The sequence below is a fragment of the Rosa chinensis genome, chromosome 2, assembly GCF_002994745.2.
Source record: "Rosa chinensis cultivar Old Blush chromosome 2, RchiOBHm-V2, whole genome shotgun sequence".
Classification (NCBI taxonomy): Eukaryota; Viridiplantae; Streptophyta; class Magnoliopsida; order Rosales; family Rosaceae; genus Rosa; species Rosa chinensis.
The window spans coordinates 25,018,745-25,085,948 of record NC_037089.1 but is presented as its reverse complement, the minus strand read 5'-3'; the positions used below and the strand labels follow the sequence as shown (position 1 = coordinate 25,085,948).

The window sequence follows — 67,204 nt, the reverse complement described above, 5'->3', positions numbered from 1 at the left end:
ACTCGGCAGAGCGGAGCGCTGTGTAGCGGAAGAAGCTTTGCCGGCAGTATTTTTAGCGGAGCGGTGAATCCTTAGCTGGCGGAGATCGTAGGAGCTGCGGTCGCTGGCGGGTCCTCGGAGCTACAGTTGGGTGGAGGAGCGCAGCGGAGGTTGCCAGCGAGTTGGGCGGAAGAGAGCCTAGCGGCGTTGTCTGGCGGAGCGGAGAGCAGCGAAGAAGTGGGGTGTCCAGATGAAATCGCTGGGTGTCCAGAGAGGTTTTGCTGCCAAGTTTTTTTTTTTTTTTTTTTTTTTTTTTGAAGGTTCAGCGTTGACCTTTTTTTTGACAAGCCTTGATGGGCGTTGACCAGACGTTGACCGGACCTTATGGGCGTTGACCGGACCCGCCGGGCGTTGACTTTGCCTACGGGCGTTGACCGCTCCCGCCGGGCGTTGACCAGCCGTGCTGGGCGCTAACCGGCCCTAATTTGATGTTTGAATGAGCGTCGACTCGACATTTTCGGCTCAAAGTTCGTGGTAGGTGACGAAGCCTTTGTGTTGGCTTCCCACAGACGGCGCCAATGTTAATGTTTGGATCCATGGGGATCTAATTAACGATAAGTAAGAGAGAGAGAGAGAGAGAGAGATTGACACAAGATGTATAGTGGTTCGCTTCCCGCCTTAGCGGGAAACTACGTCCACTTGAATGTGTACTAGTGTGTCGAGCCTTGCGGCCTAACAAGATTACAAGAGATGTAATGGGATCGTGTTGAAGTGGGAGGAGGCATTCCTTTTATAGGTGAAGGAATGCTCTTCCTTTACATGGTTTTCGATGTGGGACAAGCAACAACTATTTATAGTCTAGAAAGCCTATTTGTGAGGGCATGTTGGCAAGGCCGGGAAGGTGGCTTCCCGGCGACGGATTTGCGACTTTCGGATACCGTAGCGTAGCTTGAACATAGGGCTACAAGATGCATGTCTCGGTTGGGCCTCACCATGGCTTGTGGGTGTCTCAAAGAGGGTGTTACTTATGCTTGGTGATGTAGTAAATACTCCATATTGTTGGAGGTATGTACAATAGCAAAGATAGATATGAAAAGGATGATGAATAGAAAAGAAAAAGAAGAGATCCTAATTCCAAAACTCAGCTTTCTCCTTGAGCTCACAAATTGTCAGTCCTGAATAGAGATGAGGAGCAGAGATGACTGTTGCGAATAGACAGGGAGGAGGAAGAGGTAGAGTTGAACATGTTCTTTTGTTCTTTGTAATTAGCAATTTTTATTTTATTTTATTAAAAGATAAAACTGATAGAAAGAGACTTAACAGTGTTAAGCTCTGTTAAGTTTAAAGATAGGTGTCGCGATATAAGAACAGTGACAAAAAAGGGATAGGAATTTTGGGGACAACAGATTTCCTTCAGGAAAAAAGCATTACCAAATTATTGACTGCGTAACCACGAGTGGCAACCATGGATGGTGCTGAAGTGATGAACTCATGATGCTTTGATCAATACACAATCAATAATGTCTATTATGATGTGAATAATTGTTCAATTTTGTTTGATATGTCATAGTCCCATTGTTTTTTTTTTTTTGACGAAAATAGGTCAGTCCTTTCATTAAATTCAGCAAGCAGTACAAGAACCAAACACCCCTATGGGGTCGACAGAAAGCAATCGTTCCTTAAAACCATAATAAACCCTATTCTAAACAAATAGCGTCCCAGATAGTCCCTAGTACATCCACCTTTTAGGAAGTCCACGCACCATTATTCTAACAAAAACTAGAAACCTCGAAGCAGGCAAAAAAGGTAACAACTAAAGTACTGGTTTTTGCGACCCGAAAAAATTAAATAATGTTTGGATTAGAGGATGACATACCATCCTCTACTCCCCTAATAATGGAAGCCGAGGACCCAAACCTCAGAGCCCAGTCCTCCCAATCCCAGCCCACCATACAGAACAAAGCCCAGATGGCCCAAGCAAGAAATGCTAAGGGCACCCTGCCCTGTTCCAGTTCACCACCTTCACTGACCCGCACACCGCCGCCGCAGCAAACTCCTCCGCCAGGTCAAGTGACTTCACCAGCAAATCTGTCATCTCTACTACATCCTCTAACAACCCCTGGCATGTCACCTTGCTTGTGATCTCCTTATCCATTTCCAAGCATACACCCACCATCGGCACAAGAATCCCAGAGCCAGATCCGTGGTCGAAAACCGATGAAACGCCCACCCCAGATCCGCTGCAAACCACCAGCCCTCAGCCAACTCGCCTGCGCCAGATCTGCAAACAGCCAGCCCTCCATGGATTGCTGCAAAGAGCTCAAAGCCAAGGACTGCACTCCACTGCCCATTATCAAAGAAGTCCTAAAGCAAGGCGATCTCCCAAACACCAGAAAAGGATTAGCCATGAAAGTAGAGGCCATGGCCATTGAGGTTTTGAAATTTTGAGAATTTTGTCAACGGCGGGAGGCTGATGATAACCCTAGCAGAGTGCTAGTCAAGAAAACTCCACCGAGCATAAAAGATACTCAACTTTATAGTCCCATTGTTAAATAGACCAATTATGGGCCACTTTATTTCATTTCTTGGAATTACTGGGTTGTAGATCATGCATTTGCATAAGCACAATTTGATACATTATTTTATCTTTTGTTGACTATAGAGTTAGTCGTTGCTAGTTCTTACTGTTTGAACCCAAAGTTAACATTTTTTCCCTGACAAGGGTGACTCGAAGAAATCAGGGCCAATATCCTTGGCCGAAACTATATACGTCCGACAAGTTCGGAATATATTATATAGAGACTAAATAAAGCCTGTTTGGAGATCAAGTAATCTTGAAGCAAATCTGGATACTTCTTGATTTATTAATTATCAAATATTTGATAATTAAAGAGTTGGTTTGCTTATCAAGATTGTGCAGGAGGGAACAATAATGTAAGCCAGGCGAATAGTGAATATTCCCATACAATTGATACATTCGCGAAAGGATAGCAAATACATATGTAGGCAGTCAAGTCTCCCATGCAATTAAGGAAGGGATCACGGCCAAGAACCATGCACGCAAGGAATCAGGGGGTCCCACATATATTAAAATTAAGCCACAATGGACGTGGGGGAGATAGTAAGGATATAATCATCCTTGATTACAATTCAACAAGGAATATATATATATATATATATATATATGTATATAATCTAGTTATTGTATAATTGCTCCGTGGTGGGGCAATTAAGGAAGGCCATCCGATATTCCCTACCAATGATATGCAAGCAATCATATATTCCCATGCAATTAAGTTGGACGTGCAACATATATGGAAGGGTATAATTATCCCTTAATTGTGTTCAACAAGAAGATCAATATGTTCATATCAGAGTTCGCATCCAAATAGATCGGTTCCCAAGAGGCAGATAATCATCTCTTATCACCTACGATAGTTATCAAAACTATTAAGTGTTTTGATTTGATTCAAATGCCAATAAATGTGGCATAAAATATAGTATTTCATTCTTATTTGGAAGGTGAATCTGTAGTAGCCTATATATAGAGGCTAAAGCGAAATACACAAAAAACACAACAACTCTCAATCAACTAATCTCTCAGATTATCAAAGTCTTTCCGGAGCAAACCTACCTTCAACCTAGTTGAAAACCAGCGAAGCAAGGGTAACACCCTCGCAACCCAGCGAAGCTAAAGTCACACTTTAGCAAACTCCGTGCTTTCTCCTACTTCCCAGTGATTGCTCTGCTCAACCTACAACGTTGAATATCGACTCGGTGACGCAAGAGATCACATTACAAGCCCTTACCCGTAAAGGCAAGAAGTCCTTTTCCGAAAGGCATAGAAAAGAACCTGGTGATGAGGTTGGTGCTCTCCTCATCCACATCGTTTGATTCAGAAGTCAGGTTAAGGGACTCATCGACAACTGCACCCCACGGTGCTGGCAACCCCGTGCACTCAAAAGAGACTGTTTGCTAGCCGGACCAGTTTTGGAGCTAAACACTTACCTTCGTACTACACCCGAGGTTGAGGACTTTGATTGGAAAATATTAAAGTTCAGACACTAAAATGATGCATAAACAAATCAGACTTTCAGAGTAGAATGAGAGATGTTTCATTTGGTTAAATTTTTGTCATCAAAAATTCTGTTAAAATTGTTAATAAATATCATGAGTAAAAAATACACTATTTTTCTAGTGTAGATTGTAAAAATGTGATATTGAGATACTACAAAAATTAAACATTGAATGTTGATTATAAAATGAGGAGTGTGAATTTCACTCTTCTTATTCTACGATATTTAATTACTATGTGGTAGTGTTATATAATAGTTTGAATTAATATAATCAAGTTATCTCGGCAGACTTCGATCATCGTAGGGATTAAAAAAGAAGAAGATAAAATTAAGAGCTTTTTACCAACTACAAAATGACATTATTATTTACCAATACCAGACTCCAAAATTAATGGCCCGTGCGGCCAACAACTACAACGGCATGTTAGTCCATAGTAAAGAAAAACACTCCAAGATTGATAAAATTACTAAATATGCCACTCAAACTCTAACAAACCATTTCTCCCAAAATCAATCAGATCCAAAATCGAAGCCGTCCCAAAATCAAAATCTTCTGGAGAATCCAGGCGGCGAAGCAGGTGGTGAAGGCAGGCGGTGAAGCTAGCTGCGAAGAGGAACTGCTGAGGGATAGTAGTATATTGACCACCAAAACGAAACCCGAGGTCTCTTCCGACGAGGCCCTATCCAATTCCGAGGAGGAGGTGCCGATCGCAGACGAAGAGGACGAGGAAGAGCTCGAGGCCGTCACTTGCTCCACCAACTCCGAGGACAAGACTATTGGGGGCCAGTACGAATGAAAGGTATTTTTTCGTCTTAACATAATCAGAGCACCGCAGCCTTCTTCTCCAGCCATCTCTCTCTTCTACACATGGACACCTCCCACCTCTACATCTCCTCCTCCTGAATCAGTTGGACAAGTTATGGGTTTTTACAAACGATTATTCATTTTTTGATGCATGCTGTTCTTTTGTGTAGGAATAGATGAGGCGAAGAAGACCTATGCTTCAATTTTAACGCTTGGTGAGTATTTGTGGTTTGAAAGCAGGAAGTGGTGAGTATTTGAAGTGATTTTGTGGTTGAATTAGTTGCATGTGTTTCGAATGCGATTGTTTAGCCTAGAATGTGCCCATTAAGTTTGTTGTTTTCGATTGTTTTGGTGTTAGTTGATATCTGTGGAATATAATATTCGGTTTATGCTTAGCTTTGGTTTATGCAATTAGAGAGCAATGCATGTAATTGGATTTCCCCTTTTAATCTGCAATGACATCAGTTTTTCATTTTCTTTTTTTCCGTTTAGTTCACAAGCCTACTGGGGATTAGTATGAATACTGAGGGTTAGTATACTCACTACTAGAATAACTTAATCACACGACAGCCATCAGACGACACATGAGTTTTTGCTGTCGTCTGAGTTAGTCAGACGATAGATTTTTTAAACCTGTCGTCTCATCTCTACTCATCCTACACATGATCCTTTGGTAAATTTGAGAGATTTCAGACAACACTAACAAGAATATCTGTTGTATGAAAAAGGAAAAAAACAAACAATCATTAATTTATATTTATTTTTTTCCCACTCAAAACCTAGCAGTTGCCTTAGTGAAAAACCCGTGTTTCCCTCCCTTAGCTAAAAATTTAGGTCACTCTCCCTCCCAAATTGCTCTCGGCCTCTCTCTGACTCAATATCGCGCTCACCCTCAATCCCCCTCACCGTCACTCTCACCCTTAATCCCCCTCAAGCTCATCGACCCTCTCAACCTCACTCTCACTCTCAGCGGGTTTTTCTTACCTCGCTCTCACACTACTACAAAAAAAGTATTTTAGGACGTTCGAAAAACGTCATTAAAAACTTTAGATGACACGCAAAAAATACGTCATCTATCAAGGAGTCATTGTAAGTCACTTACAAGGACATTCAAAAAACGTCCTCTAATGTTTATAAGGACGCCAGAAAAACGTCCTCTAATCTAAAAAAAAACGTCATCTAATGTCTTTAAGGACACTTAAAAAGCGTCCTCTAATGTCTTTAAAGACATTAGAAGAGTGTCCTCTAATGTATATTAGGACACTTTTTAAGTGTCCTTAAATCCGATAAAAGGGTTATCTAATGTATACTAGGACACTAAAAAAACGTCCTTATATCTATTATAGAACACACAAAAAAAATGTCCTTGAAACAAAAAGAAGACATTTACATACAAACAATCTTTACAATCCCAGAACGTCATTGTATCTATTACTCGTTACAATATACTTGACTACAAGCATTTCTAGTAACTAATTCCTAGTTAAATGTACATTCTAATCTTATCTAATTCTAGATGACAATAGACATACATACTTGGCTTCATCTTCAATATATATCTTCAGTCACCATCTGATAAATGACCAGCAAAAGTTAGAAAGTACTAACTAGAGGGCATGGCACCATAAATGACAAAAACATAAACTCATTATGAACAAGTGATACTAACCACGAGCCATGAATATGAACAAATAACTATATTTGAAGCAACTACAGGTATAACAATGCCCTGCATAAGTCAATAGTTGAACATAAGTAATAGGAAGGGATCAGATAAAATTGAACTTGAGATTAACAATTTATCCCATCAAGCCTCAAGGCTCAGAGGTAACCAGACTTGATGACTTAGTACTTGTAGAGTAAACCAATAAGCCATAATCAAAATACAAACATTCTCAACTTTACCTGTTATAAACTTTAACATTTAAACATGCCAGCAGCTACTAGCAACTTAAGTTGAGCATGTGATCTGCCCAGTAAAAAAAAAAAGATTAAATAAAGTACAGAAAAGCATATCAAAATATGCAAAGTAAACTTAAAAGAATAATATAAAGATGTATATTAATGAAAGCTACCTTTACTTGGTCTTGAATGTTATTGACTATATTGTTCAGAAACATTAGCATATCAAGATGGTTTCTTACTTCCAGCGTATAGGATATTACAGATACTATCCACAATAATTTTTTGAGCTAAACAACATATCCTGTAAAGAATGAAGTTAGGTTATAGATTGAAAAATGAGCAGTAAAACTTTAAATTATAAGGATACTCAAGATTATACAGTAAAACAAACCTGAGTCTGAAGCCTAATATTAGTACGTAGAATATCTAACAAGTTTCAGCAGCTAGTATTTTAAGTATGGAAACAAGTCACTGAAAAAATTAAAAGATGGGTTAATATAAAACATTATGCTTTTCGCATCAAATTTTAGTAGCATGATGGAACCAGATTGCAACTAATTAATAAAAAGACCAATGAAACAGAAACAATCTCGCAACAGAAAACCAACAACTTACTCACTTAGTTAGTTTCGTATAGCACATCCAGTGCAAGTAAAGCCAGTGGTAGTAACCAAGAAGTTAAAACTCAACCCTATGAAGAAAAAACAGTTAGCCACATTATCAACTACACAGTTTAATTTACTCTCTTAACAAAAGAGTCAAAACAAAAAGGGTCAATGGGAAAAAGACTGAAAAAGAAGTAACACCGTATATACACAGACAAAAGATGAACACAAAAATTTACCAGCAAAACAGCTACTCTGATTCCTTTGAATCAAAGCATTATTCAACTCCAAAACATGCAAGATTCCATCACACATTTTTCTCAACAACCAAAATTCAAACAATTACACAAGTTTCTCATCCCAATTTGATAAAGAAAAGGTCAGACTTATACTCCTGCTGAACAAGTTTAGAGCTTTGACCAAAACAAAAAAAAATCACACACACAACATAAAACATATCACAATGTTTGATTCAAGAGCCAATCTACTTTGAATTTGCTTGAATTGTGTGTCAAAATTTTCAAAATTTTCGCAACAAACCAAACACTGCCTAAAAGACATAAACTACTCACCGGTTTTGCTTCCGTCTCCGAACTCTGGCTCTGAGCTTGTTCAATTTGAGCCCTCAATGCTATATCGAATATTCACACAAACCCAAGAAAGCACGCAGAAACGTACCAGTGTATATCAAATATTGATTTGCAGAACTTCAGAGTATCTGAGACCTTGAGAGATGGGAACACAGAGAAAGTCACCATCATTCGATCTGGGTAATCCTCCCTAATTTTGGAAATCATAAGTGTTCCCATTCCAGATCTAGCACCACCACCCAAGAATGGCATACCTGGAACCCTACAACAAACAACCAAGCCCTTGAATCGTCAATCTGTATTAACCAAAACTCTCTAATATACCAAATCCATATAACACAACTCGCTTTATATGTAAACCAAGAAAAATTAGGGTTTAGTTAGACCAGATTCATACCTTGCAAGCAATCACAGTTCTCCACTTCTATTCGCATCACATCGAGAACTGAATCGATCAAATCAGCCCCCTAGGTGTAGTGACCTTTCGCCCAGTTGTTTCTAGCACCAGATTGACTGAAGACAAAGTTATCGGGACGGAAGATTTGTCCAGATCTAACGCTGTCCACGGTCCCAGGCTCCAAATCCATAAGGACGGTGCGTGGAACACCCCTCCCGCCGCTGGCTTCGTTGTAGTAGACGACGTTAACCCTCTGAATCTGGAGCTTAGAGTCACCGTTGTATCGTCCGGTGGGTTAATGTCGTGCTTGCTGCGAGTTCAGAGAGAGAGAGAGATACTCTGTTTCTGAAGAGTAGAAACTAGAAAGTGTACTTCTTATCTCTTTAAAAGTTTCAGCTATTTTGGGCCCAACGTCATCAAATGGGTTTCATGACATTCAAAGTAAAAGGACGTCCTTAAAAAAAAATTGGGTGTCCTAGTATGTGGTTTGTGTAGTAGTGTCACCCTCTCAACCTCGCTCTGATACAACAAGGCCCAGCATATAATTTGTAGAAGTAAGGAGAGAAACGAAGAGGGAAGAGATCGGCAAACTAATTGCAGACCCACTCAGGCAACGATTAAAGCAGAGAGAAGACTCTAGTGCATGTGAAATAGGAGCAACTGGAGTTCGAGAAAACTGTCAAAGGCGCAAATCAAGGTCCAATTTCAACGCTTTAATTAATTATCCAATTTCTGAAATTTTCAATTGGGTTTCGCGATTTTGATTGTTATTGAAAACCTAATTGCAGTTCTGTTCATTGCTTCTGGAGACGACGATACGATTAAGTGCAATTTGGTGGGCTTAACTCTCCTCTCCATTTTGCTGCAGCTAAAGGGCACAACGAGGTTGTTTTGGGTTTTCTTTTTTTCTTTTTCTGGGTTTGCTTCCCATTTGAAATTGATGACCGTTTGGTTTTTCTGATTTTGGTTCTTTTCTGGCTTTGATTCAAATTATTTCATTGCTTTTGGAGAATGGAGTTGATGTAAACTCCAGAAATTACTGTGGGCAGGTATGATACTAGGTGCTGTCCTAATCTAATTGTGAGTTTGTTTATTTGATTTTGAGCATTCCAGTCTCTGTTTAAGTTAATTCTGAGATGTTGGTAGTTAGAAAGATTGTAACTTTGTGTGGTTTGATGCATAAATTGGGACCTGGAGTTGAAAATTGAAGATCATGATGGGATAATTGAGCTTATTATTTGATTGCAAACAAACTTTCCACATTTTATCTTGAATTTATTTTCTTCAGTTCTATAATATAGTTGCATAATTGTAATGATGGGGCATAATTGTAATACGTGCGTATGTCAAGGCCATGATAATTGTATTTGAACTTAATTCTTACTGGACCCAAGGCTTTTGTGTGGACTCATTTTTAGAATTAAGGTTGCTACAACATTTATAATTTCCTGACAACATAACACAAAATCTTTGATCCTAAGCTTGTAGCCTTTGTGATTTATAGTCCAAATGTACTAGTTTCATAGTTTAGTCACTCATTAGTTTGATATTGGATATTCAGTAATTTTGATATTTACTATTATCAATTTAGCCTAAAGTGGTAACATGAGAGAAAGAAGCTAGTGAAAACAGCAAGTTACAGGCTAACATGGCAAGCAATATTCCTAGTTCTCTTTCTAAAGCTTTTGCCGCTTTTGCTTCCTCTGGTTTGTGTGCTTTGGTATCTAGCATCTATTTTGTTGGGGACCTAGAATTTACACTTGGTCCGTTGGGTGTAGTATGTTAAGGATGATATGTGATGTATTGGTTATAAAGTTTAGTTTGGCCTTTTCTATAGCAAATTGAAATTGCAAGTTTGCTTTTAGACTAGTGTTCATAATGCAGCCAAGTAGTTTTGCAAAAAAATAAAAATAAAAAAAACCAAAAAAAATAAAATAAATAAATACTTGTTGTTGTGTCTGTGATTGTGTATATTACGTTTGGCATGAGATTTTAATATTCTCATATCCCACTAATGCTAGAGTTGTTTTTTAATAGTTCATCTATTGCTCTTGATAGGGAAGGTTGGTTGGTATATAAAGACATTAGGGTTGAAGAAGGTCAGCTGGTGTTGCTGGGCTGAATTAAGCTTGCTTTCCTTAGGGTATGTCTCTTTGTTTCTTCTTTGAACACGACCTTATAAATTGGACTCATGCCTTGTAGGCTATCTGACAAATTCTTGGTAAGATAACTAATAACTTGTGTCTACATGTATTGTTTCTTTGCATTGATAGTTTGAAGTTAAGCATGCACTGAAATGATTATGTTATGTAGGAACTGCATGAGAAACAAAAAGGAAAAAGGGCTTTAAATAAGTATCCTCATCGGATGTCGCGTAAAGGATATGCTGGATTGGAGGAAGAATTGGTAAGCATTGAACTTTAATTTTCTAGGTTTCAGCACATCTGATTTGTATATGTAAATGTAGATTGGTTTACATATTGACTTAATTAATTTCTGTAGTCTGCAACAATGGAAGAATCTTCTCTTGATCATGCAACTATATATGTGGATCAAAGCACGTGAAGATAAGAATTGTAGTTTTAAATATCCTTCAATAGAGGAGAAGGCACAAAAAATTGTAAGTTTGCACTTAATTTATCGCAGCATTTTTAATGTAACTTTACAACATCACTACCTCTATCTATCTATCCCCCACTCAAAGATAATATGTTTTAGGCTAATTTGAAGAAAAAAGAGGCTAAGGGAGAGTTAAGCACTTGTGGTGCAGTTGATGTGCTGACTTTGGCATTAGGGAATCCAGAACATGCTGGAAAAATAAGAAGAGTAGGGGCAAATGTGAAGCAAGCTACATACTTCCACCTCCCTAAACGCCGAAAGGAAAGTGTTGAAGCAACTGTGAGGTTGAGCGTTAAGAAGATAATGGAACAAGAGAGGGAGAAAATATTGGCAGAAGAACGGGCTATTTGGGAGGAGAGGCTTAGGAAGATAGAAGCAAAACTCAACGAGAAGGTTGTGGAAAATGATTGCCCCAAAGTTTCCACTGTTGACAAGCAAGTTGGTTCTAGACAAGGAAGTTGTTCAAATCTGCTAGATAAGAGTGTCAAGTGTAATGAAAACTTGATTAATAGCAATGTCAGAAAATCTTTGAATTTAGAGCATGTGGAGCATGTTCAGCATGTTGAGGGTTATGGGAAAGATGTGAATACTGTTGATGAAGTCAACTTGGAAGCAGAAGAGAAGAATGAGCAAAATGTAGAAGTACCAGTGGTTGAAGATTTGGAGATCCAAAAGGGTGAATGTTAGGTAATTCCCACAGTTTCTACATTGAAATGATTATGGTTTTTGAGGTAAATTGTGTGTTTTGTTGCTTATAAACCGAAACATATTATTAAACATTGGAAATCTTTTACCGTCTCACGTTGACATATATATTCTGCCATTTTTTAGGCACAGCCAATTGGGAAACAGTGTAAATTGGCTTTAGGTTCAATTGATAATGTTGCAGCAGTTGCAACAATTGTAGAAGTCAATGATGAGTGCAAAAGCCAGCTGATCCATGGTGTTCCGTTGGGTGAGGGGAACATGCGTGTGTCAATTCTATGCTCGGTAGTGGATTAAGCTTTGCTTCCATTCCCAATCAAAGATGAAATCTTGACTGTTCGTGATGCTATTGGGACATATGTAGCTTAGCCTAAAGACTTGATAATTTTTCCGACAGATAAGGTAACAAATGATAATCCTAATAATGCTTTTAACTTCATTTAAATGTACCTTAACTCTATTAAAGAACATGGTATTAGCAGGCCATTATTTTTACCATTTATTTTATTACATAACTAGATGGCAGCAAGGAGTACAACAATGAAGAAGAGAAAAATGGCAGAAGAAAATGATGATGATGATGAGGAAGATCTGGACATTGATTCATTGCCACCAAATATCCCTGCATCCCTAAAAATGGTATGCATGTGGGTCAAAGAAACGTTTAAAAATTGGAAGACCATTGTCTGCAGCTTTGATGAAAAGATTTTCGGACATCCGTTCAAAACTTTTGTTACTAAGAACGATGTTTATAACTTTACCACCATGAAGGAAGTATCGGGTAGCTGCGTATCCATCTATATGAGGTAATCTCCTTCTCTCGGATTTAGTTGGAATTTAAGTAGATTGTGACACTAAATGGTTTAAAATTTGCATTCTTTGATTTATAGCTACCTGCATGGTGTGTTGAAAAAATCAAAGATGGTTGATATGGACGGATTTGTTAGCCCCACAGATATTGGTGCCATTGGCTGTGGCAATCCAATCGAACGTTCCCATGCAATAGCTGATAGGATGAGAAAAGGAAAGCGTGGCCAGATTTTCTTCTTGCCATATAACTCAAGGTATGTGATATTGATACAATATGCATTCTGACATTGATTTACTACCTGCCATCTGATATTGAATGTGAATGTTGTTGTTTTCTGCTTTGCAAGTTGTCATTGGATGCTGACTGTGATAAATGTTGAAGAAGACACTGTCTACTTCATGGATCCATTAAAGAGAAGATTGATTACCGGAGAGTGGAAGAACATTGTGGACAAGTAAGTGGTTGTTTTTCTGAACAAGTAAGTTTTGTATAATGTTTTTAGCTGCATATGTTCTGATCTTTAACACAAATTTTCTGTTAATATTAAAGCGGCATCAAAATATATAATGCTCATGTCAAAAGGCAAGGTCGAAAAACAACTACCTGGAAAAACTGTGGTATGTTTTATGAAACATTATTTTATTAATTTTGAATTGTTCATCTATATATATTGAGGATTATTTCCTCTATTTATACAACTAAAGCAACTATGCAGTTCTTATGCACCGCTTTTACTGTTTTTCCTCATTCATCTCACAGGTTTCCTCTTATACTGTTTTTAGGGTATTCCGGAGTAACATACTGATAAAGACTGTGGCTATTTCATAATGAGATATATGAAGGACAGAGCAGAGGATAAGAACATAGATTTTTTCAGCAAGTTAACTAAAACTGTGTGTTTAATTATTGCTTAATGCATTAGATTGGACTATTGTCATATGGTATTGTGGATATTTCACCAACTTAAACTGGTTTGCTGGAATATTGTCATCTGATATTGCTCTATGAAAATATGCCACATGAAATTGTGGTTGCTAGATAGCTTAAGTGTTTTGGACTACTTTTCATGTTTTGATCAGTTCATATATTTTGGATAGTTTTCTCAATACTAAGTGCAACCCAATTTATTTCAGTGGGAGAGAAGAGGGAAGACAGCTGTACATACTGGGGAAGTCTCAACTAAGTTTGGCACTATTGGCTGGGTCCCATCGGTACTCTCGGGCACTATGCCATGGGCCGGGTTCACGACCCACCATGACGGGGCTCATATGGGATGCCACCCCGGGCACCCAGGGCCCGGGGCAAGGCCAGCACAGCCCATCTATTTTCACAACAAGAGGGCTAATATGGCATCAGAAGAACAACCTGTGTCCCACATCGAAGATAGGGGAGACTCCTTCCCCATGCTCGAGTATAAAGACATTAGCACAACCACCTTTACGGGTAATAACTCCTTTGTCTACTATTTACTTGATACCCATCTATTAGTTTCTCACTCAGGCATCGGAGAGGTGTAAACCGTCCAGTACGGTTTACCCCTCTAACGTTGTGTTCTTAATACAGGATTTAGGAGTTGGATCGGTACCCCAGACGGTATAGCATTCTGTGTGAGGTACCCAGAGAAAGCCACCAGAAACATTGGCGCGCCAGATAGGGGTGAATCATGAATGAGCCAGAAGTGGCAGGAGAGGGTAGAAGTGTCGCCCGGGCACTGATATTCTCTCCGGGAACTTCGTCAGCAGAGGCGCCCAGTGTTCCAGGAGAAATGCATGGTCTCGGATCCTTGGACCCGATAGTCCCGGATCAAGTGACTCCGGTATCGGTGTTAGAGTCTATGCGAGCTGAGATCGCAGCCTTGAGGGAACAATCCAGGATCGATCGAGAACAACAAAGTACCGATAGGGAAACAAACCGCCTTGCGCAACAGAGAATGCAGGATTTGGAAGATGAAAACACAACGCTGGCCCGAGCACTGGATAGGAGGCACCAACACAACGAGGCACTCACCCAGGCCTTGACTAGAGCATCCCAGTTAGCAACAGGCGTGAACGCCGCCCCAATAACAAGAGACCCCAACACCACCCTAGCACCTTCTATGGAGGGCGGTCAATGGATGATCCAGATACCGGTAGACTTATTCCCGGAAAACTTGAAGCATCTGCCACCACCACCGTTACCACAGCCAGTTCACAATATCCCACCGGTAACCGATGCAAACACGGCATTACTTGTGCAAATGAGCAACTCTTTGCATGCCCTATAGGCAAGGGTACAGGCCACAGAAAATAGAGACACCTGGAAAGCTATGACCACTTACGAGGACCGCCCGGGTCCTTTCACCCAACAGGTTAGAGGAGCCATTCGAGCGAATACATCTAAACCACTGAAGATTGACTGTACGGGAGTTGGAGACCCCTACCAGCATCTACAGGCTTTCCGATCGCAAACAAGGGCCAAGGGATATACAGATGAAGTGTGTTGTAATATGTTCCAGGAGACCTTGTCAGGGGAGGCTTTGAGTTGGTTCTACGAACTGCCAGTCGGTTCTGTAGGGAATTTTAAGGAGTTAGCTGACAAGTTTGTAGCTCGATTCATCGTACGCACTGATGGGATACACACACCAAAGGGCCTGTTAAAGGTCCAGCAGGGAGAAGATGAAACTTTGAAGTCTTTTGTAAATCGATGGCAGGCGGCTATCGCTAAGTGCCAGGACCTTAATAAGGAACTGGCTGAGCTGGCTTTCAGGAGGGGCTTAAGACGCGGAGAATTTCTCTACGAGATCAACCATAATCTTCCAGCTAACTACGACGAGCTGATGGCCACTGCCATCAGACACGCCCAGGCTGAATTCGAAACGTACGGGGACACCCCCAGACCAGAGCTAAGATTTTCCACACCGGCCTCGATGGTCAGGGATGAGCCACGAAAGAGGGAGTGGGTCCATAGTCATGAAAGGTCACCCCATACCTCTAACAAAAGAAGCAAAGAGTCCTCGTCCAGGTCTAACAGTTCCGGGACCACTCACCCTCACCGGGAGCCGAGGGTACAGCAGGCCCCGCGGACACCACCACCACCTCGGTATGAGGTGTTCACAATCCTCAACGCTTCATACGAGACTATTTGGAACGAAAACAAGGATGAAATACCGGGACCACCCCCAAGAAAGTTCCCGAAGAGTAAACTAACCCAGCAGGATACTGGAAAATTCTGCACTTATCATGAGGATGCCGGACACAATACCAATCTCTGCGTTGCTTTAAAAAATACAATCGAGTCCCTCATCCAGAGGCGCAAGCTTCAACGATACCTACCTGCTAAGGAGATAGGAGTTATAGACGTGTACGGCTAGATCTTCACGATCCACGGTGGGGGCCCGAAAGAGTTGCCTCCCCAGAGGAAGAAACGAAATTCTAGTTTCGGCCGTCCGGAAGTTTTCAACTTCCACAAGGCCCCGCAGCAAGACGGTGGCATCGGATGGACATCGGTGACATTCCTGCAGGAGGAGGAAGCTGATCTGAAGATGCCCCATGATGATCCCTTCCTAATCACGCTCCAAATGGACCATTATATGATGTCCCGGGGCCTCAGTTAGCGTATTATTTCGCGAAGCATACAAAGCTTTGAACAGAGGAAAAGCCAAGCTGTCACAAGATAATGAGCCCCTCATCAGTTTTTCAGGAGATATCGTCCAACCACTCGGATCAAATTACCTATCGATCACGGTAGGCGAAAGTCTGAACTGTTCAACCATCAAAACAGAGTTCATCATAGTGGACTGCGTCTCATCCTATAATGCTATCCTAGGTCGACTGGCACTCTGGCGTCTGAAAACCTTCATTGCAGGTCACATGCTCATGATGAAAGTGCCAACCCCGGCCGGCACTACTACGATCCGGGGTGATCAGGCCGCTGCGAGGAAATGCTATTCTTTGACTGTATCTCGCGGTAAGGGAAAGTCTGAGATGTTGCACGTAGCTACTAACCCTCTGACGGACAGGTACGAGGATCCCAGAGATGATACCGATACCGACGAGGAACGGCCCAGTGCCGTAGAAGACAATGAAGAGGTGGTGCTATCAGAGCAGTTCCCAGACAGGACTGTTAAGATTGGTACTAGGCTGTCTCCGGTTGTCAGGGAAGGGTTGATCTCGTTTCTCCGCTCCAACACATCTGCATTCGCCTGGTCATATGAGGACATGGTCGGTATACCAATGGAGATAGCTACGCACAATCTTAGTATTGTTCCTTACTCGGCACCGGTAAGACAAAAACAAAGGGCCTTCACACACGATAAGTACCGGGCTATCCAGGTTGAAGTCAAGAAGTTAATGGCCATCAACTTTGTCAGGGAAGTAACATACCCCCGGTGGTTAGCCAACGTGGTCATGGTACCAAAGAAATCTCCGGGATCATGGCGCATGTGTGTGGATTACACAAACCTCAACCGAGCGTTCCCTAAGGATAGCTTCCCGCTCCCGCGAATTGACCAATTAATCGACTCCACTGCTGGGTACCGGTTACTCAGTTTCATGGATGCGTTCAGTGGGTACAACCAAATTCGAATGAACCCGGCAGACGAGGAGCACACTGCCTTTACCACAGACAAAGGTCTCTATTGATACCAGGTCATGCCTTTTGGGTTAAAGAATGCAGGTGCCACCTATCAGCGACTTGTCAACTCCATGTTTGAGGAAGTTATCGGTACTATCATGGAGGTATACGTGGACGATATGCTGGTAATTAACTCCGGAGGATCATGTAACCGACTTATCAATCGTCTTCACCATCATATTGCGCAATGGTATGCGGCTTAACCCACAGAAGTGCATCTTCGGGGTCGAGGTGGGAAAGTTTCTCGGATACATCATTAGCCACAGGGGAATTGAGGCCAATCCGGAGAAGGCGCAGGCTATATTAGACATGGTATCCCCAACCTACCAGAACGAGGTCCAATCTCTTACAGGCAAGGTGGCCGCCCTGTCAAGATTCATCTCTAGGCTGACGGACAAGTGTACTCCTTTCTTCAAATTGCTAAAAACCCAACACGTCGAGGTAATAGCCTGGACAGCTGAGACGAGGCTGATTTTCTTGGCTTGAAGGCATACTTGTCAGAGGTACCTCTACTCTACAAACCTGTTCCAGGAGAAATGCTCTACATATATCTGGTGGCATCTTCAACAACTGTGAGCTCAGTTCTGATTAGGAAGGACTCCGATTGAGAGTACCCAGTGTACTATGCTGGAAAAGGTTACACGGGTGCAGAATCCAGGTACCCGGACATTGAAAAAGTGGCACTGGCCCTCCTGGTATCAGCCTGAAAGCTTAGACATTACTTCCAAGCACACTCAATCACCGTTTTCACTAATCACCCATTGAGGCAGGTTTTGCAGAAACCAGAGACATCGGGCAGGGTAATTAAATGGGCCATCGAGCTGGGGGAGTTTGATATCAAGTACCAGCCCCGGACAGCTATTAAGGGCCAGGCAGCAGCAGATTTTATTTCCGAGTCAATTCCCTCCCATAACCCACCCCTGGAATCACCTGAACCACTAGCCCCAGATCCACCTCCGCCAAGCACTTGGCGATTATACGTTGATGGCGCGTCCAACAAGAAAACCAGTGGAGCTGGTATATTGCTTATTAGCCCGGACGATCAAGTCTATGAGTACGCCCTCAAGTTTGCCTTCAAGGCATCCAACAATGCTGCAGAGTACGAGGCACTCATAGCAGGTCTGCAGATCGCCCGGGAACTAGGGGTGCAGCACCTTAGTATCTTCAGTGATTCTCAGTTAGTCGTAAACCAGGTCAGCGATAACTTCGAGGCAAAGGAGCCCCACATGTCCTCTTACCAGGCCTTAGCCCGGGCATTAGTTCAGAGGTTTACCTCCTACATTTTTACCCAAATACCGAGGGCAGAAAACGACAAGGCAGATGCCCTTGCTAAGCTTGCATCAACTTCTCCAAGTCCTACATATGGGGCCACTAAGGTCGAAATACTCGAAAGACCTAGCACTTCTAAAACGGTGTTAGAAATATTTGCGGTAGATCACACAGCTTCATGGATGGACCCAATTTTGAAATACATGGTCGACGGCCTAGCACCAGACAATAAGGTCGAGGCCAGAAGACTACAGTTAAGATCAGCTCAATACACGATCATGAATGGCAAATTGTATAGAAGAGGCCACTGCTTTCCCAATCTGAAGTGTGTAACACCGGAGGAAGGTCACAAAATAATGAAGGGCATACACGCTGGTGTATGCGGTAACCATGCCAGAGCCCGATCTCTTGCACATAAGACCCTAAGGGCAGGATATTTCTGGCCAACCATGTCGGCTTTGGCCCAAACAATATCCAGTGAATTGCCACAAGTGCCAAATGTATGCAAATATCCCAAGGGCACCGCCCATTGCCCTCTCCATCCTCCTTGCACCATGGCCGTTCTGTCAGTGGGGTTTGAACTTAATTGGTAAACTTCCCACAGTGGTGGGACAGTTCAAATACGCCATTGTCACTGTGGACTACCAAACAAAGTGGGTAGAAGCAGAACCTCTCATCGCCATCACCACGGAAAAGGTCAAAAACTTCCTATGGAAGAACATCTACTGCAGGTTTGGGGTCCCGGACACCATAGTCACGGACAATGGTACCCAATTTGACAATGATGAGTTGAGGGCTTACACACAGAACCTGGGCACCAAGATCCTCTATGCTTCCCCGGCTCACCCCCAAACCAACGGTCAGGTCAAAGCTGTCAACAAGATAATCAAGAAGATACTGAAAAAGAAGCTGGACGAGGCCAAGGGTCTTTGGGCTGCTAAACTCCCGGAGGTGTTGTGGGCTATCAGGACCGTGGCAACGGAGGCCACCGGAGAGACCCCTTTCTGCATGGCTTTCGGATCAGAAGCAGTACTCCCTATTGAAACACAAATCCAGAGTCCCCGGATCGAATACTTCGATGCGGGTACCAACTCAGAAGGTCTACACCTCGATGCTGATTTACTCGAGGAATGAAGGGATGTGGCACACATGCATAACTTGGCAAACAAGCAGAGGATAGCTCAGTATTACGATGCCAAGGTACAATCCCGGACACTGAAGTTGGGGGACTGGGTCATGAAGCAAGTCTACCCAGAGCCCCGGGGACTGGATCCATCCTGGACAGGCCCTTACGAGATCATTGAAGAGGTAGGCCCCGCAACCTTTTTCATCCGGGACATGAACGGGGTCGTTTCCAGGCATCCATGGAATACCCAGCGCCTACGGTACTATTACAAGTAGCTCCGGGAGCATCTTGTCCTAGCTTTTGCTTTTTGACCATACAGCTATGGCAAGCTACCCATCGGGTACTCATTCTGTATTTAACCACCATGTGGTATTTGAATGGAAAAATGAATTATTCAGACCATTTCTAGCATTTTTTTACCTACCCCGGACATTCCCGGACATAGCTATTGTCAGTTACTCTATTCCGGTAATAAGTGATGCAAGCAAATGCTTAAGGCACGAAATCCTAGACATTTTAATTCCTTTCTAATTCCCATTCAAATTCAAAAAATTTCCATTCACAAAAAGCCTGGACTACCAGGCACAGGAATTAGACAATTGTTCAAAACGGATAATTTCTACACAATTTTTTTTAACTACTGCTCGCCACCGGTACTCTGGGACCCACTGGCACCAGACTTGACCGCCGCCTCCTGATCTTTCTTCCTTTTCTCAAGAAGACCCCGCCTGAATTTGGCTTCATTTAAGTACCCGGCCGCCACCCACTCCTTGAACTTCATGATGACAGCCTTATCTTGAGCAGCAGTTAGCATAGCAATGAGCTCTTGGGAGGACTTGTACTCCTCCACGGCCTCGTGCTTCTCCACGGGAAGGCGATCCTCCAGATAGTCTGCCTTCTCCTTCCATGACGTGGCAGACTCTGCAACTTTTTTCTCAGAGTCCCGGGCACTTTTTACCTCTTCCCGCGCCTCAGAGATTTCACCCTCAAGCTCCGCGATTCGCTGCTTAGCCGCGTCCATCTCAGCAATCATTGAGTCCCGCTCCTTCTCCAGCTTGGCCTTCTCACCATGCAGATACTTCACCTGCCCGGAGAGATTGCTAACCTCCTCCTTCAGATGAGTATCTTCCTCGCTGGCATCAATCGCGTACACATTGAAGAGTGCCTGCAAACACACCGATTAAAATATATATACAATAATAATCGGTTGCAAGGGTAAAGCAAAACCATACCCGCATCATGGATTCCCGGGCGAGACGGCGATTCTCTTTGGGTGTATTGTCCTTGGCCTGCACCCGGTCGAAGTCAATGTCCTTCAGGTCACTAAGCATGGACCGAACGAACTTTTCATCAGCAACCCCGTACTCACTCAACAGTTGCTTGATAGGCTTCTTGGGGATTACATGAATGGCAGGAGACAACAAGCCAAGCGAAGGCGAATACTCTGGTCCCGGGTGATCTTTCTTCTGCCTTTTCGCACCGGATCCCTTAACATCCCGGCCGGTATACGTCACCTCCTGCTTATCACTACGGTGCTGGTGCCTATGTGATCTTTTCTTTTCACCTGGAAGCAATGCCTCATTGCTCCCAGTGGAGAGGGAAGAAATAGACACACCGACAGGTACCTTTCCCATCCCGGTATCAGCTATAGTGATGACGTCAGCAGCAGAAGGCTGCACGACTTGGGTCAGGGGAGCGTCAGGATCAGGTTCCCCATATCCCGCATCAGTGATCTCAAGCAGGGTCTCTTCAATGGACCGACCCATACCCTTCGACCCTAGGTCGACATCAATGTGAAGGGCGTCTTTTCCCTGGCCTATCAGCATATTCATCAACTGATCGTCATCCATTCTATCCTCCTCTTTGCTTTTCCGGGGTTTCCTCTTCGGCACTTTCACTGCAATCAGTTCCAAGGTTAGTCAAGGTAAAAAGGAAGAGTGACGTACAAAAATAAAAGTTTGTAAGCCTTACCGGGGAGCCATCCTAGCCCTAGCCTATAAAGTATAGAATGCCGGATGAATCTATAAGAGCTCCTCTCTTTCTCTGACCAAACAGCATATACCCGGGCTATCCTCTTCCTTTCTACCTGGGATAAACTATAGGCCTGGTCCCCGATAGCTTGGAAGGTACTGGTCAGTTGCCACTTCTTATTTTTAATTTGCCACCGCCCCCCAGCTAAAAATACTTTATTCCTCCACCTTTTGCTCATCGAGGAAGGCATGTCGGTAACTAATGGTTCGTAGTCCCTAGCGGCAAACGTCACCGTACCCGCACAGGACAGCTTCCTTGAGTACAGGACCCTGTGTACCGATCGGAATTCATTTACGGAAGGCCACCCTTGTTGGCACAAGTCCCACATGGCCATCATACTATATATTTGTCGAATGGCATTCGGGGTCAACTGCCCCGGTGACAGGTTCAGCATCTGCAACAGATACTGTAGGCACCGGGGCAGCGGTAGTGACAACCCTTGGTGGAACTGGTTCTCATGCAGCGCCACCCACCCCGGGGCAGGATTCGCGGCCATCTCTCCATCCTTGAGAGGCCTAACCTCCACCGCGTCCGGTATTCCCCACTTCAGTCGCATGGCGATGATCTCCTTCATCGTCATACTTCTCTCGGGTTCGTCACATACGGTCCCGTCCGCAAGTGTATACCTAGGCTTCGGTATGCCCTCGGGAATTGCCACCGTGACTACCGGAGCCTCCGCAGATCCACCCTCGCTCTCACCCTCGTCGGACTCCTCACTGCTCTCCGAGAACACCCCAGTCGAGGATCCGGTATTCTCTGCTAATTGATCTACTTGGGTTAAATACCGATCGATACCCACTTCAGCTTGCCTGGCAGAGGACTGGTACGACGATCCCTTATCCCCACCCCTGGTTTCTGATTCCATCCTAACTACGATACCAGGGACCTCAAAACTTGCTATATCTGGAATTAGAAGCACAAGGGTTAGCCTAACCAGATCTAAGACCATTTTGAAGAGCGGATTACTCCCCACTTCAAACAAAACCCAGAAATTCCCAGAAATTCAAAACAAAACCCAGAAATTCCCAGAAATTCAAAACAAAACCCAGAAAATGGAACAAACCCAAAAATCCAAAACAAGCAAAACCCACACTAGGTATTGTTCGTGTTCTTTCTTTACTCAAACAACACAGAAGGGCAAACCCACAACAAACAACACAGAAGGGCAAATCCACAACAGAAAACATCCATAGCAGAAGCAGAAACGAGAGACCAGACAAAATCATACAAACAAAGCGAGAGATCTAACCTCTTCTTCAACAGGCAATCGATCGATCACTCCACAAGCATACACACTTCTCCCTTGGCTCTCCCTTTTCCCCACTGCAAATCTTCAACGTTCTCTGAGCTTTTTCGCGAAGGTCTCCAAATCATTAGGGCCGTTGAAACCGAAAAGCCCTCAACCACAGGAACACTACACGTGTCCCACGCCTCTCCCCATTTCTCGAGATTGGCAGATGAGAGGACGGGCATTTATTGCACAACCCAGTCTGCCCCACGTGGCTGACATGCACCACTTACCCCATCGGGTATCAGAGCCAAGTCCTCTCTCTACCCCATTGGGTACTGGAGGCTCAATATTCTCTGTCCCATCGGGCATCAGAGCCAAGTCCTCTCTCTACCCCATTGGGTACCGGAGGCTCAATATTCTCTACCCCATCGGGCATCAGAGCCAAGTCCTCTCTCTACCCCATTGGGTACCGGAGGCTCAATATTCTCTACCCCATCGGGTATCAGAGCCAAGTCCTCTCTCTACCCCATCGGGTACCGGAGGCTCAATATTCTCTACCCCATCAGGTATCAGAGCCAAGTCCTCTCTCTACCCCATCGGGTACCGGAGTCTCAATATCCTCTGCCCCATCGAGTATCAGAGCCAAGTCCTCTCCGGCTCAATATCATCTGCCCCATCGGGTATCAGAGCTAAGTCCTCTCTCTACCCCATTGGATACCGGAGGCTCAATATCCTCTGCCCCATCGGGTATCAGAGCCAAGTCCTCTCTCTACCCCATTGGGTACCAGAGGCTCAATATTCTCTACCCCATCGGGTATCAGAGCCAAGTCCTCTCTCTACCCCATTGGGTACCGGAGGCTCAATATTCTCTGCCCCATCGGGTATCGGAGCCAAGTCCTCTCTCCACCCCATCTAGTACCAGACTCAACCCTCGTCCTATCCCAGCGCGTAGATTACCTACCTACAGCGTAACCCGCTCAAGATTTCTCTTATATGGGAACTTGGGGGACTCCCTATACACACACTAGTGCCAAACCTTGAGACAAAATAATAATAAGTCCCCACCCAAGAAACATCTTGAACGGGAACTTGGGGGACTTGTACATACTGGGGAAGTCTCAACTAAGTTTGGCACTATTGGCTGGGTCCCATCGGTACTCTCAGGCACTATGCCATGGGCCGGGTTCACGACCCACCATGACGGGGCTCATATGGGATGCCACCCCGGGCACCCAGGGCCCGGGGCAAGGCCAGCACAGCCCATCTATTTTCACAACAAGAGGGCTGATATGGCATCAGAAGAACAACCTGTGTCCCACATCGAAGATAGGGGAGACTCCTTCCCCATGCTCGAGTATAAAGACATTAGCACAACCACCTTTTACGGGTAATAACTCCTTTGTCTACTATTTACTTGATATCCATCTATTAGTTTCTCACTCAGGCATCGGAGAGGTGTAAACCGTCCGGTACGGTTTACCCCTCTAACGTTGTGTTCTTAATACAGGATTTAGGAGTTGGATCGGTACCCTAGACGGTATCGCATTCTGTGTGAGGTACCCAGAGAAAGCCACCAGAAACAACAGCATATACGCAGCAGCATATTGATGCAGTCAGAGCAGAGTGGGCCAAATTTGTTGTTAAAACATATATGTAACCAGTATCGCATCTAGCTGGTTAACACTTGGGTTTAGGGACTTATTTTGGTAACCTTGATATATGATAGTGTCACGCCCCTGATTTTACACATAAGAAAATCGATATATATAATCTCATAATTATACATGTGTGAACGTTCAGTCATCAATACAAAATATCTGGAATCTTTTTTCCTTTAAACCAAGTACATACTGATGCCCTGAACCCCCAAAGTTAATATACACTTGCGCCATAGAGTTATATATTACACAACTTACGAATTAAATTGTCAACAACAAAATAAAGCGTAAAGGCTGCTCAGAGTAACTATACAACAGAAGTCCTCATCAAAGGTAAAGTCACAAAAATGGCTTCCTACCGTAAAGCTGCTAACTCGCTCCCTCAACCTCGATTATCCTAACCTGTAGGATTAACCCCTACACCGTTGGAATGGTGCACCGGGTTGCCACACAACAAACCCGGTAAGCTTTTGCAAGCCCGTATGAGTAACTCAAAACACACATGCACAACTCACGCCAAAAACGAGGAAAACCTTTCAACTCACAAATAAAGAAAACATACCATGCTTCCAAAAACAATACTCTTTTCCCAAAAGAAACAACGAAAGTCACACCGTGACAAAATCATATAAATCGTTAACCTAACAATTCAAATATGATAAATCGATCCAACCAGGATAAAACAATAATTAGGTCCAACCTGGATAAAACAGCAAATAGGTCCAACCTGGACAAAGCATCAACACAAATAAATCATACCTATTGTTAACCTAACAAGTAAAATATGATAAATCAATCCAACCTAGATAAAACAATAATTAGGTCCAACCTGGACAAAACAGCAAATAGGTCCAACCTGGACAAAATATGTACCCAGGAGTCTTAAGTAACATACTTAGATCCCTGAAGTATGATGGCAGACAGACTAGAGCTCTCACTTAATCGTAACCTGTCACCCGGCCAAGGTTCAACCTTACGATATAATATTGCCATAAGGATGCAACCTGCAACCCCGGATCCTTAGGCCAACTTGACCCTCAGATCAAAACGTCAAATCAAATCAAAAGGAGAAATCACAACCCGTGACTCTCAAATCCTCAGACCACCGGTCGTCAGATCAAAACGTTAAATCAAATCAAAAGGAGAAATCACAACCTGTGACTCTCAAATCCTCAAACACTTTTCAAAACAACAGAAATACCATTTCCCACCATTTGTTTTCCAAAAGCCACATCATTTCATGCATATTGTTTCACAAATTCACAATCCACCAAAACATATATATTTCACGTAAATATATATATATGTAGCCATCAACTCAGGAATGCCTACCAATACCAATTATAGTTTGCAGTTAACTAAATAACTCACAAAACGATAAAAGTAAGCCCGTTCGTGAATGAACTTCGTGAGATTACTCACCTCAGAATCCTGCTGCGTCTTCTATACAGAACCGAACTAACACTATCACCAACAACTCGTCCAATTCACCTTTAGAAGCACCTAATCACCAATGATCTCAAATAAGCAACGATTGACAAATGATTTAAGTCCGAAACCCTTGTTTTGAACTAAAATCCCCAAAGTGGCGCCAATCGAGGTGAAACCACATCCGAGACCTCCCAAAGTCTCCGGAATACGTCCACGATCGATGTGACCAAACCACAGGTCGATCGGACGCTCAAATCCTCACGGATAGAATAAATCGATCGGTATGAAACTGCAAAAATCATAACAATTCCAAACGAACTCCGAAACTTGCATATTATATATCGAAACGCTCGTATCAACGAGTAGAACATATATAATACCAAAAACAGTTCTTAAGTGGCCGGAACACCGCCGGAATGCCGCCACAGACGGTGGCGCACCGCCGCCGGCCAAAACTCAATATTTCACAAAACTCCCAACATCAAAGTTCTTCATCTAAGCATGCTTGTGAACTTTCCTAACTAGCTCGAAGTCAGAAAACAAGCATAAAGGGTCGAAAACTACCTCACAAGCCGTGAACAGTAATCCAATCCGAGTTTATCGAAGTTTCACGTGAATCGATCCAAACAACCACCAATGATCGATTAACGAGGCTGCTCTGAGCTCAACCAAGAAGACTTGAAGCCTCGCCGACGTCAGAACAAGGATTTCCGACCGGGTCCGAAAACACCAACCTGCACCGCCTTCTACCGCCGCCACCACCGAGAATCGGTACTAGAGGACACCACAGGGACGACCAGACGGAGGAGACGAACTGATCTGGAAAGTTTCGTCGCCGCAGTTCGCCTGAAAAGTCGGGTCAGATCGTCCGGGTTCGGGTCAGGTCAGCCGGATAATTTCAATTCTGAAGGTGCAGCCGAGAGAGAAGAGAGAGAAAGGAATTGGTTTTTCAGAAAAGGAAACTTATGAAAATAGTAAGTTTCTCCTTCGGGAAACTTCTATTTATACCAAAATGGAAATTTCTTCCAATAGCCATAACTTTCTCATACGAACTCCGATTCTCACGTTCCACATGTCCACGAACTCGTATCGACGCGCTCTACAACTTTCGTGAAGGAAGTTTTCAGAGAATCCCAACGAATAAAAAGTCAACCTTTGCGCCACCCCTAAAGTCACATTTTCCGAATGAAAATTCATCCGAAACACTTCCGCTCCCTCCATGAGCCACGAAACCGTCCAATAACCATAATTTAGATTCCGGAAGATCCTCAGAAAATAAATACAAATTTCTGGGGCATCACAGATAGACTTGCTATATTGAGGTTGCTTTTGGTTTGGATTGCTGTAAGATCTAGATATGAATTTGCACTTTTGTAAATTTGTTGGATATGGCAATGTATGAAACAGATGGCAATAATCTATGACAATGTGGTATTTTGGATAGGTTTTGGACATGAAATTTCATATTTGCAATGAATTGAGCAAACCCAATTCAGACGTCAAATATAGGTCAAGTTTCTATATCTGAGATTCACTCAGACAACACATACTTAACGCAGCAAATAAGTCATGTTGTCTGAACATACATTCAAACAACAGATATAACAAAACCCCTGTTGTCTGAACTTACATTCACACAACAGACACAACAAAACCCATGTTGTCTGAACTTTCATTCACACAATAGATATATCAAAAGTCAAGTTGTCTGAACGTCGATTCACACAACAGATATAACAAAACCAATATCATCTGAGAACATTTCACTCATCAGATATAACAAGAAACTATTGAATGAGGTTAATAAAATGCCACTGAAAAAATAAAATGTGTCGTTTGAGTTTTCTATGAGATGACATATTCTATTTTGGCACCATTATTGTTAATGCATCTGGTACAACTGAGAAAAATGACACTGTTGTCCAAGATGCACTCGGGACCATAGATTCTTAAACATTCTGATGTATGAGTTTCACTAAACACAACAGAAACAAAATTGACACTTGTTGGAGATTCATTTCAGACAACAGAGGTATCCCAACAGTGTGGTCTGAAATATCTCATAGACATCATGTAGTCATGTTCCTGTCGTCTGAGATTCATTATGCACAACATAGTTCTCTTAAAAGTGTTGGGGTAGTATAATGTTTCTCAACAATCATTAAACGAACTGTTGTCTGAATGTCTAACATACAATAGTTTATCTAAATCAAAATAGTTTGGTAATTTTCAGACGACAGTTTTGAGCTTATATATGTCGTCTGAGTGTAACATAGACAATAGTTTTGAACTGTCGTATGAACAAAGTCAATCAGACCACAGGTTACTAGACAACAGCACATTTTTCACTCAGACGACTGGTGTAGTGACTACTAGGGGTTAGTATGCTACTGAGGGTCAGACCTCCACTAGAATCAGAGCTCCGATGTGCTCTGGCGACTTCAATGACGCAGAGGTTGAACCAGTTTTGAAAATCACGATAGCCTTATGGTCTGAAGCCTTCTATCTATTTAGAAGTCAGTTGAGGTTGCTTTGGTAATTTTCTCATTAACAGAACAATTCAAAAAATGGTAGGAAAATGGTCGCATGGGCTTGGACCTTACCCAAGGTTCAGCTACAGTACCGCAAGGGAATTGCCGAATTGGCAAAAAACAGGCATGCTATTGGTAATAAATGGGCTGAGATTGTAGCTATTGGTAATTTGTTATAAAATTAAGAGGTTTTTACCATTAAGGTAAAGTTAGTTAGTCAAATGATCATGAGCAGGATGCCGGATAGTGGAAATCCATGCGATCAACTTAAAATCACGGAAAGGAATTCAAATTGTAATTAAATATTCAAATTGTGATAAATTACATGACTGCCACCGTATTTATTCCAGCTGTGATTAATTATGAGATTGCCACCGCAATCATATATCAATTAAAATATTGATATTGACTGTCAGTAGCGATATTAAACTGTATCCACTACCAAATATAAACATCTAGAAATTTAATATTAAACAAAGTAACCAATGAAAATCAACAAGATTAATTGTAGAGTGAGCCTTGAAAGCTTATACTATCACACTCAACAACAAATACGCAATACTACTGAGAGTCAGTATATTTACCACAGTCCTATTAAAGTCAATATACTTATTAATGTTTTTTCTCAGAGTCTGTATACTTATTGTTGTTGCTATTGGCAATTAGTAATTGACATTTTTATTGAGTTAGTGTACTTACTAACGTTGCTACTGACCATCAGTATACTTATTTCATTTGCTACTGGGTGTTAGTACTTACTAACGGCAATAACAAAGACTATAAAGAATTTGGATTAGTATAATCAAATCACTTATTGTAAACAGAAGCTTCTATATAATCCCTCACTTTGTCTTTCGTCTTTTGGTCTGATCACTCTCTCTCTCTCTCTCAGAATGAAGCAGTGAACATATATGGATCTGATATTGTTAATAATAGCAGAGGGGTGTTTATGTCAATTTTTATCTAACAGAAAAATTAATAAAAAAGAAAGAAAACGCCTACATAGGCTTTAAGGATCCGCATGGGAATACAGCCGCTGGGCTTTGCGGCTAGTAAATAGTTGATTACAATCGTAGTTTTTGGTAATTTGCTTTAAAATTAATTAGAAGATCAATGAAAACAAATATGTGAATTAATCACATTAGTCTTCATCATAAAAGACGTCATTGTCTAGAACCTTTTGATTATTGATTAAAGAGTTTAAAATTTAGTGTGACTCGGTCTATGAGAAGAAGATTCTACATACATGCCTGATTAGAATCAAAGGGAGCGTGGTCAAAAAGTTAATGGCATGGAAAAGTTACTCAAAAGTCAAATTGATGCGATTTTTTTTCCAAAATAATTGATCATGAAGAAGACCATGCATACCAGTAAAATGTAAAAACTTAAGAAATTAAGATTTTGTCACATCAAACAATTGAGTTGTTGAAACTGTGAAAGATGTCATCAGAGTTTAGGTGTTTAGGACAACATATAGCCAAATCGATCGACGCATCATGGATATAAGGTTTTTTTTTTTTTTTTTTTTCTGGCAATCCATCTTTTTTTTTTTTTTGGCAATCAACCCAAGCTTAAAATGCATAATACAAAAGCACTATTCATTCTTGTATATATGTGCATTACATTTTTTTAAGAATATATGTACAAAAAATTCAGTGAAAAAAGACCTTCGATCACTTCCTCAAGTAGAACTTTACTGATCAGTTGGATTCATCTCTCTGTAAATCCTGGGACCTGGGCAACTTTTTGTCCATCCATATTTCTAGAATTATTTGCGTTGAACCAAAACTTAGCTTGCTAGGTAATCCTAAAGCCGCAGCATATTGCTCGGTAGCCCTTCAGGCTAAAACGACCTTGCATCCCTCTGGAAACATTACAAAACCCAAAATATCCAATTTCAGCCTCTAAACAACGTATTCATATATATATATATGATAATTGATTAAAAACCTATTTAGCAATTACAACCCAGATTGCTGGCATGAGGGATATGAACTTATGATTTATGAATCTAGGAAGAGTACATTTAACCGTTACATGCAGCCATACAGGCTAGTTATTGTTGATAATATATCCATCCCACATAAGAAAAATGTGACATTATTTATGGGCTTATAAAGATTTTGATCACTGCATTCATTATCAATTAGTTTTGAATATGAACCTTACATTACTTTATCATGTTATCAGAGGGGTTATCCCACGTTTGCATGACTCACGGCCACACTGATTTTACATTACCTAAAGTTATCCACGTGTATGGCTTGAAAAGTCACCACACGTGCATAGACTTGTTAATAATATATTATATACATCCTACGTGTATAGGAAAAAAGTTTAGAGCACTCCCCTTATTGCTAGTCTGTTTGGATCTAATAAAACTCACATTACTTTATTAGCTACCACGTCACGTCATTCTCTAGCTTCACCGCCTTCACGACTATTCTCTTTAGGTGTTGTAGATTTTTATATGCAATAGTACGTTATCATTTTGATTTTACTAAGGAAAAGTGGGAAAACCTTGTTCTTATCTGTTAGGCAATAGGCATGGACTTGAGTTCAGCACTCAGAGCCTGCGTCTGGGCAAAGCTAAGCAATTAAAACGAGCCGAGTGATCGATGAAGGAGCTGACACTTGAATTAAATTTAAGCAACTACATTTGGCGCTTTAGGTTGAAGGCAACAAACTCCACATTTAATCACTGTCGTCCTTCAGATCAGCTTTAATTAGTTCAAACTCCCTTAAACTTGGACCCGCAAGTATTAACTACTATATTAACAGAAACGTACTGAAATTGGTTGGCAAAAGATAATGTGACTATGCATTCTTGTTCATAAATTATTTATGGAGTCCCATCATCAACTATTAAGCTTAAGAATCAGTCAAGTACACATGCACGTGATTGATAATTCCATATTGTCCTCGATAGCTATTTAAATGATTTATAGCCTTTACTCTGTGTAAATCGGATTGAGTTCGTTGAGTTCTTTAAGATTTTATACATTAACAATTTATTGAAATTGAGTTACGTACTGAAAATAACCTTGACTTCGCTTACACGGTTGTCTATAATTAACTCCATTTAATTAGTATTATTTAAGTTCTAGTTAATTTGAAAGTGAATGAATATTCTGTTGAATCATATCTAAAATCATGTCACTGCAGGTGTTCTATATCAATTTATATCGTGCATAAGACACTTAGTGAAGTGTGATTGGATAGATAAGAGTCATAGATGATGACTAAATTATAGGTCTCGGTCAAAACATCGAACTGTATTTTGTCGTCTTGTTATCTTGCAATTTGTACAGTAATGATGGAGAGTAGTTGGGAGATTAACATATATGTAACCAGAAATCAAAGTTGAGCACGGAATGTTTCTATTTTATTTCTTTTGGCAATAGAAATGTTGCTATATTAGCAAGGTATGCCTAGCTACTTTCATACTTCATAAATTCAGATGGGTTCAACTCAGTTAGGAGCCAAAAAACTCCATGCAGTCTGTGTCCCTTTCCCAGCACAAGGCCATGTTAACCCGCTAATGCAGTTAGCCAAGCTCCTGCACTCCAGGGGATTCCACATAACCTTTGTCAACACCGAGTTCAACCACCGGCGTTTAATCCGGTCCAGAGGTTCCGACTCTATAAAGGGACTACCGGACTTCCAATTCCAGACCATACCGGACGGGTTGCCACTTTCAGATAAAGACGCAACACAAGAGGTCCCGGCTTTATGTGACTCCACTAGGAAAACATGTCTAGGTCCTTTTAAGGAGCTGGTGATGAAGATCAATTCATCATGTGAAGTGCCACAAGTTAGTTGCACTACTAGCAAAACAACAATTACCCACGGATTTTAATCTGTGGGTAATAAGACTTTTACACACGGATATCAGTGTGTGATAGCCTTTACACACAGTACACGCACAGATTGGTGTTACCGTGCGGTTTGGAGGGGGGGTAATGCTCATCTCACACGGATTATGTTGTCCGTGTGAAATACTAACGTGGGCCCCACTATAATTCCATAAATCTAAATTACCGGAATGGAACGCAATCCGTGTGAACAACTCTATTTCACACGGATTTCTGTGGCAAATGTGTAAACTGTATTTCACACGGATTACTGTGCGAGATATAACTCACACTGATTTCTGTGTCAAAAATTATAACTATTGCCACGGATTTCCGTGTGAAATTCTTATACCCTAACTCTCACTGATTTCTGTGTGTAAAAGTAACAGCATATTAAAAAAAAAAAAATTCTGCAATAAATATACCACAAATATTTACAATAAAATGAACAAATCCACAACTCAATCGAAAATATTAAAACTTTACATTCATAACAAGATATTCTTTACATTTCACAAATGCACAAATACATGAAACTCCACAATTCACACAAAATTACATAAAGAAAGAAAATCAAAACTATATATTTCACAGTTTAACCCCAAAATCCGATCAAGGTTAGGCCTTTTCATCCATCCCAATTGTACATTTGAAGAGATTATTGCCCAAAGCTCCTACTCTGTTATAAAGGAATCATCTCTGAAACTTTGTGCACCAGGTAGCACATCTGCTTAAAGAGGTTGGCCATTTCCTCACAGTGCCACGAGTTAAGGCAGTGAAAGGACTACTTCTGCATTTGATGACTGTCACTTATCAAATCCTTGCTTGACAACAAAAAGCCCATTACTTAAAAAAGAATACCACGGTTCACAAGAGACTTGAAAAAAGAAAATCAGAACAAAGATCAAGGACTCATCATACTAAAGAAGTATCAGAAGCTATTTAATAGCTATTAAAGGGTATGCTACAGTTCATAGAGTTGACAATTCGACCATGATTTGAGAATGAAGGCAACAATCACTCTTTACTCAAGTAATGCCAACACTAGCATACAGTCAAATTAAAGATGAATTAGAAGTAATCTCAGGCAACCAAAACTAAACAAAAGTTCCATACATGCGTCTGAGAGTTTTGAATAAATCATTGTCACTTCACTGTTTTCAAGTCAAAACGTTAACCAACTATGAAGGCACTAACAAATATAGTAAGGCAAACTCGTAATGAGAGAATCGGGCATTAACAATTTCGTTCTCACACTGTTTTCAATAGAGGAGGAGGAGGTCGGAGGAGGTCATCGCATTTTCGTAATGAGACCAGATGATGCACTTTCATAACTAACAGAATCACCAAGATAAGCCAGTAGAGCATGCAAGAACTGAAGAGGCACTGCCTGCACAATACACCTTCAAGAATTAGGAAGGAATCATCAGTAATAAGAGAGCGTATGCCTCGGAAAGTAGCATGAGAAGAAAACAAATTTAAGTAAAATAAAGGCAATAGATGGCATTGAAACTCATATAGAGGTAGTACAGGAAGACAATTGGGCAATGCCACATAAATGGAAAAACCGAGTACAAACGACATACTTTCATATCCATATACCAGCTTTTGGCAAATAAAAGTAAGTGCAAACAAACACTATTTAATAGCTCTTGTAGTGTTCCAGGCAATCATCCATTTTCTTTCATAACACATAATATATGCATTACAATGAATCATACAACAAAATGGAATAGGAAACATAAAGCCCCAATTGGTTGGTGGAAAAATTTGGCAATTTTCAAAGGGCAGATAAATCGAAAGGAAACACAAGCACAAGAAAGCAACCTGTATCTACCCCTTAATAGACTCCAAAATCATCACCAGGAAGGTCATGAACTTTGTCCTGCATTCAAACATGAACTTTATAAGTTACCGAGACATATGAGATAACAAATAAAAGCAGGACACTTCTACCTCTACAATATCACAAAAACAAACTCATCTATAGTTACATAATATCAACCAACGTTTAAAACTTCTATAATCCTCCTATCATCCAACTTTACTGAAAGTGTGAAAAAGTGGCCAGCAAGATCTGACCCTCATGAAAATGAAACTCAATTGGATTTTGTGCATTTCCAAACGTTCAAACAATTGATCCTATATATATACAGAGGGAGACTAGCTATTATTTGCAGAGGCTCAGATTAGAACTGAAACTCAATTAACATATACATACAAGATAAGTTCATATTAGAACTGAAACAAATTGAGAGGAAAATCAAACTCCAGGAGCTCCTCAGGTGTCAACTTCGATCCATAACGTTCTGCACAAACAAGTCACAATAACAGTATTAGTGAAATTGGACAAAATGGGTGATTCATGATTCAATCAGATTAAGAAGAAGAAGGTAATAAGAGAAGAAGAAGAAGAGGAAGAGGAGGAGAAGAAGACGGAGAGGGAGACTGGAAGAGAGAGATACCTGGAGGTCGAGGACGGGAGACCGGATAGGCGGGGACGGAGAGAGTCAGAGACGGCGGAGTTGAGCCCTACCAAGCCTGTGGCTGGATCCGCCCCTGAACTCAATGACGTCGCCGTAGTAGTCGTTGACGAAGTACTCGAGGTCATCGTTCTGGAAATACGCCATTGAAACCTAGACACACAAACCTTCCGATTTCTCAAAATTCACAGAGAGAGGGGGAGCTGGGGGTGGAGGAGCAGAGAGAGGGGGAGGCGGAGAAGAGGGTGGGGGAGGGGGCAGTGGGCAGTGAGTGGAGGAGATGAGAGAGAGGGAGACAGAGGAGAATTCGATTCGGAGGAGGCTTTTCAATTTACCCAATCTGGTTTTAAGCAGCAGTGATGCACGGAAATCTGTGTGTTTATAATATTTCACACAGATATCCGTGTGAAATACATTTACATTTGTTACAGATATCCGTGTGAATTTACTTCAGTAACTCAGTAGCTTCATATTTGGATCAATTTGCTGGTTATAAGAGGAATTTCCACGGAAATCCGTGTGAAATACATTTACCTTTACCACTGATATCCGTGTATATGTACCTCAGTAATCCACGGAAATCCGTGTGTAATACTACTAGGGGAGGGAAATTGAATTTGTTCCAAAAAAGTGAGCGGGAAAAAATTTGCCACGAAAATCCGTGTGAGATACATATATATTTACCACTGATATATATATCTCGGTAATATATAACTATGTTTACACAGAATTCTGTCTCTATTCTATTTTTTCACACAGAATTTAGTAGCTAATTTTTCTTTTCACACAGATATCCGTGTCTACATTTCACACAAATATTTGTGTGTTGCTCATTTCACATAGAATTCTGTATTAAAAACTTATTGTAACGGAATTCTGTAGCTAATATAGTTTTTCACACGGAATTCTGTAGCTAATGGTTCTTTTCACACGGATTTCCGTGTTAACATTTCACACAGATATCCGTGTGTGTTACTCATTTCACACAGATGTCTGTACCAAAAACCGGTCAACCCTTTAAACGCTTCTACTTCCCTAAAGGGAGCCAACCCTTGAGGAGATAAAATTTCAGAAATTTTTACATTAGTTGATATAGCTTCTACCCATGAGAGCATGAGAGTTTACAAATCAAAAAAATAAGTTACGAGCGATCGGTTATGAGCATATTAGTTTTATGTAGTATTTAAGGTTTATGGTTGACCTACTAGATCGAAACCCAAACGACGACGAAAATCACTGAAATTTTGAACACAACCATTTATTCTTATCATGATAACATCCTACGATCGATTTTGATAAAGTCTATTTCCTATGCATTGTTGCTTATGGAATGTATACTTTTCATTATAACTAATAAACTAGTTCTACCACATTAGTAGACGTATAAGAATTTTGTGCAATCCAAAAAATAAAAATTGAAAATTGATAAATTTGACATTACCCATATATTTATAGCGTATTAATAGGTATAGTGTAAAAAAATTAACTCAATCCGTCGTTATTTCAATATCAAATAAAGTGGTTAACCTTATATACACCTATACTTGCCTAAGGGGAGTAAAACCACGAGGAGATAAACTTTTCAAAATTTTTACATTATTTGGTATACCTCATATTCATGAGAGTATGAGAGCTGACAGATCGAAAAAATAAGTTGCGAATGAGCGGTTATGAGCATATTAGTTTTATGTGGTATTTAGTATTCATGGTTGATCTAGTAGATCAAGACCTAAACGATAACAAAAATAGCAGAAATTTTGACCATAACTATTTATTCTAATCATGACAACATCCAACGGTCGATTTTGATAAAGTCTATTTCCTCCACATTGTTGCTCATGGAAGGTATACTTTTCTTTACTAAAAACTTATTGTAACGGAATTCTGTAGCTAATAGAGTTCTTCACACGGAATTCTGTAGCTAATATAGTTTTTCACACAGAATTCTGTAGCTAATGATTCTTTTCACACGGATTTCCGTGTTAACATTTCACACAGATATCCGTGTGTGTTACTCATTTCACACAGATGTCTGTACCAAAAACCGGTCAACCCTTTAAATGCTTCTACTTCCCTAAGGGTAGCCGACCCTTGAGGAGATAAAATTTTAGAAATTTTTACATTAGTTGATATAGCTTCTACCCATGAGAGCATGAGAGTTTACAGATCAAAAAAATAAGTTACGAGTGAGCGGTTATGAGCATATTAGTTTTATGTAGTATTTAAAGTTTAGGGTTGACCTACTAGATCGAAACCCAAACGACGACGAAAATAGCTGAAATTTTGAACACAACCATTTATTCTAATCATGATAACATCCTACGGTCGATTTTGATAAAGTCTATTTCCTACGCGTTGTTGCTTATGGAAGGTATACTTTTCATTATAACTAATAAACTAGTTATACCACATTAGTAGACATATAAGAATTTTGTGCAATCCAAAAAATAAAATAAAAAATTATAAATTTGACATTACTCATCTATTTATAGCGTATTAATAGATATGGTGTAAAAAAATTAACTCAATCTGCCGTTCTTTCAATATCAAATAAGTGGTTAACCTTATATACATATATACTTTTTCACACGGAATTTTGTAGCTAATTGTTCTATTCACACCGATATCCGTATGGAAAGGTTTTAGTTTTTACACAGACATCAGTTACTGTTGTTTATTCACACGGATTTCTGTGTGTAGTCTCATTTTCACACGGAAATCCGTGTGTATTACTCATTTCGCACAGAAATCTGTATCAAATACTTATTATAACGGAAATCTGTCCCTCCGTAATTCACACTACACACAGAAATCAGTGTGTATTACTCATTTCGCACAGAAATCTGTATCAAATACTTATTATAACCGAAATCTGTCCCTCCGTAATTCACATAACAAACAAAATTAATGATCCCGAAATAAACTAATTTCCGATTTTCACACAGAAATCAGTGTGAATTGATCTGCACACAGATATCCGTGTAAAAATATTTTATCATTTACACAAACATCTGTTACTATTGTTTATTCACACGGATTTCCGTCGATATTGTTATTGTATAAATCACTGTGGGGCTCAATTATGTTCTTTTCACACAAATATCTGTATCAAATACTTATTGTAACGGAAATCCGTCCCTCGGTAATTCACATAACATAAAAAATTAATTATTTCGAAATAAACAAATTTATAATACGTACAGAAATCAGTGTGAATTGATTTTCACACAGATATCCGTGTGAAAATGTTTTAGTTTTTACACAGATATCTGTGACTGTTGTTTATTCACACGGATTTCCGTTGATATTGTTCACACGGATTTCCGTTGATATTGTTATTGTATAAATTATTGTGGGCCCCATTATGCTCATTTCACACGGATTTCTGTCAGTATTTCTATTTCACACGGATATCTGTGGCTTTTAACTACAGTAAATCCGTGTGTGTTGTTATTTTGCTAGTAGTGTTGTGTAATCACAGATGGTGTGATGGGATTTGGGAGGGAAGCTGCAAAGGAACTAGGGATTCCTGAGGTTCAGTTTTGGACCGCTTCTGCTTGTGGCTTCATGGCGTACCTGCAATATAGAGAACTTGTTAAACGAGGCATTGTTCCATTCAAAGGTACTTCATTTTTGTGAAGGTTGACTATTGAGATAAATGAAATATGGGATGATGAAAAAGAAATAAACATCACCATCGAGCACAAAAAATGGATCTAAACTCAAATTAAAGAACAATTTCAAATGAGTTTTACTTATTCATGTATTACTTTCTCTGAATCTAAGTGTATAGTCAATATGAATATAGTCATTCATATATGGAAGATTGAGTGAACCAGATCTAGAGCCACCCCGAGGTGAACTAATCAACAGAGACACAAAAACATGCACTGTGGAAAACGAAAAGAAAAGTAAAACAGCTCGAGATAAACAAGCACCAGGCCACCAGTAGAATGACAAATAGCATCATTAGCAGCCCTATGATTGAGATTTAGACATTGAGCGCAATGGACACATGATCGAGACCGAAAACACGGCCGTTTCTTATCGTCCCCATTACTACAATAATTCGTATCCTCTTTATTCTAGTGCGGACCTGGATAGGTTGGCCAATAAGGTTCATCTGCAGAATTGCAGCGGACTTGGGTGGGGGTTCTTGGGCATTTCTCATGTAGAATGAGTAGATCTTAATGGCCGGCTCTACGCACAAAGGATCGTCTTACCTAAGTTTTGCACCTTACTCCTCGCTTTCAATTAAGCAAGTTGTTCTCCCTCTCATATTGTCATCTTTACATGTACTTTAAGTGTTCTTAAAGAAACAAAATATAAGTTTTACGGTTGAAAACTAAATTGATGGTATGAAATGAATAGTAACTGTCTTGAATCTATTATAGTTACCGGTAAAACATCAACATTATCTGCTCACATTTTTGCCTTGTCTGCACTTCAATCAGATAGAAGTTTCATGCAAGATGGTACACTGGATAAGCCAATTGATTGGATCCCGGGCATGAAGAATATGAGGCTCAAGGACATCCCTAGCTTTATCAGAGTCACTGATGTCAACGACATAATGTTCGACTTCTTGAGATCCGAAGCACAAAACTGCTTGAAATCCTCTGCAATCATCCTCAACACGTTTGACGAATTTGAGCATGAAGTGTTAGAAGAAATCTCAGCCATGTTTCCCAGCATTTACACAATAGGTCCACTTGCTTTGCTTGGTAGGCACGTGCCTGAAAACAAATTGGTCAAGTCCCTCAGCTCAGGCTTATGGAAAGAAGATACAAAATGCCTTGAATGGCTTGACAAACAGAAACCAAATTCGGTTGTGTATGTGAATTATGGGTGCATAACTATGATGACAGACCAACATTTGAATGAATTTGCATGGGGGCTTGCAAATAGCAAGCACCACTTTTTGTGGATTGTTAGGCCTGATGTGGTAAAAGGGGATTCGGTTGTCTTGCCCGAAGAATGTTTCGAGATCAAGGATAGGGGTTACATAGCAAGTTGGTGTCCACAGGAGCAAGTGCTAGCGCATCCATCAGTCGGGGTTTTTCTAACTCATTGTGGTTGGAATTCTACTATTGAAACTATATCAGCGGGTGTGCCTGTAATTTGCTGGCCTTTCTTTGCTGAGCAACAGACGAATTGTCGTTTCCTGTGTACCAATTGGGGAATTGGTATGGAGGTAAACAATGATGTTAAACGCGATGAGATTGAAGTGCTTGTCAAGGAAATGCTGGAAGGGGAAAAAGGGATGCAGATGAGGCAAAAGGCAAAGGAATGGAAGAAGAAAGCAATAGCGGCTACTGACACTGGAGGATCATCATACAATAATTTTGAGAGACTGATTAAGGAGGCTCTTCCATAAGGAACATGTCCCTTGTGTCTATGATCTATGCTCTTATTATTTTATTTTCATGTGTAGCTAGCATTTTCTTTTAAAGTCATATATGGATCGGATCTCAATTGTTTCTCTAGATGGGATAGCCCTATAAATAAGAGCATCTCCAACTGTGGTGTCAAAATCCACCGTGGAGCTTCACAGATACAAAAGACAACTCTCATCTCCTGCAACCCATCCTTCAAATCCATCGTGGGTGATATTTCTGGTCTCATCGACTCATCCTGTCAAATTTGACAGCCTCACGTCATCTGTCATTTTCTTTTTTTATTGTTGCTCTCCTTCTCTTTTCACTTTCGTCCTACCTAGACCATAGCCATTCAGGGCAGACCTTCAATCGTTTTCGTCCCTCTAATTCTTGCTACAATACCCAAATCTTCCCACCCAAACGTTCATGAACCATTCATGTCAAACCAAATGTTAAATTTTCATTCAGATTTGGGGAAAAAGAGAGGAAGAGAGTTGGGAGTTAGAAAGAAAAACTGACGAATAGAAAGAGAATGAGGCTGCGTCGAAGATAAAAGACTGGAGAGTGGGGTTGCATCGAAAATCAGGGATTAGATCAGACTTGATGTTTCTTGATTGATTAAGTGAGCTCAATGAAGATTGGGGATGTTATTTCAATGGGCAAGGAGATTTAATATTCTTGTTTTGATGGGTCCTGTAGTTTGCTGAGATTTAATCTTGTAATTTTGATGGATAAGTAGTTTTGATTGGGGATAGTCTCTAGTTTCTTGAGTCTAGATGGATTGCAGCAGTTTTATAGAATGGTTTGGATTGCAGAAGATTTCCTCATCGTAGAATTCTTTGGGCTGCTCTTATATCTTCTTCAAATTCTCTCTCTCCCTCATTGCAAAATGGTCATTCGCCACGTGAGTCTTCAAATACAAATTTGACAATAAAATTTTGGCCCGTGTCAAATTAATAACAGTACAAGCAAACTTGGATTATGAATAAAATCAATATTTCTGCATCGCTGTCTCTCTATTCCAGTCTTATTTTTTTTGTAACAGTTTGTAAGGTTCGTATGAACCATATGCGTATATGTGAATTGCTTTAACAAATCCGATGTCTACCATACCGAATCCAGCTTCTCTGCTAGAAAAACTATTGCTAGAATCTGCTTGGAAAACTATGTGAGCCCGCCACGTCAGCTCAACTCAATCTAAGGGCCGTTAAACTAACAGTAAATATGGATAAGGAAAAAGCAAGCAGCACACTAACGATCACAAACATTGGTGTTTTTTCAAGTTTCCCTCCAACAATTTTCACTCTTCCCTCCACTTAGACTTCCTCTTCCTCACGGCTGAAACGTTTTTCATTCTTCCTATTTACCCTTTGGTCGCAATCCAATCTTCATTCATCTTTGGGTGCTGGTACTTTGAACTTTCATCATTCAGTCTAGAAGAATGGATTTGGAAGCTATCAATCGATGACATGCATTTCAATTTTTCTTTTGGTATTGCATACCAAGTGTTTGTTTTATTGTCTCAATCAAGTTATTTTTCTCATCTTGTGAAAAATATAGCTTTCTTCTAGACTTTTATTCACTTAGAAAATAACCTGCTAAGCCTTGTAAGTCATAGTGATGATCAAATTCAAGTCTATTTGTGCTCTTGTTTTGTCCAATACTAAATATGTTTTTCACTATATACTGTAGGTATGTATTTTGGTAGCATATTTGTTTAGTATTAGTTTAGCATATTTGTTTGGTATGTATTTTGGTAGCAACATGTGCTTACACTTATCCAGTCTAGACTGATGTGCCATCAAGATGACATCTTCTTGAGCCAAATACAAATGAGGAAAAATAGAAAGATCCAAGTGAGAGAAAATCTCTTTGAGGAAGATCCAAATGAGAGGAAATCTCTTCGAGGAAGATTTAAGTGAATTGAAATCTCCTTGAGACGGATCTAGGTGAGGTAAAATCCCCTCAAGACGGATCCGAGTGAGGAAAATTCCCTTAAGGCGGATCCAAATGAGGTGCAATCCCCCTGAACAACCTCAAATTGTCAATTTGTTAGTATTAGTGGTTCCTTTTAGCCCCATCCCACCAACAGAATAATCTGGTTTTCTTTTTATTTGATGCAGATTCAATTATGAAATAGAAGTGGAGGCTTATAGCTGGGGAGTATTAGTTATGGAAGGTGTGTTTGATAGGTGGAGATGCAATAAATCAATTTGAGAATGATGGTGAAGACATAGGAAAGGCTGGAGTATTTGATCATATATATGACACCGCAGAGAGGCTCGAACAAGAATGTGTTACTTTTAGGATGCTTAGATGGTCATGTTAACTACTTTTGGCCTATGACTCCAATTTGGAGTGAATTGTTAAGTTTCAATGTATGAAGATATTGTGAGGACTCCAATTTGGAGTTAATTCTTAATTAATTAACTTCTATGTATGAAGAAATTCTGCATAATATTATTTACATAAATAAGAATTTCATTTTTTTTATCTTAACTTGGCAAATGACTTGAAATTGTGAAGCATAGTGTATAGATAGCAAACTGAATAAGAAGTTACTATGATGTCATCATTGGTTTCCATGTACCAAGCTAATGACCTAAAGAATATAAAATTTTAGCATAGATTGCACTTAAATGCAACAACTAGTTAAACCATACTTCAATTCAATTGAAAGCTTTAATTGCATAAATAATAGGCATGCTCCACTATTGAGTTCAAATAGCATCAGAGACCAATCATTCATCACCATAATCTGAGTCTTTCTCATCATCTGGAAAATCTTGAGAGTTAAGTAATGCTTGGTAACTAAAACTTTGAGGTTCTTGAAATGACATCCATAACATGGGAACTGGTGCACCACAATTTCCTAACTGAGGACATGAAAAAATAAAAAGAAAAACGTTGAATTAATTAATGCTTATGCAAAATGAATCAAAAGAAAAAGAAGCAAAGCCAAGAATGTGGTGGAATTGTATCAATCAAAGGAAAAAGAAACAACTTCTACAAAAATGAAATACCTTGGTTGAATCAGAATTAGATGATTTTTCTTCCTCAAGAGGACTCCATTTTCGATTCTTGGCCAAACTTTTTTCGAAATCACCTATAATTCTTCTTTTTCTTCCCCGAGCACTCTCACTTTGCTTGAATCCCTTAGCTTGGACAACTTTTGCCTTATTCGAGTGACATGGCATATTAATACCCTCAATCACAGTGGTGGAAGGTGTAACTTGGTCATCCTTACCAAGTTGTAATGTATCCATCTTTGAACATAACATGTCTTCAATAGATTTGCTTAGTTCCCTTAACTGATGAACATCAAACTTCTATGTCTCTTCTCTCTCAGTGGCTCGAGATGAAATCTTGGCGGATATGGAACTTAGAGACTTATACCAAGATGTTTGTTGTAAGTTGGTATCTACTTGGATGTCACACCCATACATGTCTTTCACTCTTTTAGATCTTGCTTTTCTTGCCTTCTTTTTAAAATGTACTGATCAGGAATTTCTTTGACATTTATGCAGTTAGTAAGGATTTTAATTGCATGGCGGCATAAAATTCCTTCAATCTCAAACAACCTGCAACTACAAGATACTATATGGTCTTTTTTCAGCCTAACACATCTCTCTTTTGGATGACCATTAAAGGCAGCTTCATACACAATGTCATCACCATCTTGAATACATCCAACTAAATTTTAATCAAGAGCCTTCTCATACTGAATCTGGAATTCTTCAAATATAGCTTTGATGTAAATATTTCCAGCCTTGATCACCAATGAAGAAAATATCCCTATAGCAGGTAACTTGTAGCACAAAGCATATTCTGCCTCTAACTCTTTACACATCTTATCGTTGAGCAATCTGTCAAAGTGCTTGAAAAACTGAACCACATCATAATCTGACTTAACATATGGTTTTAGGCTAGCATTGAAACTCTCACTTAATTGGGTGCTATGCATGCCAGTAGACCATGCCCACTTGACATAAGGTTTTGCCCATTTCTCCTTTAATCGATATATACTACTTAGCCAAGGATTTTCATGTGCACTATATTCATTGAGCATTGTTTCCCATGGAACTAGGAACTCATCATCCTCTTTGTAGTTATTCATACATTTTGATAAGAAGGTGGTAACCCGTTCCTCACACTTGAATATACTACCTGCTTTTTAATGGCATTGTTCATTATATGCCATGTGCAAAGCATGTGATATGTGTTAGGCATCACATTTGCACAAGTTTTAGCCATTACAGCATCCTGATCAGTGAAAACAGACTTTGGAGTCTTGTTAGACATTGCCTCCAAAAATGTCTCAAATAGCCATATAAAGAATTAGAAGTTTCTTCATACATCAATGCTGCCCCAAAGATTATAGTCTCATGATGATGATTAAATCTCACAAATACGCCAAATGGACGATTGGCTTCATTAGTTTTATATGCAGTGTCAAAACTCACAATATCACCAAATAAACCATAATCAAGTATCATCCTAGCATTAGGGGTCGTCAACGGGCCGGGCCGGGCCGGGCCTTGCTATATTTTTAAATAATTGAGGGCCGGGCCGGGCCGGGCTTTATTAAAAATCAAATGATCCAAGCCCGTCCATATAAAGCGGGCCTTGCGGGCTTTTTCGGGCCTGGCCGGGCTTGGCCTTGCGGGCTTTTTTGGACCGCGCCTTGCGGGCTTTATTTGTAAATAAATATTTAAAGACACAAGTTTTTTTTTTTTAATCAAGCTTCGGAAATTCAATGGATAATGATCAAATACAACCAAAGATAACAATCTATATAACTATATTGTACCCAAAAAAATCTATATTTATATATAGATACTAATTTGTTGATAAATAAATTTTTAAAGACACTAATTTTTTATAAATCTATATTTATACATCATACACTCCAAAGAGCTACATATAGCAATTCAAAGAAAATGAGAAACCGACCGTTGGATGAGTTTATCACAATAAATTATGAGTGTGGTAAAAAATTTAGCCAATTTCACCATATTTTTGAATCCGATCGGATTGGTCAACCATAGTCACTTATATGTTTTATTGGTTGACCGATGGCGTGGCAACCGCGAAGCGTGCTTATTTTTTCACATCACGTTTGTATATATTCCATCGATGGATGTGCGTGGATATAAATTAACAAAAAATTAATTTTAATTACAAACACATTGGACTATACCAATTTTATTCCTAAAGTTATATGACTTATACATTGCATTTAAATTGTTTAGGTTCATTCTAAAGCAACCATGAAGTGGAAAATGAATTCGGAAAAACCAACCGCTTGATGGAGAGATTGTAATGTTTTATGGTGGTTGTAGAAAATCCAGCCAATTTGGTTCACGTTTCGAATTCGATCAACTAGGTTAAACGTAGTTACTCTTATAAACCTATATTTATATATCATACACTCCAAAGAGCAACCCCTATCAATTCAAAGAAAATGGAAAAACCGACCGTTGGATGAGTTTATTACAATAAATTATGAGTGTGGTAAAAAATTTAGCCAATTTCACCATATTTTGAAATTTGATCGGATTGGTCAACCGTAGTCACTTATATGTTTTATTGGTTGACCGATGCCGTGACAACTGCGAAACGTGCTTATTTTTTCACATCACGTTTGTATATATTCCATCAATGGATGTGCGTGGACATAAGATAAAAAAAATTAATTTTAATTACAAACACATTGGTCTATACCAATTTTATTCCTATAGTTGTATGACTTATACATTGCATTTAAATTGTTTAGGTTCATTCTAAAGCAACCATGAAGTAGAAAATGAATTCGGAGAAACCAACCGCTCAATGGAGAGATTGTAATGTTTTATGGTGGTTGTAGAAAATCCAGCCAATTTGGTTATCGTTTGGAATTCGATCAACTAGATCAAACGTAGTTACTCATATAAATCTATATTTATATATCATACACTCCAAAGAGCAACCCCTATCAATTCAAAGAAAATGGAAAAACCGACCGTTGGATGAGTTTATTACAATAAATTATGAGTGTGGTAAAAAATTTAGCCAATTTCACCATATTTTGAAATTTGATCGGATTGGTCAACCGTAGTCACTTATATGTTTTATTGGTTGACCGATGCCGTGACAACTGCGAAACGTGCTTATTTTTTCACATCACGTTTGTATATATTCCATCAATGGATGTGCGTGGACATAAGATAAAAAAAAATTAATTTTAATTACAAACACATTGGTCTATACCAATTTTATTCCTATAGTTGTATGACTTATACATTGCATTTAAATTGTTTAGGTTCATTCTAAAGCAACCATGAAGTAGAAAATGAATTCGGAGAAACCAACCGCTCAATGGAGAGATTGTAATGTTTTATGGTGGTTGTAGAAAATCCAGCCAATTTGGTTCTCGTTTCGAATTCGATCAACTAGGTCAAACGTAGTTATTCTTATAAACCTATATTTATATATCATACACTCCAAAGAGCAACCCCTATCAATTCAAAGAAAATAGAAAAACCGACCGTTGGATGAGTTTATTACAATAAATTATGAGTGTGGTAAAAAATTTAGCCAATTTCACCATATTTTCGAATCCGATTGGATTGGTCAACCGATATGTAGAATATATATATATATATATATATATATGCACATATTTTATATAGAAGTATAATAGTATAAGAACTTCCACACACACACACACACACACACACACACACATATATATATATATATCTCTCTCTCTCTCTCTATATACAAACACATATATATTAATATATATATATATATATATATATATAAACACACACACACACACACACACATATATATATATATATCTCTTTATATATATATATATAAACACACACACACATATATGATATATTGATATATATATATATATATATATATATCTCTATATATATATATATATATAAACACACACACACACACACACATATATATATATATATATATATCTCTATATATATAAATAAACACACACATATATGATATATTTATATATATATATATATATATATATATATATATATATATAGGTTCTAGAGAGGACGTCCGCACTTTCGCTAAAGTGCGGACGGCGACGCAGCCGGCTGTTCCAGGCAGCGACGGCGGCGTGGAGCTTGCCAGACGGAGGCCAGAGGCTTCCCAGACGCGTCTGGACAGCGATTGAAGTCGGAGCATGTCGGGTTGCAGGTTTCTGGGCGGCGACCCGACCTGCAACTGCAACCGGACATGCAGCGCTGCAACCTCGTCTCCGGCGACTCCACCCGACTGCAGACAGGTCCGTCCGACCCCTGGCCTCCGTCCGGCATGCTCCGCCGCTCCTTCGCCCCCCGAGCCGAGCTGCTGCATCGCCGTCCGCACTTTAGCGAAAGTGCGGACGTCCGCTCTCGATCCTCTCCACATATATCTATATGACTATATATATATATATATATATATATCTATATAAACACACACACAAATATATATCTATATGTGTCTATATATATATATTTATAAACACACACACACATATAGATATATCTATATATATAAACACACACACACACACACACATATATATAGTCATATATATATATAATATTTTGCTGGCTTTTACGGGCCGGGCCGGGTTTTTGCGGACTTTTTTGCAGGCCTCCATCGGCCCACCAAGGCGGCCTTTTGCGGGTTTTTTGACGGACCGAGCCTGGCCAAAAGCCCTGCGGGCCGGCGGGCCTCCATCGGCCCACTTGATCCGCGGGATTTTTGATGAGGCCTACCTAGCATTAGCCCAAAAAATATTAGTTATTTGCTCATCACTATCCAACTACACAGCATAGAAAAATGAGGGATTTTCTAATGCTTGATTTTGGAAGTATTTTAATAAGCATCCCACTTCTCTATATGCCAATTTCTTTTTCCTCTGAGATTGAAGATAATTTTTCTGATCTTGTTTAGTGAATCTAAGACTCTTTTCCACCAACTTCTCTGCTCATTAACTCAAATGAAAGCTTTAGTGCACTACTAGAAATTTCCCCACTACACACTTATTTGAATTAGTCCCTATTGGGACAAAGCACACTGATAACAGTGGCTAATGCCATTAGCCACTATGCAGCCACTAATGAGGAATCAGTCCCCTCTATAGCAGGTGCTATTGGGGCAATTCACACTGATAAAGCATCAGTGGCATCCCAAAACCCAATGCAGCAAGATACCTTTTTCTTTCCCACTGTTACTGAATCAATCAGTGTGTATTCTCAATGCCACCAACATCAGTGGCAACATTGGGAGTATATTTAAAAAAAAAATAACAATTTGGTCTAGCTACAACCGCGTATTTCTAAAATGTATTGTACAATTCATATACAATTTTAAATAAATACAACATCACAAAACTTAAATATCTTCATGTTCCTCTCCATGTTGCATCTGCTACCTTCGGCAACTTTTCTATGCAATCTGGTTCCATCTCCCTTTGTTTCTGTTGACATTTAGAATTATCCAAAATTTTGGGTTCATTACAGTCTAATGACATTTTTATCAACTTGTATTACGTGAAAAAAAAATTCACCACATACCAAAAAGCAAATATTGTAGCCTAGTCGTTATATTGTATACAAGACGGCCTAGCTATTGAATCAACAACCCCCTGTATTGGTGCTTCATGGCCTTGAGCATCCTCAACCTGAAAAATATGAAATGCAGGCACTGTCTAATGAGTAAATGTGCCAACTGATTAAGTAATGAAAGAATAGAAAGCTCATCAAGCAATGAAAATAGGATTACCCGTGGCATTGAGTTAAAATATCTCTGTTCCCACACTTTTGCCATTTCACACTTCAACATAGTGTTGAAGTTGTTGTCAGGCTTCTATTCACTAGTTTCATTTTTTATCATTGTTTCCAGTAGTTTTATGCGCATAATCCTCAAATACAAGGCAGTAAGTAGGGTAATAGAAAGAACAGAAAAGCTTATAAAGTAATGAAAATAAACTTACCCCTGTGGCATTGTGAGTTAAAGTATCTCTGTTCTCAACACCAAATAAATGCATCATCTGGAGAGCCTCAATTATCAAATGAATTGCACTAACATGTGCTTTCAAATCCTATACAGCCAATACATGCAAACAAGAAATTTATACAGAATAGTGTCCAACAAGTCTACAAAATGCAGAAACTAAAACATAGATGTAAGTCAAGTTGCTAATAAATTAAAGCTTCTACTTAAAGGTGGAATTGGTGAGAAAATAATACGTAGAGAAGACAGAAAGAGTCATCGAAGGTTCCAAAACCAGAATAAAACAATTAGAATGAAACCAAAGCAGATGAGATATGCTAGCTGTCAACTGAGATCCCAAATTCAAAATCAATCACAGTTCCAAATAAGAAAAATCAGAGAAAGTTTAGAAACATAGTAGACACACACTATTCACAAATCACTAAGTGCATAGATCTTTCCTTACCTTTTGTATATGAATCCACCAAAACACATTTACATTTCACTCTATTACAGACTCCAATGAGCATTCATATTTCCAATTAAACGATCACATAATACAAGCATATTAACTTAACAAGAAAATACCTTCCATGCAAGCTAAACTCCTGCCAAACTCATAGGTAGGTGTGGCCAGCACAAGAACCCCTCTTTGCCTGCCATTCATAAAAATATTTAGACAAAATTTTCAAAAGAGAACCCCTGTATTCATATAAAAATCCTAATTTTATGGGGAAAAAAAACTAATTCATATTTTTCATAAGCCCAAGAAATTGTTTAACCCCAAAATAATTATTTGCAAAAGAGCATGAAAAGAATTGTTAATCTAAACAAATTAAAAGATAATAATACCTAGTAGATACAAGTGAGGTAAAAGATAAATACGGTAAGTAAGGCAAAACCCATTGAATGAAAACGTACAAATCTAAATAGAAGAAAACAGCCATACCCATGGAACAATTCAAAAGTAGGTTCCATTTGCAATCTGACCAACATAGAGCTCTACCAGAGTTGGCAAACGCACGTAGATCAGCCCACCTTTGTCTCCAAAGTAAACATCCCCTTACTAAAATGTAAAGAGAAAGGGTGTATAATGAGATTGAGTAGAAAGAGGAACTTTTAACCCTAAAATCAAAAGATCAGATCAGATCAAAAAAGAAAAATCCTAAACCCAATTGAATCCTAAAATCAGTTTATCGATTCTACTCCTAAGATCCCCAAATACAAATTCAAAAACTGAGTCAAATGATAGACAAATAACATTTACCGCAACCCTAGATTCAAATACTCTAATGAATCTGGGCCAGAGAATCTGCTATTGGTGAAGGATGGATGGCTCCAGAGAAACGAATTAGTGATTTTGGGAGGAAGAATCGGTAAACAAGGAAGAGAAAGAGATAAGCTTTTGGTTTCAATTTTCATAACTCAAAATTGAGTAAATGAGTGTGAGAACCGTGCTTATAGGCATGAGCGGTTGGGGGCTCAATTATTATCTTTTTATTCGATCACTATTGTTTTCTTTTAAATGAATTTAAAAAGTAAAGCCTGCACATCTTTTAAAGTCTGAATCTAATTTTTTAAGAATATTTATAACATATTATTTGGTTCAATATTATCTTTTAAATGATAAAACTAGCAAAATTGGCACTTATGTCAGTGTTAAAGCCCATTACACACTGATGTACAGTGGCAGGAGCAAAACAAGTCACTGAAGTTTTATAATGGTGTGAAACTGTTTCAAAATGGCACCGATCGATTATGGTGGCTACTAGTTAGTCTCTATTGGGGAAATTTCTAGTAGTGGTGGGATTCCAGAATCTTGTACCAATTCCACCTCAGCTCCTTATGAAGAAGTAACATTTCGTTGAGATGGTACCATGTGAGCACACTCTTGTATTACAAGATCACATGATTGTGAGTTTCTTCAAATTGAATAACTTTGTACCTACCACTTGATTTATCCAACTTAATGATCATTTTATCATCACAACTTGTTCGTGTCTCCGCTCGAGGATTTTTAGTCAAATGGTCTCGCTTATCTATAGTCAAGTCATCTTTATCCATGGGCTCCATCCAATCATTTATTTTCAATCTATAACATATAAAAACAATTGCAAAAAAAAAAATTCTATATTAACATGCCAATCAAACTCAGAAGCAAAAGTGGATCATGCTATGAAGTTTGGTGTATATAACCAAACCGGATGCTTATTAAAATAAAGCAAAAAAAAAAAATTCCTCATTCATTTGAAACAAACTCAGAACTGAAACAAAACAAAAAAATAAAATTCCTCATATCACCAACCATAGAATCGGATCAAGAGAACAAGAATGATTGAATCATGTGTTAGCTAACATATACATCTACAATACTTTAATAGGATAAACACCCAAGAATACAAAGATGAGATTTCAAAGAACCAAAACCCAGAACTAAAAAGTTAAATGGGCTAAGATCAATATAAGGAAATTAACATAAATAAAAATAAAAATGTGAAGGAATAGAGTTAGATACACATACCTAAATGATTGAAGTTCAAAGTACTAGCACCCAAAGATGAATGAATTTTTGATTGAGACCAAAAGGTAAATAGGAAGAATGAGAAACGTTTCAGCCGTGAGGAAGAAAAAGTCTAAGTGGAGGGAAGAGTGAAAATTGTTGGGGGGAACTTGAAAAAACACTAACGTTTGTGATCGTTAGTGTGCTGTTTGCTTTTTCCTTATCCATTTTTGACAGCCATTAGATTGAGTTGGGTTGACGTGGCGGGCTCACATAGTTTTCCAAACAAATCCTAGCTGTAGTTTTTTTAGTACAGAAGCCGGATCCCTACCCAAAAGTAGAAAATGATTACCCCTTGCTGTTGAACTATGAAAATATGTGGGTTATACACAAACGCAGGCTTGTTTAGTGGTGGAGTCTAAATAGTTGGTAGCTTACAACCTCGAATAAGAGGGAGAGTAACGTACTTGATACACACCTCGATGAATTATTAGGAGGTTTCTCTCAAAACTTTATGTCTATAACCTCTCTCCCTCTAGCACTATTATATTATAAAAGAAGGCTTGTTGATACTGGGAGAAGGAGCCAAAGATGACCTAGGAAACCTCAAACTAAAGATCAAGTTTCCTCTCTGCCAAAATCATCTCTATGACCAAATACCCAAATAACCTCATCCTAAAGCAAAAATCATGCTATTGTTGGGATCCCTCCTCGCTAAACTCATGAGTATCAATCTAACTCTCACATCAAAGTCATTAGTTATGTGATTTCAATATGAAAGTGTTGTGTTGCTACCGTTATTGAGTTAGTCACAACAATGTCATTCCTACGTCTTTTTTTATATATATTTATTTTTGGTCTAGTCTTTATTTTTAAATCATTATTACTGGAAACCTATAACCACAAATTTGTCCTCATAAATACTTTAGTATTGACTTTTCAAGAATCGTTTGTTAAGACTTGCATGCAATTTCACCAAAGAGCTTAGGCGAGAGTAAACACGTATGGAAATTATTCTATGCACTGACGGTGCAAATAACCCAACACTTATAAGATGATCTCAACCATTGATATTTATAATTAATATTTTTATTAATAACCTAAAAGTGTATTTAATATAATCTAACCATCCATTTATGTCGGTGCACTGAATCCTCCATCACCTCCCTCAAATACGTATTGTTTAAATTTTTATCTAATTATATCGTTGCGTAGAGTGTCAGTTTCATATAATGAATAGTTAAGTGTCACGAGTACTTTTGCTTGCTTTTTTATATTTATATTATATATTCTATCCTTTAGCAGAAATCATTTTAATGCAATCATTTTGCACATCAAAATATGCTAGTCTTTGCTAGCGCAATTTACTTCTTGAAAAAGTGAAGAACACAACAATCACAATTCACAATCTCTGTATTAAAAGTAGGGCCATCATTTAATTTGGTAATTTTAGGTTTAGTAAACTGACTTTTTGGTAATCAAAATCAATAAAATGAAATCGATTGTTACCAAAAAAGTTGGTTTTGTTTTGTTAAATAGTGTATCTACCAATTATCTAAATATTATCTATATACACTCTAATTTTCAATACATATACATGTATATTAAGAAATATAAACATAATTCTTTTCATAATAGACTATAGAGTTAGTCATTGCTAGTTCTTGCTTAGTAGTACATCCAAGGTAGAGGACTTCGATTGGAAAATTATAAAGTTCATAACTTGAGACACTAAGATGATTGATCGAGAAACCAATCAAACTTTCAGAGTAGAATGAGAGACATTTCATCAGTTAAAATTGTTGATAAAATATTATGAGTAATAATAATTCTGGAGGTGTGAAATTTACACTCTCCATTTTAGCATCCACACTTCATGTTTCTTTTTTTTATTTAGTATCTCAACATCACAATTTTTACAATCTACACTACAAAATGACAAAAATTAACATATTAGAAAAATAAAACATTGAGCGTGGATTGTAAAACGGAGAGTGTGAGATTTACTCTCCTTACTTTGCGATCTTTAATTACTACGTGGTATTGTTATATATTAGTTTGGATTAATATAATCAAGACATCTCGGTGGACTTCATTAATCTAGGGATAAAAAAAAAAACAATTAGAAGATACATAAAAACAATTACATTTTATGTGAATTAGTGACATTAGTCTGCATCATATAGACATGATTATCTAGAATCTTCTGAATATTAATTAATTAGACACTTTGGAATTTAGTGTGACTCGGTTTATGAGAAGAAGATTTTACACGCATGATTAGCCTCAAGCGGAGCGTGGTTAAAAAGTTAATCAAAAGTCAAGTTTATGCAATTTTTTTCCAAAATAATTTATCATGATTCTTGAATAAGGCCATGCTTGCCATTAAAATGTTTTAAACTAAATTTCTAAACTTATGAAATTAAGATTTGGTCACATTAAACAATCGAAACTGTGAAAGATATAAATCAGAGTTTCAGAGATAAGAAAAAGTTATTTTTCTTAAAACAAAAGTCGCCTCTCTCTATACCTAAACCTAGAGGCCTCTGTATAGTTTTTCTTCTCTGTCAGGCGGCACATCTCAGTGACATCGTCGTCAAATCAGACGTGATTGTTGGCTCCTTATTTGGTTGCTATGTTGGTCTTTGTTGAGATTCTGAGTCTGAAATCCGTGTTAAGGATGAGGAAGGGAGGTTGTGATAGCCAGCGATGCTTTCAAGATCAGAGGTGTTGGACGGGTTTGAAGAGAGAGCAGTCAGCTGGCCTTAGTAAACAGTGCAGGAGTTAGAATCAGAGGTCTGCGCGGCGATGGGATAGGGAGTGTGAGGCTTCGATCAGAGATCGACCTTCTCTGGGTTGTTGGAGATCGAACTTATCTTAGCAAATCAGCGGTCTCTAACCCCATTCCGATCTGGTATCTGGCTTTTTGGGGTGGCTAGCTCCGGTTAGGCGAGGGGTTTGCCGCTGGAGGTGGTGCTGTGATGGTGTGGCGTGTCCGACGGCGTAAGTGGCCGGATGTGGGTAGTGGTGTGGAAGGCTAGATCATTTTTGGGCCTAGCAGGCCTCCCTTACATTCTTGGACGGATCATGGGCCTAGAATCTGGATTTGGGCCCAATATGGGCAGCTTTGTTTTTTTATTTTCAGTTATTTTGTTATTTCAATGGTAATTTATTTTTTGTTTTAAATAAAGCCCGACCACCTTATGGTTCAGAGATGTGGGCGTTGTCCCAGTCTATGCACCTTGTGCCATGTTTGTTCTAGATAGGAGGCGAGTTCCTTACTTTGTCAAATGGTCGCAGCCTTCTAGTGACACGCCACACCGACGTTGCAGTATAGTGGGAAAGTTAATAGTATTAGTAACTTATGTGGCTCCACGTGAGCATTGTCTTTCTGCTATGTCACCATATTTGTAAAGCGAATAGAGTAGCCTATAGAGCACTCTTCGCTGATTGGTGCATATTAGAATGCGTATTCTTAGTTGAGACACCTGTTATTATCTCGGGTGATTATCTTAGTGCTTATTGTAATTTGGGATTTAAGCAATTTGTCTCCCCCCAACCTTCCCCCTCCCCGGGAAGCGTATTGAATCATTAATAGTGAAAAATTAATGGCAATCATATTGGCTCTATTTTAAAAAAAAAATTTTTTTAAAAAAACATCAGAGTTTAGAGTGAACGTGTCTAGGACATCATATAGCCAAATCGACGCATTGTGATTCGTGAATACAAGTTCTTTTTTTTTGTTTTTGGTAATCAATCAATTTTTTGGCAATCAACCCAAGCTTAAAATACATTATTCAAAAAAAAAAATACATAATACAAAAGCAATTTTCATTCTAAATGAGAAAAAAATGCAAACAGTACCCGACATTTGGCCCATTAGTAACTTTAGTACCTGACAAAAAAATATATCATTTTGGTACCTGAAGTTCGGACCTTGACCCAACATTAGTACCTAGAACACTGTTGGCCGTTACAATGTTAGCCAGGTGACATATAATAAAAGATAAATGGGTAATTTGAGTCTCTAATGTTATTTGTTTTTTTTTTCCTCCACTCTGTGGTCCACGACAGAATTTGCTCTTCGCCTGTTGACTTGGGTGAGAGACGTCGAAGTAGAGGGAGGAGTAAGAAGAAGCGGTGGAGGCGGTTGACGCGGCGGAGGAGGCAGAAGAAGGGAAAGATGAAGGGTGCAACGACGGTGGGGCGAAGATTATAGGTTTGAAATCGAAAGAGAGGCCAATGCTTTCTTTTCTAATCTGAGCTTCTGATTTCTTCTTCTTCCTCATGCTCTCTTCATCTTTTGATATCTTAGAGCTTTCTCCAAGACCCAATCTTTCTCCCATTGCAATTTGCAGTCTTTTGCTAGAAACATATGACGAATTTGAGGTTGGGTTAGGAGTTTTGAACCCGAAGAGGATTATTGTGGTTGGGTTGGGAGTTTTCCCAATTGGGTTTTGTGTTTGTGGTTCAAATTTTGGTTAGGTTGTCTCTGTTGCCTAAATTTGATTTTTGTCTTTTCTGTTTTGGGGTTAAGAGCTACAGTGAAGAATTCAGATTTGTTGTTTGATGGTGGAAGCCATGGTGAAGAATCCCAAACCTAAGACAAGTCCAACAACCACAAGCACTGTCACCACAAAGATGAAGATCTTTGTTGCTTTGCCCACACAACACATTTCTGAGTTTTTTTTTCCTTTTCTGGGTTGAACAAACGTATCAGAGGGACTCTAGAAGATTGGCAGAGAAGAAAGTTTGAGGTTTGGTTCATTTTCGTCTTCTTCTCATGGCGGTGAAGATGACGGGGGGGGGGGGGGGGGGAGAGGAATAGGGAGAGAGGATTAGGGGTTAAAGCGAGAGAAAGAGAGAGGGAGTTGGCACATCTTCTTCATATCCAAGTTGGGTTCGGTTTCGTGTGAGAATAACAAGAGCCTGAAGACTAGCTCAACTATGATGTATTTTCCTTCTATTCGATCCCCATTTTCTTGGTAATATCCCATACTTATATTCTAGGTTTCGATATTCAAAAACTCTATGGATTCGAGCGGCTATGTACTCGCAGAGGAAGGAGAAGCAGGGAAATATTCCAGCTATGTACTCGTTGTAGATGAGAGTTTACCACCTAAGGATTGGAAATCTGAGCATGAGGAAGAAGAAGAGATTGAGAGAAACAAGGAGAGTTGGGAGGAAGAAGAAGACGAAGAAAGCGAGAGGAAGAAGAAGAGATTGAGTGAAGAGACGAGAATACCCTTCAAAGTTTGCCACCTGGCTAATGTCGTAATGGCGAATAGTGTTCTAGGTACTAATATTGGGACAGGGTCCGAACTTCAAGTACCAAAGTGATTTTTTTTTTTGTTAGGGAAACATGGCGATAGACTTTTGCGTGCCTTCCTTCGAGTGACAAGTATCCATCCCTTGTCATCAACAACTGAGTCAACGTTAGGAGTAGCAAGAGGTGCAAGACTTGCTTTCTGGATTGGCTTGATTTTCTCTAACTTTGACTTCATGCATGGTTTTCTCGAAAGCTGATATGGTACTTTCATTGGAAGATAAGGCAACGGGCTGGCTCGAATGACCCAAACACAATGGTAGTGTAGTTTACCTTAACAACATTGTTGACATCCAGCTCAATCCTTCCTTGCTTGGTGAGATTCATTATTAAATCTTTCAGAACAAAGCATTTCTCCACTAGGTGACTGACAATCCGGTGGTACCTGCAGTATTTCGGGTGCTTGACACAATGCATTTCCTCAGGCCGCTTGCATTTTGGGAGCTCTATCACCTTCTTCTCAAGTAAATCTTCCAACATGCTTGCCACGTCAGAATTTGGGAAGGGATATGTCTTTTGTTTCCATTCCTTCAACGAACGCTTTATTCTGTCGTACGTGCGAGTTGGCTCTACTTTCTTAACCTCCTTATCTCGTGTAGAGATTTTGACTGGGGCAATGTTGACGGCCATCGATTCTTTTGCAGATTTCTTCGGTGCCTTGTCAATTTTGCTTCCGAATAACTTGTTTTTCTTTTGGTCAACAATTGACTCTTTCTTCCCTTTGTGGCTAGCTATACTCAACTCCATGTCGTGTGCTCGCGTAGCCAGCTCTTCAAACGTACAGGGCTTGATTCCTTGTAGGATATATAGCAAATCAAAATGCATGCCTTGGATGCACATTTCCACTGCAGATACTTCTGACAGTCGATCTTTGCAATCGAGTCTCAACGAACGCCACCTATTGATGTAATCAACTGCGCATTTATCCTTCCATTGCTTAGCGCTAGTAAGTTCCATCATGCTCATTGTACGTCTCGTGCTATAGAAACGGTTCAGGAACTCACGCTCCATTTGATCCAAACTGTCGATCGACTCAGGCTCCAGATCTGTGTACCATTCGAAGGCGTTGCCTTTAAATGAATGTACAAACTGCTTAACAAGATGATCTCCCTCCATTCCAACATTGTTGTAAGTCTCGACAAAATGAGCAATATGTTGTTTTGGATTGCCCTTCCCCTCAAATTGCTGAAACTTAGGCGGCTGGTACCCATATGGCATCCTCAGGCTATCCAATCTTTTTGTGTATGGCTTGAAATATGTGAGAGAATCACGAGAGGGGCCTCCATATTGAGCTCTGATGGAGTTATTGATCACATCTTGCAGCTGTTGGACAGACAAAGAACCAAGTAAACTTTCACTATCTTTGTCATTTGTCTTTGAAGTTGCTTCTTGTTTCTCTTTGTCATTCTTGTATGGAACCTTAGCAGAATCCTCATCATTTTGTTTCTTGAGCCTGCTCTAAAGTTGAGCAATCTGCATATCTTTTTCTTCGATGGTATTAGTGAGCTTTTGAACCACCTTCATCAGATTAGCTACCTGCTCTTCGAGAGTGGTTGCCCCAGTCATCATGACTTGCATTGCTGAGGGGTGAGACGCACTGCCCGACTGCATCCCAGAAGTGTTATTTTCTTCAGCATCAGGACTCCCCTTGTATGATCCGATGCTTGAGTTGTCATCATAGGCAGGTGAGAACGACCGTTCCTTTGATTTTGTATTTGGAGCGTGTCTCTCTTCACTTCTAGGGACATGCTTCCCTGCCCCTACACTTTCCAGGGTGATGATTGGTTGGCGAGGCTTAGAAGGCAAAGCCACAAATGTTGTAGGCTGAACCTTTGCCATGCTTGGAGTGACGTGACCAGATGAGCTGCTGCTTGATTTCGAGGTCATTGTCTTGGACTTGTTCTTCAGGATGACTTGAGTGTTCTTGGAAGCCATTGCTCGAACAGATTGGTTGAAGTAGTTTTACGGAGAAGGAGATGAGAGGCAAAGAGGTCCCACTGGGTGTGCCAATTTGTAAACACGAGAATCTGAAAACAAATAGAATGCAGACATGTGTACAAAAATAATAATTTTATTAATTTAAGTGCGGGTTATAATATTTCACTACTAGAAAAACCCCCCATCACACACGAATGAGAATCCGTGTGAAATCACAGTATTCCATACGGAAATCCGTGTGAAAACACCAATACACTATACAACGATGGATTAATAATCCATACGTATTGCTGGCGTTGCTAATACTACTTTGACACGGATTAGTCAGTCCGTGTGAATGCATTTGATGGGTTCCACCTTAATTACAACTCCAGCAATTATGTCCCATCACCAAAAAAATATGTGTGTACCAAATATATCTATTAAATTTTATTAAATTATTCACATATTTATTTTTTGGTCCCTCAAATTATTGTCCTTTTAATTTATTTTTTTTCTATTCCATTTCTCAGTTCTCTGGTTTGGGATTCTGTCCTTGATTCGAATTCAAATTCAACTTCGACTTCACCATCTAAATATATGAGCAAAGCCACCAACTGTTGCGATATGAGGCCTTGAATTGAATATGAAATGAACAACTGCACCACCAAAACATAAATAAGCAAACCAAAATGAACACCAACTGCACTAGCAGCCAAACTAAATCATACAAGAGCAGTACAACGTTTCACAAGAGCAGTACTACATTCCATAGGCTGAGATAAGAACAAGACTGAATTACCTTAAATTTTACCTAAAAAGCAGCAAACTTGAGAGACATCTAGGGAATCCGATTTCAAAGCAAGAGCCTTTATTTGCTCATTTGGCTAGATTGAAAGCTCCTGCAGTCATCAAAATGAAAACCCACAATAGTTATATAAATGAAGACAAGTAAAACACAAAGCACAAGGAAAGAGATCCTGCAAAACAGAGTCAGTACCACAAACTTGACAAGCAAAATTAAACAAAAACAAAACAGTATGTAATAAATAAAAAGTAAAAGAAAAGAAGCAAAGCATGTAGTCGCTGGCCAATTTCCAGGGCGGAGGAAGAGCTTGGCAGCACAGAGAAGAGGGAAGGCAGTGTGGGTTGGGAGGAGGCGAGCACTCTGGGCCGATGAGGCTGTATGGGTGCCCAAATCAGATCTTGTCCTACCAGGCGTTGGCGCGTGGGTTTCTGTCGGATGTCAAGGAGGCTGCGTTGAACTCGTTGGAGGTCAGTGAGGTCCGTGGTGGTGGAGGTGAGTCACGGTGGTGACCGGAAGTGGGTGTCGGAGGAGAGTGAAACACAGATCTAGTTTCTCTGTCCTCCTTTAAACCAAAACAAGAGGGAGGAGATGAGCGAGAGGGAGGCAGACATGAGAGAGACGTGCAAAGCTTAGAGGTGTTGGGCGAGAGCAGTAAGCAGGTGTGGGTGGAGGAGATGAGTGAGAGGGAGAGAGAGAGAGAGATTTAGGGATGTCAAGAGGGAGGAGACCTCTTGGAATCGAGTAGAGGAGAAGAATAACCCAACTTACGGAAAGAAAGTAATGAATTGGGATATTGAAATGTCCAAGAGAGTTATTGAAAAAACTTCACACGGATATCTGTGTGAAACAAAATATTTTCAGAATTATTGTGTTGTGTATAAATATGTTTATTAAATTTTAAATAGTTAAGTTGTTTTTATTTTATTTTGAAATAAGATTCACACGGATTTTTTTGTATCAACTCTAATTCATACGGAAATCTGTGTGAATGTCTGACACAAATAAAATAATTTTTTAAAAATAAATAAGATTTCACACAGAAGTTTGTGTGTGACCATAATTCATACGGATATCTGTGTGAATTTTTGCAGTCCCACTTTTACTTTTCATTTCACACGGAAAACTGTGTGAAGATAGTTTTACACACAAATATCTGTGTGTTTGCAGTGTTTTACACATAGAATCTTCTCCGTGTGAATATCTGTGTGAACCAAATCTGTGTGTGATGGGGGGTTTTTCTAGTAGTGTTTGGTAATCCTCTGATTCTATCTCCGACGATGAATTTCACTCAAGGGCTTGACGCTTGATCTTGAGTGGTACGATGGTCACAAGAGTTGACATGTGACGAACGTTTGGCTTGAGTTTGGTGAGGAACTGCCTATTTGGCAGCTTGATGGTTCTTCACGAGCTTGGGAGGCTTCAGAAATTTTGAGAGTATTTTCTTCTCTTTCTTTTGGCTGAAGTCCTCCTCTTGATTTGAGAAGGGGTATTTATAGTGTCGGCGTCTCTCTCAATTTGGAATGCCTTGATGACACGTAATTAATTGCATTTCCTTAATCGCATAATTGAATCAATCAATCTTAATTAATTGATATAATCACGACCATTAAGGAATTTTGTCAATTAATTTGATGACTAATTTTAATTGTATTTCATTAATAGTATAATCAAATCAATTAGTTTTAATTAATTGATTTAATAATGACTATTAAGGAATTTAGCCAATTAATTCGATGACTAATTTTCGTTTTGATTATTCATTTAAATAAATTGACATCTAATCAGCAGACGAGATTTAATGCTTGATTTCGTTCGGAATCAATTGATTTAATTTGATTGATCGGCTTTAATATCAATTGATTTAGTCGGAATAAATTCATTTATTGCCGTTAGGCTTTTCATGTGTCGCCAAGTGTCGTTCTCCGAGTCTGCGTGATTTTGCTTACTCACAAGCCACGTGCACATTTTGTAGGACCCACATGCCGACTATGTTTGTTCGGTCATAATTTCAAGTGTTGACCGATTTATTTAATGAGTTTTATTTTCATTAAATTTTTGGTGTCTACAGTCACACAAAGATTAAATCTCACCTAGTTCTTCTTGCTAACAGACTTGCAATGCAATAAAAAGTAGGAATAAGGATTTCGTACAAAGAAGAATAAATGATGCAATTGACAAAAAGAAAAATTAAGCGTACAGCTTTGAAGTATAGCTATGAGGATCATGAATATGCAAGAAAGGGTCTATGAATTCAATTGAAAGTATAAGGAAAACCGGTCTGAAGTAGAAACCACAAATAAGAGGGCAATCATATCAGTAATCAATACTTTCTCTCTACAGAACCCCCTATCTTAATGTGGGCATAATCTTAAAATAGAAATGAAATTTTAAAATAAAAGTCACTTGGGATTGGTGAATGCTATAGCTTGCATAGCCTAGGCCTAAATTATATCAAAGTTATACCAACTAAAGCTTTTCTGATATCAAGAAAGATCAAAATGTTAACATCCCATCTCATAGCTGAAAGACCGAAATGTTAACTACCCATCTCATAGACCAAACCACCCATTAATGTATGTCGAACTAACAACTCAGATGAAGAAGTCTATAGTTTGATGCCTTAAAATTTTGACATCAACAGTTGACATATCAAACAATATCAAACAAACAAACAATAATAAACAAACAAACATCCTTATCACCCAAACCATAAACAATGAAGCAAAAACCAAACCTTTATTCTCAAATTCCACAATCGAGGATCAAACAAACCAAACCCAAAACCCAATTTCACCAAAAAAACAAAAAAAATGGAAAAACCCAAAAATCAGAAACCCCCAATTTCCATCCAAAGACCACAACTTTAAACAAAACCCACAATAACCGAGCCTAGAAGAATCGAATTGAGACAATATTCCAAAAATTCGAAACCCCCAATTTCCATCCAAAGTCCACAACTTTAAACAAAACCCAGAATAATCTAGCCCAGAAGAACTCGAATCGAGACAATATTCAGATCCCAATGCAATCAGACCTGAGAATTAGGTGAGAGAATTACCGGATTAAAGGTTCAAATTTTGGAACCCTAGCTTGAAATTATCGGATTCAATTGGATTGACTAGGCGACGACTCTATGCTATAGGGATTTGCCTCTGCTCTCCCTCTCTATCTCTTCATGCAAAGCAAAGAAACACACCCGATTTCTTTATCTCTCTCTATCTCTCGATCGTTCTAGACAATTGAAAAAGATGACTACAGGACTGTGGAAGAAAGAGGAAATCAACGAAATACATGACATATCCAAGTCAGTGGCAGAGGTGCAAAAAAATTTCTCGCTCGGGCAAAACCACCAATTCAAAATGAACAGGGTCGAGGCAGTTAATGAACATGTGAGGAACAGTGATTCAGCTTTAGATGTATGTATAATGTGACCTTGCATCCCTTTGGATACGTCACATCGAAAACCTAAAATACCCAATTTCAGCCTCTAAACAACGTATTCACATATATGATGATTGATTAAAACCTAGTTAGCAATGACAACCAGGCCAGATTGCTGGCATGAGGGTTATGATTTATGAATCTAGGAAGAGCTCATTGAACCTTTACATGCAGCCATACAGGCTAGCTACTACGTTTTTTTTTTTCTTTTGGATCAAATCAGTAACCATTCATTAATGTGAATAAATGTTACAATTAAGTAAGTCGGATTCAATCGACTTCATTAGCCATTCCAGCCCTTCCTCTATATAATAGAGACTAGCATTTTCATACAAAATTGACTTGGCTAAACCATGAGCTACTATGTTGCATTCTCTGGGTTGAAAAACGACCTTATCGGTCAGAGGCGGAGCCACATAGGGACTTAGTGGATCCCGTGCCCCACTGAGATTGATACAAATATAACTTAGATTACATTGATTATCGGTGGTCAATTTGGTAAAGTGGCCTAGTAGCTTTATTTGTGGACACCAGGTCCCTGGTTTGACTCTTGCAATATACTTTACTTTGTTTTTTTTCCTTTTTTTTTTTTTCTGGTATATAAAAGGGACAATATACAAATCTCCATACAATACAATACTATTATACGTACTATTGGCTTCTTCTAGCTCTCTTTTCTATACTTTTCATGTGGTTTGCACACCAATGAAATCTCATCGAAGAAAATTACTTACCGTTGTAATGTATAGATTACATATACAGTTTTTTTTTTAATGTTTTGCTATGACTTTTTTTTTTTGTGCCCCAGCAAATTAAAATTTCTAACTCCGCCATTGTTATGTGTACCGCAGGCGTGCATGAGAGTCTTGATGTCTTTTACCAAAGTACCCTCCTCAGACCAACAAAGTTCAACAGAATTCACTAGGCAAGCTATTTCTTTACTGTCAACTTCGATATCAAGTGGAATGATACCCACTTCAAGAGCAAAACAAATGCCTGCTTTCAGTGCCAAAAGTTCAATTACTAAAGGAGAGAAGTGACCCCTAATTGGGTGAGCAATCGCTCCCATTAATTGGCCAAACTCATTCGGAATAACTGCACCCAACCCTCTTCTTTCACCGTTGTTTTCCAAAACTCCATCAGAATTTAATTTGTACCTTCCAACTGCAGGGGTTGACCGGATACAACTTCTGTTCACTTTTGGCTAGCTACTACTTTTGAATGCCGCCTCTAGCTTCACGACTATGCTCTTGTACTCTTTAGTTGTTGTAGATTATTATATGCAATAGTACGTTATCATTTTGATTTTACCAAGGAAAACCTTGTCATCTGTTAGCCATGGATTTGAATTCAGCATCAGAGCGTACATCTGGGCAAAGCTAGGCAATTAAAAGCCAAGTGATCGATGAAGGAGCTGACACTTGAATTCAATTTAAGCAACTACATTTAGCGCTTTATGTTGAAGGCAACAACTCCATATTTATTCACTGTGGTCCTTTAGATTCAATTCGTTCCTACTCCCTTGAATTTGGACCCGCAAGTATTAACTACTATATTAACAGAAACGTATTGAGATTGGCAAAGATAATTGTCTCATCAATTATTTGTGGAGTCACATCATCAACTATTATGCTTAAGAATCAGTCAAGTATACATGTTATTGATAATTCCATCGATAGATATGTGAATGGTTCATAGCTTTTCCTCTGTGCCACTCGGATCCGGTTGATTGAGTTTCTTCAAGATTTTCATACAATAATAGTTTTGTGTCGGGTCTAGTACGTTTGAATTGATTTATTGAAAATAACTTTTACTTTGCTTACCTAGTTGTCTATAATTAATAAACTCGATTCAATTTGTATTATGTATGTTTTAGTTTGTAAGTGAATGAATATTGTGTTGAATTATATCTATATATTAATTTATAGGGAGCACTTTTATTGAGAATCACTAAAATGAAGACCGGTTTAAGACTTTCTAATTAACGGTTTAGAAGATTCACTTTTCGAATATTACATTAGATGTTTATGTATCTATGAGTAGATCAACATTTAGATGTTTATATATCTATGAGTAAATCACTTCTTCCAAATTGCTAATAATTAAGGTATTGAAGTATATCAAATTAATGAAACCAAATCTGTTAAATATAAACGTTCATGTTTATAACTTAATCATGATTATAACTTAATCATGATTATAAATGCATTAGCGATTTTTAAGTTGGTTGAAAATTTTCATAAATGATCTACATATAATTATTGACAGAGGATGACTAAATTACAGGTTGGTCAAAACATAGGACTGCATTTTTGTCGTCTTGTTATCTTGCAATGTGCACAGTTTTAGTGTAGCGTACGTAGTTGGGAGATTAACATAAATCATAAATGTAACCAGAAACCAAAGTTAAGCTCGGAAAGCTTCTTTTTTTGTTTTTCTTGGCAATCGAAATGTTGCTATAAAAGCAACATTTGCCAAGCTACTTTCATATTTCATAAATTACGATGGGTTCGACACAGTTAGGAGCCAAAGAACTGCATGCAGTCTGTGTCCCTTTCCCAGCACAAGGCCATGTTAACCCCATGATGCAATTAGCCAAGCTTCTGCACTCCAGGGGATTCCGCATAACATTTGTCAACACTGAGTTCAACCACCGGCGTTTAATCCGATCCAGAGGTTCCGACTCTGTCAAGGGACTACCGGACTTCCAATTCGAGACCATACCAGACGGGTTGCCACCTTCAGATAAAGATGCAACTCAAGATGTCCCGGCTTTATGTGACTCCACCAGGAAAACATGTCTAGGCCCTTTTAAGGAGCTGGTGACTAAGCTCAATTCCTCATCTGAAGTGCCACAGATTACTTGTATAATTTCTGATGGTACCACGGGATTTGGGAGGGAAGTTGCTAAGGAACTAGGGATTCCTGAGGTGCAGCTTTGGACTGCTTCTGCTTGTGGCTTCATGGCGTACCTGCAATACAGCGAACTTGTTAAACGAGGCATTGTTCCATTTAAAGGTACTTCATTCTTTCTGAAACCTAATTATTGAGATAAATGAAACACGGGATGATGAAAAAGAGATATACATCACCATCAAGTAAAGAAAATCAATCTAAACTAAAATTAAAGAACAATTTCAAATGAGTTATGTTTATGTTTTATTTATGTATGTATTACTTAATCTTAATCTAAGTGTATAGTTGGTAGGAATAGTCATATACATTGATTTTTTTTTTTTTGGCCTGAAACTTCTTATAATGTCAAACATGGAAGGTTGAGTGAACCAGATCTAGAGCCACCCCTTACAAAATATCTCATCCCACTTGTGAAATAATCAACAGACACATGAAAACAGACCTTGTGGTCTTGTGGAAAACGAAAAGAAAAGAAAAACGGCTAGTGATAAACAAGCACCAGGCCACCAGTAGAACGAGAAATAACATCATTAACAGTCCCACCCGTAAAACATCAACATTATCTACTCATATTTTTGCCCCTTGTATGCATTTCGATCAGATGAAAGTTTCATGCAAGATGGTACACTGGATAAGCCAATTGATTGGATCCCAGGCATGAAGAATATGAGGCTCAAGGACATCCCTAGCTTTATCAGAGTCACTGATGTCAACGACATAATGTTCGACTTCTTGGGATCTGAAGCACAAAACTGCTTGAAATCCTCTGCAATCATCCTCAACACGTTTGACGAATTTGAGCATGAAGTGTTGGAAGAAATCTCAGCCATGTTTCCTAACATTTACACAATAGGTCCACTTGCTTTGCTTGGTAGGCACGTGCCTGAAAACAAATTGGTTAAGTCCCTCACCTCAGGCTTGTGGAAAGAAGATGCAAAATGCCTCGAATGGCTTGACAAACAGAAACCCGATTCGGTTGTATATGTGAATTATGGGAGCATAACTATGATGACAGATCAACATTTGAAAGAATTTGCATGGGGGCTTGCAAATAGCAAGCACCATTTTTTGTGGATTGTTAGGCCTGATGTGGTAAAAGGGGATTCGGTTGTCTTGCCCGAAGAATTTTTCCAGGAGATTAAGGATAGGGGTTATATAGTAAGTTGGTGTCCACAGGAGCAAGTGCTAG

General features: G+C 39.3%; 3 protein-coding genes and 1 long non-coding RNA gene across 9 annotated transcripts in view; 3 read left to right on the top strand and 1 right to left on the bottom strand.

Annotated features, from left to right (window-relative positions):
- The first annotated feature begins 12,317 nt into the window (after nt 1–12,317).
- LOC121051205 lies at nt 12,318–13,396 on the top strand. The gene is made up of 5 exons (XM_040513321.1): nt 12,318–12,487; nt 12,572–12,745; nt 12,839–12,946; nt 13,042–13,109; nt 13,275–13,396. The coding sequence occupies exons 1-5, from the start codon at nt 12,318–12,320 to the stop codon at nt 13,295–13,297; spliced, it is 543 nt and encodes a 180-aa protein (XP_040369255.1). The 3' UTR covers nt 13,298–13,396.
- An 18,444-nt stretch (nt 13,397–31,840) lies between these two features.
- LOC112183976 (linamarin synthase 2) lies at nt 31,841–40,094 on the top strand. The gene is given in 3 exon segments (XM_040513320.1): nt 31,841–32,194; nt 38,180–38,339; nt 39,172–40,094. Coding segments are annotated over 3 exon segments (1,437 nt in total).
- An 8,033-nt stretch (nt 40,095–48,127) lies between these two features.
- Nucleotides 48,128–50,637, bottom strand: LOC112190342. Of its 6 annotated transcripts, XR_002932361.2 has the most exons (5): nt 50,057–50,626; nt 49,696–49,763; nt 49,109–49,216; nt 48,690–48,796; nt 48,128–48,592 (listed from the first exon to the last, which is right to left on the bottom strand). It is a non-coding gene; the product is annotated as an uncharacterized LOC112190342 (long non-coding RNA). The 6 variants fall into 6 exon arrangements; XR_005805227.1 differs by having other exon boundaries at nt 48,898–49,763; nt 50,057–50,637; XR_005805225.1 differs by having other exon boundaries at nt 48,690–49,216; nt 49,335–49,763; nt 50,057–50,635.
- A 14,861-nt stretch (nt 50,638–65,498) lies between these two features.
- LOC112190067 (linamarin synthase 2) overlaps nt 65,499–67,204 on the top strand; it is a 2,125-nt gene continuing 419 nt past the window's right edge. The window contains exons 1-2 of the mRNA XM_024329495.2: nt 65,499–66,117; nt 66,617–67,204. The exon at nt 66,617–67,204 is cut by the window's right edge and continues 419 nt beyond it. Coding sequence (XP_024185263.1) covers nt 65,604–66,117; nt 66,617–67,204 — 1,102 coding nt within the window. The 5' untranslated portion in view covers nt 65,499–65,603. The remainder of the gene's footprint in view (nt 66,118–66,616) is intronic.

Coding starts and splice junctions, on each gene's coding strand:
- LOC121051205 (XM_040513321.1), top strand. CDS start 12,318: ATGGTATGCATGTGGGTCAAAGAAACGTTTAAAAATTGGAAGACCATT. Junction 12,746..12,838: donor TTCTTGCCATATAACTCAAG/GTATGTGATATT, acceptor CTGCTTTGCAAG/TTGTCATTGGATGCTGACTG. Junction 12,947..13,041: donor TGGAAGAACATTGTGGACAA/GTAAGTGGTTGT, acceptor TTAATATTAAAG/CGGCATCAAAATATATAATG.